General features: G+C 47.7%; 1 protein-coding gene across 2 annotated transcripts; it reads left to right on the plus strand.

Annotated features, from left to right (window-relative positions):
* The first annotated feature begins 13,762 nt into the window (after positions 1–13,762).
* On the plus strand, positions 13,763–40,184 carry RCN1 (reticulocalbin 1). 2 transcript variants are annotated; one of them, XM_066583241.1, is made up of 7 exons: positions 13,763–13,851; positions 16,608–16,859; positions 21,049–21,242; positions 21,820–21,998; positions 29,112–29,172; positions 38,288–38,487; positions 39,609–40,184. In XM_066583241.1, exons 2-7 carry the CDS (start codon positions 16,639–16,641, stop codon positions 39,714–39,716), a joined length of 963 nt encoding a protein of 320 aa, XP_066439338.1. In that variant the 5' UTR covers positions 13,763–13,851; positions 16,608–16,638; the 3' UTR covers positions 39,717–40,184. The 2 variants fall into 2 exon arrangements, with proteins under 2 accessions (XP_066439338.1, XP_066439337.1); XM_066583240.1 differs by having other exon boundaries at positions 13,848–13,896.
* Positions 40,185–72,089: the final 31,905 nt, after the last annotated feature.

A 72,089-nucleotide genomic window follows, 5' to 3' on the forward strand; every position in this document is an offset into this window, starting at 1 on the left:
ACGTAACAAAAACAACTTGTGGGCCATTTCAAGTTTGCCCGAGACCACCTGGATGTTCCACAATGCTTCTGGGGAAATGTTCTATGGACAGATAAGATAAAAGCGGAACTTGAATGCACAACACTATGCTTGGAGGGAAAAAAAAATACTGCATACCCATACCAACATCTCGTCCAACTGTGGTGGAGGTTGCACCATGGTTTGGGGCTGCTTTGCTTCCTCAAGGCCTGGATGCCTTCTGATGATTAAAGTCATTCACACGTGTATTGCAACCCCATTACTACTTTGGAAGGTCTGAGATCTTTGGTAAAATAGAACTCCAATTGAAATCACAGACCCCCAGTAATAACATAATTTCTATCCCCCTCAATGACTTATCACAAGATGTCAAAAACGGAGACTGTACCTGGGACTATAGACACGTTGGGTCATCCAGTGCTTTTAAAACTTCAGAAACCCACATGGAACCATGATCATATGCCTGAAGACAAGCGTTCCTTTCCTAATTACTAGGCTGCTACATCGAATTAACCTAATGCAGTAATGTTCACTTCCTAGAGTTCTCTCTCGTTAAATTTGCTTACATAATGTATTTTTTGTCATCATTTCAAGTGAGAACCTTTCCGTGCCCTACAACATTTAGCACATAGGCTGAGTTCTCTCTCCTACAGATGATGTCTTCTCCCAGGGAGATTTGTGGTCTCCTCATTATCCACATTTTTACACTTTGCTTAATTTTCTGTCCCCACCAGTTATGCCAGAAAAGGGCTGTGACTGGGGCCGAAGAAGTGATGAAATGGCAAATTGCTAAGTGAGAACATTTATGTGCTAATTCTTACACAAAATGACTGCTCTAAGTGAAGTGCCAAACTGAATGAGAGTCTTGTCAATGTTTTGTAACTCGGAGCTTTTTCTATTTTCTGATATATTAGCCTTTACCCTTTCCATAGTTCCACAGCAGAGAAAATGTAAGGGGGGGGGGTTCACATACTTAAGATATGCCACAGTTGGACATTCTAGTATTTTACCGAAGCAGTGAGATGTGCAATGTTTACATGGGTGACCTTTACTTAGGGCTCTTTTACATGGAATGACCTGTCAGGCGCAGACACAGGAACTATCATCGCTGGTGAACGGAGGTGGGCAGGTCGGAACGATCTCCGGTCCGCTCCACCTCCATTCACAGTAAATGGGCAGTCATTTATAGATGAACGACTACTTTTTTGTACGGGCGGATCTACTGTTCACTTTTCATGCATACAAAAACTGAACAACGAACCAATTTATCGTTCGCCGTTAGGTCATGCATGCATTTAGATTGAACGATACTCGTTCAGATTCTGCTGAATGCGGGAATCTGAACAATTTCTCAAACCATGTAAAAGGGCGCTTAGACAAGTGTGTGATTGGTGGAGGTCTGAGTCCACAGGAAACCTCACCAATCGGCAGAACTTGCTAAAGCGTGGTAGCGTTGTACACAGCAGCGTTGTACTTGTGGCTGCGCCTAATACTGCAGTTCATCCTGAGATCGGTGAAACTACAAAGCAAAGGCACAGTAAGCTCAGCTGTGTTAGATATTACTGCGTAGGGGTCACAGGGCACAGACTCAAATTCTATTGCCAAATAGAATGGCTTTATACAGGGCGGGCCATGGAAAAGTAGCCCGCCTCCGATTCCGGGACCACACTCTTTTTTTTTTTTTCTTTTACACCTGGAGCAGTTGATCTTTCTTGTCCTATGGTCAGCGGGACTGGCTGCATAGCTTTCGTTGACGCCAGTGCAGCTTGTCTTTTGAGTCTACCCCATTCTGCTGCATGACCTCCTTTCATTTCGGCCCCCGGCATTGTGAATCTGTCAAGTGCACAGTTGCCTCCTCACACTGTCAATGAGTAATCAGTGGGTGAAGGACCTGGGGCTGCTTGTAACAGGAAACAGTATGGACTGTTTCCTGAAACGAGGCCGGGGTCAACAGCAATAATAAAGAGGAGGAGGAGAATCCTTTTGTATAGGGCCAACTTATTTCGTAGCGCTTAAAGGGGTTGTCCCGCGCCGAAACTGTTTTTTTTTTTATTCAATAGGCCCCCCCATTCGGCGCGAGACAAACCCATTGCATGTGTTAAAAAAAAAACGTTTAGTACTTACCCGAATCCCCGCGCTGCGGCGACTTCTTCCTTACCTTACTAAGATGGCCGCCGGGATCTTCACCCACGATGCACCGCGGGTCTTCTCCCATGGTGCACCATGGGCTCTGTGCGGTCCATTGCCGATTCCAGCCTCCTGATTGGCTGGAATCGGCACACGTGACGGGGCGGAGCTACGAGGACCAGCTCTCCGGCACGAGCGGCCCCATTCACCAAGGAGAAGACCGGACTGCGCAAGCGCGTCTAATCGGGCGATTAGACGCTGAAATTAGACGGCTCCATGGAGACGAGGACGCCAGCAACGGAACAGGTAAGTGAATAACTTCTGTATGGCTCATAATTAATGCACGATGTATATTACAAAGTGCATTAATATGGCCATACAGAAGTGCTGAACCCCACTTGCTTTCGCGGGACAACCCCTTTAAGAATAGTTTTACCTAGAATAGCATGACAGTTACAAAGAGTCCCAAGTCAAAAGAGGTCCTTCAGATGAACAACTGACAGATGTTGATCACTTTACCAGAGAGAACAAAGCCAGGAATGGCGGCATTATTTGATCTACTACATTTGGGTATTCTGTCACATAAGACACCCGTATTACAAATGGCACATACTGTGTTTCCCCGAAAATAAGACAGTGTCTTATATTAATTTTTGTTCAAAAAGGTTCAACTTTTTTACATGTATAGCTGCCTGGACACTATTTAAATTGACTTTTTTAATTAACTGTTAGCAGGGCTTAATTTTAGAGTAGGGCTTATATTTCAAGCATCCTCAAAAAGCCTGAAAAATCATTTTGCATCCTCAAAAATTCTGGAAAATCATGCTATGTCTTATTTTCAGAGTATGTCTTATTTTCAGGGAGACAGGGTAGTAGATGGGGGTCCTGTTATAGATTTAGCACTAAGGTCTATGAGCTTCAAGTTACGTCTCTGCACTTTCTGGTGGTATTTTTTGGCACTATTATTGTATTATTTTACCGCTACATGATGTGTGCCGTACATGTACAGTGCGTGGTAGGTGCCTATTTACGGAGCCGGTTCAGAAACTATGCCCACTACATACACGGCAGAAGTCAGCCGTCCTTGACTGCTGACACCTGCTTGGAACAGCCGCTATGGGAGATGACTACCATTGCGGCTGCTAACCCTTTAAATGAATTTGTCAATTCTGACAGTGGCATTTAAATGCCCCAGTCGGTGTTCCAGGGTCCTGAACTTTACCCCGCCCCCACATCATGAGATCACGAGGTGCTGTCTGAGCTTCATGGCAGCCTGGGGCCTTCTGAAGGCAGGGGACTATTACAAGTACACTCCTGGATTCAGCTGCCCCTCTCTCCAATAAGCCCATAATGTTACTTTTGGGGTGACAGGTTCCCTTTAACCCCTTAAGGACCAGGTTGTTTTGTACCTTAAGGACCAGACACTTTTTAGGGATTTTACCCATGTGGCGGTTTTACTGCTCCATTTTTTTTTCCTTTAGCTACCAAAATTATTTTTGCTGCGTTTTTTTTTCCGTGACATATAGGACTATTTTTTTAATATCTTTTTCACTGACTTTTTTTTCCCGTTTTTAGTTTTATTGGGGGTAAAATGCTAAAAAAATGATTTTTTTAACATTTATAGTTTTTTTTTTAATTATTTTTATATTTACACTAAAATAAAGTATGGGAACGGGGTTCTCTATTTATTTTGGACGTTTTGATATATAGTATGTATGGTTTTGGTTTACAGGGCGCATACGGCGACGGTTTTTGTTGGCGTCTGCTTTGTGTTAATCTCTTTCTTATGTATGTATTGTTGTTTTATTCTGTTTTGTTTTACTTATTTATGTAATTGTGTTTTTTACTATCTGTGTCCCCCATGACGTCATATAAGACCTCTGGGGGACATTCACTTTTTTTTTTTTTTACTTTATTTGACACTTTCCCACTATAGCTAGGGCATCCATAGGAGCCCCAGTTCCAGGGGAAAGCAACCTAGTCTGACCCTCCAGCTCTGCAGTAGCAGGGAATCCCAGGAGGTCACATGACCCCCCGAGGCTCCCGTAGTGAAAGTACATCTTACTTTCACTTTCCCCATATCGGGGAAGCAGAAGGCAGGAAGGGTTAAAAACCCCTCCTGCCTTCTGCTCCGGGTTATCAGCTGTCACTAGCAGGAGACTTAGAGCACCGCCGTAATTTTACTATCGGCGGTGCTCTAAACCCAGGACCAGCCGCCGTAAATTTACTGTGGCGGGTCCTAAATGGGTTAAGTAAATCTCATCCAGACACTGGAAAAAATCTGCACAAAATCCGCATGGAAACTGGCATGCGTTGAGCCTCAGCCACTCACTAGCCGGCCCGGCGACATGGCTGCCCGAGCGAACAAGTGGTTATGGAGCACCACTGGTTGACGGCAGCATTTCCGTAGGATCTGAAGACCTGAGGATGCGGAGTGCTGCGAGTGTTGACTGACGATCACAAGGCTACGGCATGGCGATGTGTCAGGGATCTTGACACCTAATGACGGTATGAACAGTGCCTTCATTCCATCAACTGCCTCAATGTACGAGATGCGGATGCCCTTTTTCAGAAGGACGCTCTCTTTTCCTAGTCATACCGCTCTAGCTTCAGCTATTTTCCAAAAGGCAAAACAGACCTAAAAAAGCGTTCGCAGCGGCCGCACAATCATGGCGTCGACATTGCGAGGACCATGTAAGTCAAGAGGGAGATTATGTTGAGAAGGGACAATACTTCCAGCTTTCTGGATTAGTAGTTTTTTTAGAAAATCTAGGAGACCTTAAGGTGGTTTCACATCTGCATTCGGGGAGCAGGAGAGGGAGAATCCAACATGGCGGAACAGCTCCATCTCACGACGGAACCAAACTGCGCCGGATGGATCCCATTGACTATAATGGGGTCCATTCACTTCCTGCCCGGCTGCCAGGTATTTAGAGCCGGATCTGTGATGGGGGTTCCAACGCAGATGTGAAACCGGCCTTAGAAGTGATGCACCTAATATGCTGCAGATTGTAACCGTGGATTTAACCATTTGCAATCCAAAGCATAAAATCACCAGCAAATCCACTGTATTTCCCCAATAGAATCCACCCTAAAAAAAACAACACTCTGTGATGCGGTTTTTGCCACTGCAGGTTTTCAGATGATTCAGGGCTCCTTTCATGAGCGTGGGCGGAGATACGCACGCTATAACGTCACTTTTTGCGCTGGGAAGGCCGCACTATTGCACACGTATGCGTGCTTTTAAATGTACTCTTTGCACTGCCGGGGACCGTTACACTAACGCCGTGATTGAAAAAGGCTGTGCAGCCTAATTAGTCCCTGGCGATGTTGAATTTCCTGCAAAATTGCGCAGTTCATTGCTATGGCGTCTTAGGTGCTCAAATGCGCACAAAAATAGAGCAGGTCGAGTTTTTTTTTTGCCTGCGCCATAGTTTGGATGAACCCATTGAAAACAATGCGTTCTATTCTATTTTGCACGTGCAAATAAGCCCTCGGTGTGGATTTTCCGCTGATCTGCGCAGTGGGCATATACCAGTGGGTGGATTCAGATGGCTGTATGCAAGTTGCACCCAAGGACGCAACTCGTATTGGACAACGCAGTATGCGCCATTCTTGTCTGTGAAAACGAGCGAGTACAGGACATGCGGCAATTTTTCTCTACCTAGAGCGTCAGTTCTCTCACTGTAAGAATAGCCTAATTAGCTATAGCGAGTCTGTGCGTTGCCCTGGGGATACATAGAACGCACATGGACGGAAAGTACTAACTACTTAACAATTCTTTGCAGCCCTCGGTTCTGCTGGGCCGAAAGATCTGAGCAATTTTGTGAACTAAATAACACAATTCCAATGGAATGTCAGGCTGCAACCAGACGGGAGGCTGACATGTGGCTTCTCCTTCCCGTAGTGCCAGCAGTGTGGGGCTGAGGGCAGCTGGACAGTGCCAGGAATCAATATCTGCCCTGCTGAGGAGGGGATGGCAGTGTAGAGAGTGCATCAGTGAGCAGCGACACCTGGGACACCCCTTACTAGTGCCGCTGATTACACTGTACAACACAATATTTGTAACAGATCAGCGACTTATAGTAACTTTAGTGCGCTGAATTCAAATATGATATCCGTTTTTTTCTGCCACGTAAGGTCTTCCAATTATGGGGAATAATGTCATCCAATCGCCGTTGTATTGTTGGTTTTTTTTGGAAATCTGCCTATACAGTTAATCCAGTCGGCTCGCCATTCACCTTGCTTAATAAAAAGTGATTGCGCAACAAAAATACATGTTTGGTATCGCTGCGTCTGTAAAAGTCCGATCTATCAAAGTAGCACATTATTTAACCCGCACGGTGAACGTCGTCTGGAAAAAAAAATAAAGAACACCCGAAATGCGCTTTTTTGGTCACTCTCTCTCCAAGAAAAATGCAATAAAAAGCGATCAAAAAGTTATTGTGCGCAGAAGATGGCAGCGGAAAATAGTAAAAAAGCTGAATTTGAATACAAGTAGTGCAGCAAAAAAAAAGACATTAGGGCCTATTCAGACATCTGTATTTTGGGTGGGTTTTCACGCCCGGACGATATACGCTGTCCCTCTCTGCACGGGGAGGAGGTGGGCCGGGCCGGGAGGGGTGAAATTTAGCTCCACCCCCTGCCCCTCCCATTACAAATAGTGGCGAGGGGCAAAGAGGGGGCGGGAGCTCAGAGCACTGCTCCTGACCCATCCTGCCTTCTTCCCCTGCAGAGAGGGACAGCGTATATCGGCTAGGTGTGAAAACCCGGCTGATATACGGACATCTGAATAAGCCCTAAGTTTGGTATTGTAGCAATCGTACTGACTGATAGAACAAAGTTATCAGGTCATTTTTTTTGCAGTTTGTGCGCCGTAGAAACAAGACGCACCGAAAGATGGTGGAATTTTTTTTTTTTTCATTTTACTCCACTTAAAACTTTTAAAACGTTTTTCAGTACATTATACGGTACATTAAATAGCACCATTTAAAAATACAACTCGTCCCGCAAAAAACAAGCCCTCATACAGCGACGGCGATGGATACATAAAGGAGTTATGATTTTTTAAAACGAAAAAAAAAGGTCAGTAAGGGGTTAAATAACTTAAAAATGAGACTTCCTGCTACCGTGTTTCCCCGAAAATAAGACACTGCCTTATATATTTTTTGCCCCAAAAAGGGCACTGTGTCTTATTTCCGGGGGGGGGGGGGGGGCGGCGCGGCGTCCTATTCGTCTCACCTTCTGCTGGCGACGCGGCTTTCAATACCCCGCTTCCAGCAAAGCGAGTGCTGTGATTGGCTGATCGAGCGCTGGCAGCCAATCACAGCCGGCGCTCGATGAGCCAATCACAGCCATTCAGTAATGTCATTCACTGAATAGCTGTGATTGGCTCATCAAGCGCCGGCTGTGATTGGCTGCCAGCGCTCGATTAGCCAATCACAGCGCTTGCTTTGCTGGAGGCGGGGTATTCAAAGCCCTGTCGCCAGCAGACGGCAGCTGTGAGACGGAGGAGGACAGCGCCGCCGGAGATCATTGCTGCCGCCGCCGGAGATCATCGCTGGCACCGCCCCCGGTGACCATTGCTGCCGCCGCCGGGGGACCATGTGAGTATTATTATTTGAGGGGGGGGGGGGGGCACCCGAGATAGGTCCTATTTTCGGGCCTTATATTTCAAGCCTCCCCCGAAAACCCAAAAGGTCTTACTTTCGGGGTAGGACCTATTTCCGGGGAAACATGGTATTATTCCGTTTTACCAGTGAAATCAGCATGTTTTAATTTTACAGAAACATATCAATTACTTTCTGTTACGAATATTTTTTTAAAATGTCTTGCACAGTGTTATCATTGGGCTTAGATCATATATTACTGCCCCTCCCCCCCCAGTAAACTACAGTACAATGTGATGAAAGAGGAAGTTATGTCAGAAAGTAACTGATAATTCACTTTTTATCAACGTCTCAAAGTACTGAAAACACAATGGAAACTCACTGGAAAAGTTTGTGTCGTGTTCAAATACAGCAGTGGTGGCCTGAGACGTGCCACGACGACAAACCTTTTTTAACCCCTTAAAGAAGCGGCCTTTTTTTCTCATTTTTCGATCCTCCCTCCCCATTTTCAAAAAATCATGACTTTTTTATTTTCCCCGTGGACTTATTTTTTTGCAGGCTGAATCGTATTTTTCAATGGTAATTTTATATATTACATAGTATCTTCTGTCGCCATCACTTTTTGATTTTTCTGTCGCTATAGGGGGTTATTTACACGAGTGTATATTGGCCGGCATTTTCAGGGACAGCAAATAGATGCTTCCCTCTAAGCAGTTCCCCCCTTCCCTCTCACTCACCGACTCTGTCTCTCTCCTCCCCTCCGAGTGGTAGTGGGTGGGATGGGGGCGGAGCTAAGTTCATGCCCCTGCCCCTTGTCCATAGCCAGCAATGGGAGTGGGTGGGACCGAGCGGAGCTTGGCCCTGCCCCCTCCCATTGCAAACACTGGAGTGGAGGACAGAGGCAGGGAGCCAGTGAGGGGGAGGCATATATTGTATTTCAGTCGCACTTCAGTAGCGGTAAGCGATTCCAGCGACCTCATTGGTTGTTGGGTACACACCCCCATTTGGAGATGTGCATGAGTGCTACTTCACGAGACCAGCGGGGGGTTAGGGTTAGGGTTTAGGGTTAAGGTTTAGGGTTAAGGTGTAGGGTTGGGGTTAGGGTTTAGGGTTAGGGTTTAGGTTTAGGGTTAGGTTTAGGGTTAGGGTTAGGTTTAGGGTTAGGGTTTAGGGTTAGGGTTTGGGTTTGGGTTTGGGTTAGGGTTTGGGTTTAGGCTTGGGGTTAGTTGCCGACCCTCCTACAGACCTGCTGCTGCTTATTTAACGGGCCGGCCACTCGTGTACATCTCCAAAGGGGGGTGTGTACCCAACAACCAGTCAGGTCGCTGGAATTGCTCACCGCTACTGAAGTGCGGCTGAAATACCAGAGATGCGAGAGGGAGGGAAGGGGGGAACTGCTGAGATGGAAGTGTATATTGACCGGCTGTGATATGCACTCATGTAAATAAGCCCTAATTGTATGAAGGTTTGTTTTTTGTGGGATGTCTTGCAGTTTTTATTGGTAACAATTCGGAGTTCACATGACTTTTTGATTGCTTTTTATTAAACTTTTTCTTGGAGATGGGGAGACCAAAAAAGTGAAATTCTCGTGCTGTGTATTTTTGTTTCTGATGATGATAATGTGTTATTTTGATAAATCGGACTTTCATGTAAGCAGCAGTACCAAAAATTTTTGTTTTTGATTTTTTTTAATTATAAATATAGGAAAAGGGTATTTTGTATTTTCTTTTTTTAGTTTTTGTAATAATTAGTAAACATTTTTTATTACTCATTTTTATCTTTTTTTTTTTAATCTCCTTAGGGGACTTGAACTTGCAATCGTTTTAGCAATCATACACTATAATGCAATAACATAGTAATTAGAGATGAGCGAGCCTACTCGGCCACGCCCCTTTTTCGCCCGAGCGCCGCGATTTTCGAGTACTTCCGTACTTGGGCGAAAAAACTCGGGGGGCGCTGTGGGTGAGTGGGGGGTTGCAGCGGGGAGTGCCACCACGCCTCCCCCCGCCCCCCGGCGCTCCACGAATCTTTTCACCCGAGTACTGAAGTACTCGAAAATCGCGGTGCTCGATCGAGTAATTACTCGAAACGAGTACGTTCGCTCATCTCTAGTAGTAATGCATTACACTGCGTTCTCACAGGCAGTCTTATCATGATGTGCCAGGGGCATGTCTTGATGGGCAGTCAGTCATGGTAGCTCTGGGGCTTTCAGGAGGCTCCAGGCTGCCATATCACCCCCCCCCCCCCCCCCAGGATCTCATTGAATACTGATTACCGATCTAAACATTTAAATGCCACTCTCAAAATTGACAGCAACAGTTAAAGAAATAACAGTTGTAATCAGCGTGGCTGTTTGGAGTGGGGGTAAGCTGTCTAAAGACAGCTGGCACTCACCGAGTGTGGAGCGGGATCACTTGTGGGGGGCCCATCTGGAAGACTGGATAAGAGTTGGGACCAAAAAATTAAATCATTTTACTGGGCAGCTCTGGCTGCACAGGACCGGGTCGGATTCTGCATGCGGGAGCCCGCAGCTGAATCCGACCCAGTGCCCGCTTACCTCTCATTTGGCCGCCTCTTCTGTGCTGCAGATGGCGCTCACGGTTTGCCATTGGACATGCACAGTATAGATTTTGTCTTTTAAACCGCTGCTTTTCCCGCGTCATCGCCTAGCGATGACACAGAATCCGCGACCTTTCCACAATGTGAATTGCAGAAGAGCGTCGGGACTGTGCGGAAACCACTCAAAAATAGAGCATGGTGCGCTTTTTCCTCCGCAAGTGGAAAACCGCAGTTGTTTTCTGCTTGTGTGCAGGAAAAGGCGCTTTTCTATAGCATGCTATGGGAGGTATTTGCTGCAGGACCTGGAGGCGGACGCCCGCTCCAAAATTCCGCTATTCAAATACGGTCATGTACAGCCGGATATTTTCGGACGATATCGCGCTCAGGAACGTGCGATGTCCCCGCAGATGTGAGGCGTTTTAGTGTCAAAAACGCCTCCTATCACTTCAGGGAAGTAGTGATCCTCGGGCCGTCCAGTCGCGACGGAGGATCGGCAAGTGCTTCCTATTGTTTTCAATGGTAAACCTTGCATCGCACTCACAGGCATCTTTCACGCCGTGCGATGCTGCGCCGGCCCCATTGAAAACAATGGGCGATGCAATGCGTTCCAGGGGAACGCTCGAAAATATCTGAGAAATCTCGTCCACATGGGACGGCAAATTCATCGCGGCAAGGGTGACAGAAGCCGACGCTGCTGTGCGGATTCGCCGGCCGCAGCATGAACTTTTTAAAAAAAATTCCGCTGCAGCCACACTCTCCTCTATGGGAGCGCCGGCCGCAATGAAAAAGCGAGCAGCCAGGCCGCTTTAAAACTCGTGACTAAGTGCGACGGGTTTTTAGCACCGCTTTCCCAGCGGAAATCTCGCGGTTTGGCCACATATGAGAACCCAGCCTCAGGGCTCCTTCACACGCGTATGCATATTCATGCATGCCTCCGCACAACGTATTTGCACTATGGACGAGGCTTTTATGTGCGTGTATTGGCCTATTTTACTGTACGCTTTTCACCGCCAAGTCATGTTTTTTTCCCGTTTCCCGATTTAAATGGCTGTTTAGCCTAATAAGCCTCAAATATGCTCTTTTTCCTGCGCGTGCAAAAATTTGTGACCAAACCCATTGAAATCAATGGATTCTATGTTCTGCGTATTAATCTGCCCGTATGGAGGAGCCCTTATGGTGGCAGTGGGGGGATGCAGTTTATATATATATATGAAGAAAACAATACCCCGCCGCACGCTCGGGTCCTCCGCTCTTCTATTTAGTTCGGCTGCGGTGGTCACGTGGCTTGTTCGCCCATGTGACCACTGCAACCAATAGACTACCAGATAGGGGCGCAATTAGTGACGCCCTGTAAAGCAGCCAAGGGATCCTACATTGGAAGACCCCATGACAGGTTTACGGGAAGTCACCAGGCCAAAAGACCCGATGACGTCACCTGTCACATAGTGTGGCGCCAGAGTGCCGAAAGGGCGGCCCGGCGCGACCTTGAGTATATTATTTTTAGATAGTTTTGAGCACGGGAGACTATATAAAAAAAGACCCCAAACATTGGTGGCAGTGGGGGGGCACAGTAAAAAAACCAACAACCCTCACCCCCCGCTGCTCCAGTATACTATGTACATCAGCTGCAGCAGTGATGTGGATTGTTGACCCATGTGACCGCTGCAGCCAATGGGAGGCCAGCAGGGATGTCATCAGGGACGTCCCGTGAGGATACATTCACACAACCGTGAATCTCACAGTGCGCTACGAGACGCGCGAATATGAACTCCATTCTTTTGAATGCGGTCATACACATGAGCGATGTTTTTCCCGCATCGCCCATTGTTGTCAGTGGTGCCAGCAGCAGCGTCGCACTGTGCGGTACGGCAGGGGCATCTGAGTGCCATGCGATGTTTCTAAATGATACAAAAACGCCTCCCATCTGTGGCGAAATCGCATGTTGGCGAGCGCGATATTCGGCCGAGTGTGATATTAGCCTAAAAATACAGACGGCGTACGGACATAAAATACGCCTGTGTGAAATGGCGCTAAGGCTTTTTCCACACAATTTGTGCACGCAATACGCAGAAAACAGAAGCTCTTGATTCCAACAGGTTCGCTCACACGGGTGGTTTTACTGCGCATTTCAGCTGCGCAAAAAAAGAACGTAGAATGCTGTAGTTTCCTGCGTATTTGCACATTCAAAGTCCCCATAGAAGTCAATGGGGAAGTGCGAATGTGCGCAATACGCTGGAAAATGCGTACAATACTGCATAATTGCGCAGCAAGAGGACCCCAGGAAAGCAGGGTGACCCCAGGGAAAACAGAGAGACCCAAGGAAAGCAGGGTGACCCCAGGATAGCAGGGTCACCCAAGGAGAGCAGGGTGACCCCAGGAAAGCAGGGTAACCCCAGGGAAAACAGAGAGACCCAAGGAAAGCAGAGACGCCCAAGGAAAGCAGGGTGACCCCACGATAGCAGGGTCACCCAAGGAGAGCAGGGTGACCCCAGGAAAGCAGGGTAACCCCAGGGAAAGCAGAGACGCCCAAGGAAAGCAGGGTGACCCCACGAAAACAGAGACCCAAGGAAAGCAGGGTGACCCCAGAAAGCAAGCTGACCCCAGGAAAGCAGGGTAATCCCAGACCGCAGGGAGACCCCAGGAAAACAGGGAGACTGCAGGAAAGCAGTGTGACCCGGGGAAAGCAGGGAGACCCCAGAAAAGCAGGGTGATCCCAGAAAGCAAGCGGACCTCAGGAAAGCAGGGTGACCCCAGGAAAGCAGAGACACCCCAGGAAAGCAGGGTGACCCCAGGATAGCAGGGTGACCCCATGGAAAACAGAGAAACCCAAGGAAAGCAGAGTGACCCCAGAAAGCAAGCTGACCCCAGAAAGCAAGCTGACCCCAGGAAAGCAGGGTGACCCCAGGAAAGCAGGGTGACCCCAGGAAAGCAGGGAGACCGCAGGAAAGCAGGGAGACCGCAGGAAAGCAGGGAGACTGCAGGAAAGCAGGGTGACCCCGGGAAAGCAGGGAGACCCCAGAAAAGTAGGGTGACCCCAGAAAGCAAGCGGACCTCAGGAAAGCAGGGAGACCCCCATGAAAGCAGGGTGACCCCAGGTAAGTAGGTTGACCCCTGGAAAGCAGGGAGACCCTAGGAAAGCAGAGTGACTCTAGAAAAGCAGGGTGACCAGAGGAAAGCAGGGAGATTCCAGGAAAGCAGGATGACCCAAGGAAAGCAGGATGACCCCAGGAAAGCTGAGTGGTGGCTTTCTATGGGTATTGGCTATATGACGTGTACAGTGTGCTGGAGTATGCCATATACTACAGGGCTGTGTAGGAGTACACTGACATGAGGTAAGATACGTGGTATCCCCCCTCCTGCAATAACCCCTGCACTGCCGGCACACACAGATCTCCAGCATCCATTGCAACGTGGCGCGCTGGCCCCTCCCTGTCATTGAGTGAGCTGACCAATCAGGAGAGGCGGCACGCGTGCGGCGGCAGGATGAGTCCCAGCTCGCTATTGGCTGACAGCGGGTTCCCAGCTCTGCCCGGATCAAGTAAGTGTAGAGCTGAGAGGCTCAGGCAGTGCCGGCTGTCCGCGGGTGAGACGGGGGTGCGGGAGAGGGCTGAGGGCGGCTGCTGCTGAGCGTCCTACACGTGCCCATGGTCTGCATTACAGTGTGCCTGGTGGGCTGTGCCCAGGGTCTTCTGCAGTACAGTGTGCCAAGCTGTGCCCATGGTTTGCAGTACATTGTGCCTGGTGGGCTGTGCTATGCCCATGGTGGTGTGTGTGACAAGCTGTGCCCATGGTGGACTGCAGTACAGTGTTCCTGGTGGTCTGTGCCCAGGGTCTTCTACACTACAGTGTGCCTGGTGGGCTGTGCCAAGCTGTATCCCAGGTCTTCTGCACTACAGTGTCTGGTGGTCTGCAGTTCAGTGTGCCAAGCAGTGCCCATGGTGATCTGTATGTTAGTGTACCCAATGATCTGGTCTATGCCAACTTGTGCCCGTGATGGTCTGTACCTCAAGGTCTGCTGGTATGAGCTGTGTTCTGTTCATGGTGGTGTGCAGTTTAGTTTGCTTAGTAATCTATGCCAAGCTGTGCCCGTGGTGGTCTACAACTGAATATGTCTGGTGGTTTGTGCCAAACTGTGCCCATGGTCTGCACCTGAGTGTACCTGGTGGTCTGCACCTGCGTAGTAGTATATGCCAACTTGTGCCCATAGTGGTCTGCACCAAGCAGTGTTTGATGGTGAGGGGCTGAGTGCTCCTGGTGGCCTGTAAGTAGTAGTGGTGGCACTTCACTATGCCACATGCCTCCTTCATAAGTCATTACCAAGGCCTGGTGGTCTGCGGCTGACTGTCCCTGGTGTGCTGATTTGTTGTTCTTCTGGATCTCTTACCTGGGTGTGCCCACTATTCTGCCCAGGGCTATGGCATTGTTCAGCACCCGATGCTTTGTTACTATACACTATGCCCACACGTGTGCCTTTAGTGCTGTCCACCTGGCAGCCCACACCTAAGTGTGCCAGTGGTCTCTACATGGCATAGAGGTGGCATCTCGGTCCTGATCAGAGGCTGCGCCCATCATTTAGGGTTTGGGCGTTCTATGAATGAAGAATGTGTATGGCAGGAGATCCAGGATGAGGCAATACTTGGGGAACGGTGGGGATTATTTGCATCTTCCAAAGTAGTTGGTGCCATCTTAGTGCCACCAGGATTGTACAAGGAGCAGGTAGAGACAGAACAGCTGTGTAGCCACGCTGGTATATGGGGTGAGGCTGAATATGCCCACGTAGCAAGAAGGAAACTGTTGTCTGGGATGTTACATGAAGGTGTCAGATATGTGACGATGTAAGACCAGAAAATTTGCCGTCCCTTTAAGGCCTATGCAGATGACTACTTCCAGAGATTCCTCTGGATCCATCGGGGTTAACTAGGATTCTGTCCGCTCTGTAACTCTACACATATAATAAACAGGCTGTAGGCAAAAAGACCGATCCAGCGATATATATCACTACTGGTGTCCTATATTGAAATAGCAATGGCGTACTTGAATAGGAAGGCATGGATGCTGGTACGGCGCACGGACCCCTAGGGGCCCCGGAACATGGATATCAATTTTATGTTGTGGCCCCTATAAGAGAGTAAAACCCCATTGTAAAGTTGAAGAGTAACATCTGGCATCGCCCACTGTTTTCAATGGGGCCGGCGGCAGCATCGCACCACAGTCTATGTACACACGGTGCAACGTGCGCTCTCCCCGTTGATCGCTACTTTCCCGAAGTGATCAGAGGTGGTTTTGATATAAAAATGCCTCGCATCCGCAGCCGTAATTCACAGCCCGATTTCCCACTTGCCTGTGTGAAGTTACTCTAAAGCTGCCTTCACACCTGCGTTAGGGTCAGTTCGGGCTTTACGTCGCTCGTCCATTTTTGCAGGAGACAAACTGAAAAAAACGGATGCGCTTTTTTTACCCCAATGATTTCAATGGGGTTTCAGAAAACGGAAAGGCTTCCATTCCGTTTTTTCTTTGCATGGGGAAAATGGCGCCGTCTACGGTGTTGTTTTTCCGTGCCAAAAAATGCAACCCTGATGTTTGCTTTCCGTTTTTTGGAACTTCAATGGGGCAAAAATGGATCCGTTTTATTTCAGTTTCTTTCCTCCAAAAATGGAGCAGAGAGACAAAACCCCCGAACTGACCCTAACGCAGGTGTGATGGCAGACTTAGCCCGTGGGACCGCTGCTATGACTGAAGTAAGGAAAGCCTCCTTGCCATGGTATATGCATGAAGCTGTTCGACAGTGCGGTCCAGGGTGGCGCTATCATTGCGGGACCGTTTTGGTGAACGGCAAAGCGCCAATTCAGTGCAGATGCAAATTACGAGTGGAATTTGGAGCAACCATCTCGTTGGACCTGTGTTCATTCCAGGGACTCTCAATCGGTACCCGAATCTCTTGTGGACGACTTTTTAGATGATCTGCCCCTATTGTAGCAGCAGGTGGCCACTTCCAGTACTTCAGTCATAGCCGCGGTCCCACGGGACTCAAAGACGTGAAAAGTGGATTTCTGCCACTTACATGCTACTCTTCAACTTCACAGTTGGGTTTTATGGTCTTACAGGGGCCACAATACAAAATTTGAAATCCATGTTCCGGGGGTCCATGCGCCATACCATTGTGTGGCACATCCATGCCTTCCTACTCAAGTACACCATGGTTATTCCAGTCTAGGACACCCATACTGAGGTATGGCGCTGGATCGGTCTTTTGACGGCACCCCGTATAACACAGACCTGTCTATGCTCTTCTAGTTCCTGCGCTGCTGTGAGGAGGAGGAGGGAGATGGAGCCTCAAAGCCTTCTTTACCTTTTACTATTCTGTGCTGGAGAGATCCTCACCAAACCCACGTTCCGCAAGGAGAGGATCCGCCTGGACCCCGACCTCAACGCTCAGGTCCATGAGGAGAACCAGAGCTTCCAAATGGATCACGAGGCGTTCCTGGGGAAGGATGAGGCGAAGACCTTTGACCAACTCACTCCAGAAGAAAGTAAAGACAAACTGGGGTGAGACAACAAGCCTCCTTATACTCAAAAAATAATGGTGGCTATTAGAGGTCGGGGATTGTCGCCTGACTTCTCCTTCGTCTTGTCTTGTTCTGCTTTAACCCCTTAGGCCTCCTTCATAGGCAAGAAAATCGTAGCTAAATCCCAGCTGTGTTTCCGCGATTTCTGTGCATTTTCTCGCAGCGCTTTAGTCCTGCTCTTTTCCCTGGATTTTCAGGGGAACTTGAAATATAAACCCTAACCTGGAAATAAGCCCTAGCTACATCTCCAGCGAGGTTTTGGACTAGCAATGTTACAAAACATCGCAAATATGAAGGAACCCGTAGGAAAGAATGGGCTTCATATACATGCGGTTTGTAGCATTGTCGCAACGCGAGAAAATCCCCCAACTTTGACGCCCTTGTGAAGGAGGCCTTAAAAGAGTTGACTTTTTCAGTTTATTGCATAACTATCAGTTCCGTATGGTACTGTTCACATAATGTCTGCAGGGCCCGGGCTGCCGCGGGGGGCTGGTGTGCCTGCAGGGCCCGGGCTGCCGCGGGGGGCTGGTGTTCCTGCAGGGCCCGGGCTGCCGCGGGGGGCTGGTGTGCCGGCGGGGCCCGGGCTGCCGCGGGAGGCTGGTGTGCCGGCGGGGCCCGGGCTGCCGCGGGAGGCTGGTGTGCCGCCGGGGCCCGGGCTGCCGCGGGGGGGCTGGTGTGCCGCCGGGGCCCGGGCTGCCGCGGGGGGGCTGGTGTGCCGCCGGGGCCCGGGCTGCCGCGGGGGGGCTGGTGTGCCGGCGGGGCCCGGGCTGCCGCGGGGGGGCTGGTGTGCCGGCGGGGCCCGGGCTGCCGCGGGGGGGCTGGTGTGCCGGCGGGGCCCGGGCTGCCGCGGGGGGGCTGGTGTGCCGGCGGGGCCCGGGCTGCCGCGGGGGGGCTGGTGTGCCGGCGGGGCCCGGGCTGCCGCGGGGGGGCTGGTGTGCCGGCGGGGTCCGGGATGCCGCGGGGGGCTGCCGTGCCGGCGGTTTCCTAGTTCTTCAGATAGACTATGTGCTTCTAGGATTTGCATGTCTGCATAATTGTAATCTGTCCAGTACAATAAGCCACAAAGGAAGAGCACTTGGCGTTGGGATGAGAACCTCCTTCCACCCCGTGAAGTCCCTCTTCTGCGAGGTGTCAGATGACAGAGGAGTGACTCTTGCCATGCTGATAACGTGGCACATACACTTGTGAAACTGTGAGTGTTGGCCGGGCATCAGTGAACTCCTCTCAATGGGAGGACTGAAGAGGGGACTTGGTGAGATGGTATCTGCGGGGCACCTCATCGCTGCCAACCATTCATTGTCCTCCAAACAGCCGCGGCTCCACTTCATCATTTGATATCTGCAGAAGGAGAAAAATCTTCTATTTTCTGTTCTTTTTGTGTTTTTAAGCTTTTATCTGCCAGCGTTCCAAAATTGCAACAGTGGAATCACAAAGTCGCTGCCTTGTTTCAGGTTCGGCAGATAAAAGGTTAATTAGTTGATACAAAGTATCGGTGGTTGCAAAAAAAAAAAAAAGTATAGTAAATTTATAGAAAGTTGTATAAGAGGACTGAGAAAATATTAAAGGGACCAAAACCATCAAATGTGAAGACCCGGCATGTTGGGGATACGGTATATCCTCTCTGCTGTTTGCACTCACTGTTTCCTTTTGTTGTGTGAGGTGTAGAATAAGGGCTCATGTCCACGGGGAAAATAGGATTTAGGATCCGCAGCGGATTTCCTGCATGCGGATCCGCACCCCATAGGGATGCATTGACCACCCGCGGGTACATAAATACCCGCGGATCGTCAATAAAAGTGATTTAAAAAAAAATGGAGCATGAAAAAATCTGGACCATGCTCCATTTTCATGCGGGTCTCCTGCAGGGACGGCTCCCGCGGGCTTCTATTGAAGCCTATGGAAGCCGTCCGGATCCGCGGGAGACCTAAAATAGGAATTTAAAGCATTTACTCACCCGCAGCGGACCGCGAAGCTCTGCTCTTCCTCACGGCTGCATCTCCCTTGCTTCGGCTCGGCGGATGTGCCCGGCGCATGCGCGCGGCACGTCGACGACGTGCCGCCGGCGTCAGGAATTCATCCGCCGGCCGAAAATGAAGATCCGGCCGTGAGGAAGAGCAGAGCTTCGTCGCCTGCGCCGGATAGGTAAATTCTTTTAAATTGCTATTTTCGGCGCTCATGTCCGCGGGGCAGGAGGGACCCGCTGCAGATTCTACATGGAGAATCTGCAGCGGATCTGATTTTCCCCGTGGACATGAGGCCTAAGTCTTTGTATCTGGAAACTGTCAGCAAGCTGCCGATGACTGAATTTATAATATATTTAAAAAATTTTTAATTCTAGCCTTTAACCCTTTCCTGACTGCATTACGTAAATACAGGGTGTACGAAGCCACCTCGGGAGCTGAGTTCACTCCGTACCTAGCAGCTATTGGCTGTTTTTAACAGCTGACAGCCACCGGTAGATGCTGCGGTCAAAGCTGACCACAGGTCTTAACAGTCAGCAGGGCAGGGGGGCCCCTTCCCGTTCTCCATCAGCAACTTCCCTGCAACTTGATCAGGGGGTGCAGATTGGCTAGTGTGGCAGCCCAATGCCTACTGGTAGTCATCTGTGCATGGCATGACTGGGAGCTATCAAACCCAACCCGTGGCAGGGCTTCATAGGTGACAATAGAAAACGTCATATACTGCAATGCTGAAGTATTGCGGTAGATTGTAGGAGCAATCAAATGATCGCAAATTCAACTCTACTGTGAGACTATATAAAAGTGTAAAATAAATAACTTTAAAGGTCTTTTTTTTTTTTTTTTTATATATTTATTTTTTTAAATTTAAAAATATTCAAAGTTCAACCCTCTTTCCCATTAAAAAAAATCTAAACAATTAAAAATCCCAACATATTTGATATCTCTGTTTACATAAAAGTTCAAACTATCAGAATTTCACAATCTTTATTCCTTGCAGGGAAGGCCGGAGAAAAAATGGAATACCAGAATTGTAAAGACTTCTTCTTTAAGCCAGTATATGTATTTTTTTTTTTAAGTCCCAGAAAAACCCTTTAATGCTTTAAAGGGGTTGTTCAGTCTTAGAAAAACTTTGTCTCCTTTCTTCCAAACACAGTTGCCACCCTTATCACTTTAATAGAATAGAGCTGCAGTACCACACACGACCCTATGGACAAGGGTGGCGCTGTGCTTAGAAGAAAGCAGCCATGTTTTTCTAACCCTGGACAACCCCTTTAAAGTGACAGTCCAGTCCACTTACTGCAAATCATTCTGGACTTCCCTGGGCCTTAAAGGGAAGCTGTCACCAGGCCCGGGCCAGGAGCAGCATGAGTCTGGGACAGATATGTACATTACGGGCATGTATGTTCTGTTTTGAAACGCTTCAGGGTTTCAGAAAAAACCTACTTTGAAGATCCGCTCTGGGTCATGGGGACGGCACTGCCCTCTTCCTGCCTGTGAGCCCGGCACTCGCTGTCGTTCACGCGTAGTACAGATTTGTTTCTTCTAAATATTTGTAATTCCCGCGCCGACGCTAAGCGATTACGGGGGTACCTGCAGCCCATCTGCAATCTCAATCGCGGATGGGCCGCGGGTTGGACAGCCTCCATTGACTACGATGGAGGCCGTCCGTGCAGAGTCCACAGCAAAATAGAGCATGTTGCCATTTTTTTCCTCTGCTTGCGGAATACGCAATTAGCTTTTGCGAGTGTAATTATTTTTGGATTCCACCATAGAAATCCGCTCCTGTGAAGCTGGCCTTAGGGTCAGTTCAGGGTTTACGTCTGTCTGTTTTTTGGAGAAGAGAAACAAACAGAAATAAACTTGATCTGTGGCTTCCCCACCCCCCCCCCCTATTGATTTCAACGGGGTTTTCAAAAGGAAAGGCTTCAGTTTGCTTCCGTTCCGTAAGGTTTGCGTTTTTTGGATGCGAAAATAGCGTAGTCTACAGCGCTTTTTTTCTATCAAAAAGATGGAAATCTGACCAAAAGAAAGTTTTTCTGTTTTTTTTTTTCCCCCAGTCAGCTTGCCTTTAGTGCCATGGGGCAACTGCCCACTTGGCCCCTTTGGTATCATCCAGCCCTGACAAAGATGTTGGCGCCAAAACACGTAGAGGATTCTGGGAGCAGAAAATCTTCATGTTCAACTTATAAATTGTATTTTCGTTCCCAGCAAAATAGTTGACCGGATAGACAGCGACAACAACGGGTTAATCAGCACGGAGGAGCTGACGGCGTGGATCAAGCGGGTCCAGAAGAGATACGTTTATGAAAACGTCGCCCGAGTTTGGAAGGACTACGACGTCAATAAAGATAACCATATATCATGGGAAGAGTACAAACAGGCCACCTACGGATATTACCTGGGTGAGTCGGGAGCCTCCTGTTGTATAACGATCTGCTAGTAGATTGGGAAGCTTCAGGGCACGACCATTTTTTGTTTATTTAAACATAATAAATGTTATATTTTAGGGATTACAATGTAAAGTGCTAAAATCCTGGGTTATTTAGTATTGGTACAAGTATAACTTGGTACAAGCCCTTTAAGCCCTGCCACAGGCACGGCTTAATAGGCAGAAATATATGGCAGCCCTGGAGGCCGCCCATGATCTTATCACAGGTAAGCCGTTAGAGTGCCACATTGACAGGAGCATCTAAGTGGTTAACAGCTGCGATCAGCCTTATCTCTAGTCATGTCAGACAACCTACACCTGTCATGTATGGGGTGGGCTCAGTATAGCGTGGAGTCCATATCAAATCCAGTGTGAATGCTGCTTCACAAGAAAAGACGGTGAACATGGCAAGAAATGGAGGTCTGTGTATATATAACTGTTGACTAATATCTCATTCTGCAGTTAGGTAAGACTTTGCACCCCCTTTGTATAGAACGGCTGTGAATAGTTTTGATCGTTGAACTAAACTTGTCATCGCTATATCTGTGCAGCAAACCCTGAGGAGTTCCAAGACGCCGCCGAGCAGTTCAGCTTCAAGAAGATGCTTCCCCGCGACGAAAGGAGGTTTAAACAAGCCGATCTGAATGGAGATCTTGAGGCGAACCGGGAAGAGTTCACGGCGTTCCTTCACCCAGAAGAGTTTGAGCACATGAAGGACATCGTTATATTGGTAAGAGAACCTTCCTGGGCTAGAATGCCGTTTTCGGCATTGACATTTGGTCATAGGTCTCTTTAGGTCCATGTCCACATCGGGACTATAGTTAACCCCTTTCCCCTGTGACATAAAGGTTTGGGGTGGGTATGACATGGGCTCGGAAGCGAAGCGCGCTGCATATCGGTGGGTGCCAGATGGCTGACAACCGCCGCATGCAGCCACAGTCGGCTAGCTCTGATTGATAGCTTACATGCATGGTCTGTCCTGACTGTGGCATGGAAACTGTCAGCTGGAGGGGGGTGCTGACTCGCCATCCACTTCCCTGTGATGCAATCATGGGGTACTGCGATTACCATGGTAGCCCTGGGCCTAGTGAATGCTCCCAGTGCTGCCATGTATTTAAGAAGATAAAGTCCTGCCCTTGTGAACGTTTAAAAAAATAGATAAATAAAATTTATATAGATATATATATATATATAATAAACTTTATTTGTATAGCGCCAACATATTCCGCAGCGCTTACATAGACGGGGGATACAGAAAGACAAAATACAAACATGACAGAACCACGGTTACATAGTAATCAGTTGAGGGAAGCAATAGGGGTGCGGGTCCTGCTCCAACGAGCTTACATACTACAAGTAATGAGGTGATACAGAAGGTAAAGGGGCTGGAGATGTGCACTGTATGGCGAGGTGGAGAGTGAGGGATGCTATACACATACAATGGTCAGACATTTAGCCATGTGACGGCAGAAACGGTGTGACTGCAGGAGCGGTTTATGATGGCTAGCAGGGATTGCAGTCAGTAGGTCAGGGAGCATGTTATCAGGCGGAGTACAGAGGGGTTTGTTTAGGGGATATGGTATGCCTCCCTGAAGAGGTGTGTTTTTAGAGCACGCCTGAAGTTCTGCGAGTCCGGGATTGCTCGGGTAGCCTTTGGTAGTGCGTTCCAGAGGACCGGTGCTGCTCTGGAGAAGTCTTGGAGGCGGGAATGAGAAGTTCGAATGAAAGGGGCACTCAGTCTGGTTTCATTAGCAGAGCGGAGAGCCCGGGCTGGGTGATGGATTGAGATGAGGGAGGCAATATAGGGGGGCGCTGCACTGTGGAGGGCTTTGTGGATGAAGGTGGCGAGTTTGAATTGAATTCTGTATTAAACGGGCAGCCAGTGCAGTGACCGGCACAGGGCAGAGGCGTCCGAGTAGCGGCTGGACAGGAAGATGAGCCTGGCTGCCGCATTCAGGATGGACTGGAGAGGGTAGAGTCTGGTGCAGGGGAGGCCGATCAGGAACGAGTTGCAGTAATCGAGCCGGGAGTGGATGAGGGCGACAATAAGCGTTTTTAACGTCTCCACAGTGAGAAAAGAGCGGATTCTTGCGATGTTCTTGAGGTGCAGCTGACATGTTCGGGCCAGAGATTGGATGTAGGGGGCAAAGGAGAGATCAGAGTCAAATATGACCCCAAGGCAGCGGGTGTGTTGTCTAGGAGTTATGGTGCCACACACTGAGATGGAGATGTCAGGAGGAGGTCGGTTAGTGGAGGGTGGAAATACCAGCAAGTCAGTTTTAGAGAGGTTTAGTTTTAGGTAGAGAGAGGACATAGTGTTAGAGACAGCGGACAGACAGTCGGTGATGTTTTGGAGGAAGGGTGCAGAGATGTCACGGGAAGAGGTGTATAGCTGGGTGTCATCAGCATACAGGTGGTATTGGAGGCCAAAACTCCTGATGGTTTGTCCAATAGGGGCTGTGTAGATAGAGAAGAGAAGGGGGCCAAGGACCGAGCCCTGGGGGACCCCAACAGCGAGGGGAAGAGGAGGGGAGGTAGAGCTAGCAAAGGAGACACTGAAAGAGCGGTCAGATAGGTAAGAGGAGAACCAGGAGAGGGCAGTGTCCTTTAGGCCAATGGAGCGTAGCATACTGAGGAGGAGTTTGTGGTCAACAGTGTCAAACGCTGCAGAAAGGTCGAGGAGGATCAGTAGGGAGTAATTGCCCCTCGATTTGGCTGTCAGTAGGTCATTGGATACCCTTGTAAGGGCAGTTTTTGTCGAGTGTTGAGGTCGGAAGCCAGACTGTAGGGGGTCTAGGAGAGAGTTGTCTGATAAATAGCTTACAAGGTGGGAGTAAACCAGGCGTTCTAGTAGTTTGGAGATGAAGGGGAGGTTTGAGATGGGTCGGTAGTTGGCAGCATCGGTCGCGTCCAGAGTCGGTTTCTTTAGCAGTGGGGATATGATGGCGTGTTTGAAAGAAGAGGGAAAGATGCCAGAGGTCAGAGAGAGGTTGAATATAGTGGTGAGATGGGAGATGACCACTGGGGAGAAGGAACGGAGGAGGTGTGAGGGGAGGTGGTCGCTAGCGCAGGTGGTGGGGCGAGCAGAGAAGAGCAATTTGGAGCCTTCTTCCTCTGTTGCTGGTCTGAGTACAGACAGTGAGCAGGAGCTAGATGCAGTGCTGACAAGACTAGGGTCAGGGCTAGTCTGGGACTTGGAAGTTATTTCCTGACGGATGTCGTCTCTTTTCTTTTTGAAGTAAGCAGCCAACTCTTCAGCACTGAGATCCATTACCAGGGGCTGCGGTTTAGGGCTGAGAAGGGAGTGAAAAGTATCAAAGAGCCGTTTAGGGTTGTGTGATAGTGAGGAGACAAGAGAGGTGAAGTAGACTTGTTTGGCATGGTGGAGGGCGAGGTTGTAGGTTCTGAGCATGAATTTGTAGTGGAGGAAGTCTGCGGATGTTTGCGATTTCCTCCACAGCCGTTCAGCACTTCTAGAGCACCGCCGGATGAAGCGTGTTTGAGGTGTGAGCCAGGGTTGCCGTGTTCTACATCGAAAGGCTCGGGTTCTGGGGGGCACCGCTTCATCCAGGGCATGTTTGAGAGCGGTGTTGTAGTGAGCGGCAGCCAGGTTGGGGCAGGAGAGGAGAGAGATAGGAGACAGAGAGGACTGTAGGGACTCGGCAAAGTCCTGGGTGTGAATTGCCTTAAGGTTCCTGTAGGTATGGTAGGTAGGTGGGTCTGGAGAGATGTTAGGGAGCGTGACAGAGAAAGAGAGGAGGTTATGATCTGAGAGTGGGAGAGGGGAGTTAGTGAAGTTGGAAGCAGAGCAGACGGAGGAAGACCAGATCCAGAGTGTTGCCATCCCTGTGAGTGGGAGAGGCTGTGAGTTGAGAGAGACCAAGGGAGGAGGTGAGCGATAGAAGCTTAGAGGCAGATGGGGAGATAGGATCATTAGTGGGGATGTTAAAATCACCTAAGATGAGGGTTGGAATTTCACAGGATAGGAAGTGGGGGAGCCAGGCAGCAAAGTGGTCCAAAAACAGGCGAGGAGCACCTGGGGGGCGGTAGATAACTGCTACTTGCATGGACAGCGGATGGAAAAGCTGTAGCGTATGTACCTCAAATGATGGAAAAGTGAGTGAGGGTACAGGGGGGATGACCTGGTAGGTGCATTTCGGGGAAAGAAGAGCACCTACTCCTCCGCCATGCCTGTCATCTGGTCTCGGGGTATGGGAGAACTGCAGGCCATTGTAGGACAGTGCAGCAGGGGAGGCCGTGTCAGACTGCTGTATCCACATTTCTGTGAGAGCTAGCAGGTTTAAAGATTTAGCAGTAAAAAAGTCGTGGATGGTGGGGAGTTTGTTACATGCTGACTGGCAGTTCCAGAGGGCACATTTAAAGGAGTCAGGGGAGGCTATGCATGGGCTAGCAGTTGGGCTTGGGGATTTTCTTAGTGAGTCAGGTAGGGGGTGATAGCTAGGAGCAGTGGAGGGTGGGCCAGGATTGGGAGAGATATCCCCAGCAGCTAGTAGCAGCAGGATAGAGAGGGTTAGCAAATGGCTAGGAGATTTATGAGGATGACTGTTATTTTTGTTAGTGACATGAGGGGGTTTGAGGCTAAGCAAGAAGGTAAAGAGTGCATGAGAGCTGTGCATAGGCAAGGACAGGAGAGAGGGGCTAATGTGAATAGAGTGCCCCAGAGGTGGGCACTTGAAAGAAGTTCTGAAACTGAGAGCAAGAATGAGAACAGAGGTGAAAGCATTAGCGATAGCTTTGAAGTGCAAAGTATTTAGGCAGAGTTTGTGGCCTACCTGTCTCCTACCATATAATTATATATATATTTTATTTTATTTTTTTAAGTGTCCCCCCCCCCCCCCCCTTGGACTCTCTTGTAAGTGAAATAAAATGTTAAAGTGAAAAATATTAAGCTCAAAAAACACCTTTTTTCACTTTTTTTTTTTAAATCCCACAAAGCGATAAAAATATAAATATAATTGTTGTTGCCGTGTGAGCCTGATCTGTCAAAGTATCACTTTATTTATCTGAATGCTGTAAAAAAAAAAAAAAATGCATAATGCCAGAATTGCTTTTTTATTTTTATTTATTTTTTGGCACCCCTTTTCACATTAAAAATTTTAATAGAAAGTGATCAAAAAGTTGTGTGCATGCAAAAATAGCAATAAAACTATAGCTCGTGCCACAAAAAACATTCCCTCACACCCCCTTTAACAATAAGATCAAGTTCTAGGGCTCTGGCTACGATGAACCAGAGGGTGTATCTTTGTAATAAAGGGATTTAAATTTTGTTTTTCAGGATAAAAAAAATAAAACATCTATAAACCTAGTATTGCCACAATGGTACTCTTGAATGTGGGGGATGGGAAAACAATAACCTGAAATATAGCTGGTAATTAAAGGGTTAAGGTGCCTTTTACACAGGATAACTATCGTCTGAAAAATTGCTCAGTTGAGCAAATGATGGTCGTTCGGTGTAAACTCCGCCTCCAGCAATCGAAAATGGTACCGATGGAAACTACAGGCCGTCCTGCAGAAACCGAGCCCTCCTACAACTATCACGGCTACCAGAAGATGGAGGCAGAACATAATTGAACTTTTTTTCCAAAGATTTTTTATTCTTTAGAAGTGGTACAGAAAAAAAACCTATAAATCTGGTGTCTTAGTAATCATACTGACCGGTATATTAAAGCTATCATGCAGCGTGTACGTTGTAGAAACAAGACCCCTCCCCATATCCTCGTGCGGAATTGCATTGGGTTTTTCTTTTCTTCCCCATTTCACTCAACTTAGACTTTTTCCCCAGTACATTATATGGTATACTAAATAAGACTATTGAAAAATAAGGGGTTAAAGGGATTTTCTGGGTCTAAAACACGGATAGGATTTTCTTAGAGTATGCCCAGAGGTCAGACCCCCCTCCCCCCTTTAATCAAGCATTAATGGCCTGTAATTAAAATGGGTCATCAGTGTTATAGCTCCGGAGAACCCCTTAACCCCTTGAGTGGCACGCCCGGAAAAGTTCCGTGACGAGCTCCACTGCTCATAGCAACATAGCCCGGAAGATTTCCGGGCTATGTATCACTATGGGAGCTGCAGAGCACAATGCCACAAGCTGTGACAGTGTGCTCTGCCTGCACAGACCCACAGAGAACAAAGCAAGGGCTTTGAAAAACCAGCAGAAGATATTGCCGGCATATCGGCAATGTCCTGCTTTGTTTACAGGTTGCCATAGAGACCATCGGCTTGTCAGAAGCAAGCCGATGGTCTCTGTGGCAGGGAGAGCTGGTTGTTGGCTGTCAGAGGACAGCTAGGTACCTGCTCTTAGAGCAGAGATCAGAGAAAACCTCCGATCTCTGCTGTGTTAACCCTTTACATGCTGCAGTCTATGTGACTGCAGCATGTAAAGGGCTGTCACTGCAGCATGTAAAGGGCTGTCACCATTGGACCCCTGGAATGTGATCAGGGATCCTGATGGGTCCCTGTGGAAGTCCCCTAAAGGGACAAAAAAAAATAAAACATTTTTAAAAAATTAAAAAAAAAAAAAGTAAAAAAATTATTAAAAAAATAAAAAAAACACTTGTCTCCCTTTACTTTGTAAAAAATCAAAAATACAATCACACATGTGGTATCCATGTGCGTCGTAATGACCCAGAGAAGGAAGTTAATACATTATTTAACCCCTTAATGACATGGCCCCTTTTTTCTTTTTTCCCCATTTCTTTTTTTCCTCCCCCCTGTTTAAAAAATCACAACTTGCCCCGCAAAAAACAAGCCCTCCTATGGCCATGTCAATGGAAAAATGAAAAAGTTATGGCTCTTGAGACGCAACTGCAAAACTAGTTGAAATTCAATGATTAGACCATTTTTAAAAACCTGCCCTAGTGGGCACGACAGGGTGGTAGGAAACCTGCCACTCAAGGGGTTAAAGGGATATACTGATGGCTGTACCTGAGGATGTGGTGTTGGGGCTCCCAAATGATGCCCTGAATAAGGGTGGAGACTTTTCTGGCCAGGCCTTTTTAGTGTAACTGGACCCCTCTAATATGATCTGATACTTGCTGAGAGATGTCTGAGGGATCCATTTTAATGGGGTATAACCTTTATTACCTTTCCACTGGATAGGTGATAAATCGCTGGCGGTTCAAATACTGGGACCCCGTCATTTGCTAGAATGGGGGGCCATCTATGTTCTGCTGTTTCCTTTAGCGGTATAGACTTTGAACGAGCGAGCGTGCTCAACGGGGAACTAATTCAGTTCAAGAAAACAAAATCCTGAAAAGTATTGTCACCAGGTTCATGCTGCCCAGGTTCATGCTGCCCTAACCACAGGAAGTAGGAACCCGGGACACAGATGATCATCAGACCAAACCCAACTTGAAGTTTGACGAAGCTGAGCTCTTGAGTCGTGGAGGCGGGCCTTGCAGGCCCCTCCCCGCCCTCATCCTGTAGACTGACGGCTCTCTTCTGTTTTGTGTATCGGGAGAGGGGTTGCTCGGCCCACCTCTGTGACTCCTGGTTCCTCAGTCCAACTTCAATGTGTGTTTATTCTAAAAACCTAACCTGGGGCAATGAGTATACTCGTTAAAGGTTCGTGCTGCCTGTGGTCCGGGCAGCATGCACCGGTGACCGAATCCCTTTAGCAGTCAGCTTACTGGCATTGACTCCTCCTACTTTGGGTTACTACCGTCTCTTCTTTCTTTGCACCATTATTTTGCACTTGACTATATGCAAAAAAAAAAAAACTTTCTGACAACTTTGAAAGTTCGCCATTTGTCACCACCCAGACTTACAATCTCCACCATTCATGTAACGGAGTGTATAACAAGTATGTAACGTTTTGCAGGAGACCATGGAAGACATCGACAAGAATGGAGATGGCTTTGTTGATGAAGATGAATATATTGGTAAGCTCTCTATTGAGTGACTTCAGGTTGGAGCTATTTTTTTGCACCCGTTCTAAGTTGGTGCTGTTCTAGCTGCTGATTTTCACACTGCACAGACCTTAAAGGGTTAATCGGGCTAGGAAATGTTGCACCTTGAGAACCTCATTTAGGGTACATTCGCGTGTAGCAGAAATATTATGGCAAATCTGCTTTAAAATCCGCTCCTCTTGCTCTGTAATTCCTCCTGTATATTAATGACTGGACCAACAGCTGTTTCCTACTAGAACGGGTGTGTCACCACTGATTGGACAATGTGGACTGTGCATGGGCATACCCTCAATTGGTAGCGCCCAATTGACAGTTATATTCGTAAATCTCCGTAAAGGTTTTGCATATCCAAGTAATTCAGACATAATTCTGTTTTTTTTTTCGCCACGTGTTGTACTTATATAGATTTATAAAAGGCGCCAAAATTGGGAAAGCTTTGAAAAAAATCTGTTTTTTGTTTTTTTTACATTTTTAACTGCAAAATGTCAAATATGTGCAAACAGTCTGTACAAATTTTTGATGAGATATATATTTCCATCTGTTTACTTAATTCTGGAAGCACATTGGAAAAACTTTAGTTTTTTTTCTTAACTATTTAGGAGACGTACAGATTTAACATTGATAACCTTTTGAGGAACACTTTGTTTTCCTACACCAAGCCAAGATTGCAAAGGCTCATAGGTGTCAGAATGATGGATATCCCCACAAATGACCCCATTTTGACCCCACTGTTTCTTTTCAGGAGTTAATGCAATTGAGAGGAGGAAAAATAAAACTTCATATTTTTGAAAATATGCCATTTTTAAATTATTATTTTTTTTTAAGTGCACATAAAAATAAGGATTTGCACCCCAAAATGGATACCCATGTTTGTCCTGTGTTCATAAACATACCCATTGTGGCCCTAATATTATGTCCGTATGCACAACGGGGACCAAACCGAAAGCAGTAGCCGGTGGCTTTCAGAACACACATTTTGCTTGAAGGTGATTTAGGCCCCATTGCGCACTTGTAGAGCCCTTGAGCTGCCAAAACTATATAGAACCCCCACAAATGACCCCATTTTTAAAAACTAGATCCTTTTAGGCTGGGTTCACACGGGGCGTATTCCCGCCTGAAATCCCGCGGTTTGGCCGCAGCAAAAAACGCGAGATTTCCGCCAGAGAACTGCCGCTGAAAAAGCCGCGGCGGCTTTGAAGCGGCCTGGCCGCTCGCTTTTCCGTTGCGGCCGGCCCTCCCATAGAGGAGAGCGCGGCCGCGGCTGAAATAAATAATAAATAGACATGCTGCATCTTTTTAAACCGCGGCTGCGGCGGCCGCAGCCGCGGTTTCAGCCGGGCTTACCGCAGCGGATTGGCCGTCCCGTGTGGACGAGATTTCTGAGAATCTTTCTGAGAATTTCATGGCTGACTAATCCCGAGATTAGCGGCCGCGGGCGGATTTGCCGCGGCAAATCCGCCCTGTGTGAACCCAGCCTTAATAAATTCATCTAGGGGTGTACTGCGTATTTTGACCCCACAGTTTTTGAATGAATGTAAGCAAAGCAGAAGGAAAAAATTATGGCATTTATATTTTGGCAATTGTGGTGTTTTTAAAAACCTTTTTTGTACAGCACACATATAAATGAAGATTTTCACCCCAAATTGATCCCCATTTGTCTTGAGTTCAGAAACATACTTGTTGTGGCCCTAATCCTATGTCCGTACGCACAACTGTACCCAAACCGAAAGGAGCATTAAACCTGAACTCTTTTAACTTTTACGTGATCGCCATTATCCATTGGATAATGGCGATCATGTGCCTGCTGATCACTCACTGCAGCCCTCAGTCACTGCTTCAAGCTCTTGGCTACCTTTTGGTAGCCAGGAGAAAGATGACTTTAAATTTCCTGGGCCCTCCGAGCTCTGTGAAGCTCAGCCAATCAGAGGCAGCGCTCGATGAACCAATCACAGCCATTCATTGGCTGTGATTGATTGGCCAATTACAGCAAGCGCTCAATCAGAGGCACGCTTCCTGGAGGCAGAGATTTTCCAATCCCCTGGCTAGAAGAGATGCTGAAGACCACTCCCAGGAACCGGGGGGGAATTTTTATGTATTCTTCTTAATGCTGCGAGGGGAGAAAAAAAATTAGCACACTCCATCTTTGCCCGTTTCCTTGTAACGCCTCGGCCATTGTTTTCAATGGGACCTGCAAAGACCTCACATGGCGCACTCATACCGTGCAATGTACGTTCACGTGTAATGCGATGTTTCCCATTGAAGTCAATGGGAAATGCTTGTCCTCTTTTCACGCCCATGAAACGCGTATGAGGATCACAATTTCACATGATGAAAAACGCTTCAGATCGCAGTGAAAGTCGCGCGTTGGCAAGCAGGCTGAGTCTCGGTTCAATATCGCGCTCGCCCGTGTAAATGAGAGACTTTCCGAGCATGTATGACATTTTTATTCCTGGTTGAGTCCGTAAGGTGCGATCTACGGTCTGGTGATGGAGGGATTCATATTTGTCGTCGGACAAGTCTAGGAATATAGCGAAGTTCATTGTGAAGTTGCCAAAAAAGAAAAAATTGCGAGGAAAGTACGAAAAGTTTGGAACGGCTCCCCACATTTGACTGCTCCCACCGAGAAGTCAAACCTGGCGATTCTTATATATATTTAAATCTATATACATCTGATTTGAAATAATGCAGGTGCGCTTAAATTAGACCTATAATTGTGTCCCTTTTGTATATGATGAAATGAAGCAGAAATCCATCTGACTATAAGAGCCGGCGAACGGTCTCCCAAGATGTTTAATGGGCTTTTGGCAATTAAAATGTTTCTTTGGTCAAAGTTCTCTCTCGGCTGGTGCTTACCTCCCGCCCCGCTGTTATCCCAGCGAGCGTAAAGTAGTACAAATTGTGTATATTGTTTTGTGTACAATGTCACAGTGCTAGAGAAGTCAGCACCCCACTTGGTAATGACAGGATGTGTTCCCAGAGTGGTTTCAGTAATGGAGAGAGGTAAAGTAATTTAATTTAGGTGTTGATCAAGAATGTTGTTTTCACAGCGGTAGAGAGACAAAAAAATGACATTCTGTTATTCGAGGTTTACACACTTTTTTTTTTTTTGCCTGCGGCCAAATCAAAATTGACATAATGAGACCTTTGGCTCCCATGTGACTTTTCATTCTCGGTCTTGCATACTTCATAACACCAATGAAGCCGATTCTAATGCTGCACTGTTAGGTTTCATTTGCAATTTAGGTTATTTTAGTTTTTTTTGTGTGAGGTTTGCTCTTATTTGTGGTTATTATGCCTTTAGATATTGGCGTGATGTATATTCAATTCTGACAACTCCTTCCAGGTGATTGATTTTTTTTTTTGTTGTGTGTGTTTAAAGGGGTTGTCCCGCGCCGAAAGGTTTTTTTTGTTTTTTTTTCAATAGCCCCCCCGTTCGGCGCGAGACAAACCCGATGCAGGGGTTTAAAAAAAAAAACCGCATAGTACTTACCCAAATCCCCGCGCTCCGGTGACTTCTTACTTACCTTGCGAAGATGGCCGCTGGGATCTTCACCCACGGTGGACCGCAGGTCTTCTCCCATGGTGCACCGTGGGCTCTGTGCGTTCCATTGCCGATTCCAGCCTCCTGATTGGCTGGAATCGGCACACGTGACGGGGCGGAGCTACGAGGAGCAGCTCTCCAGCACGAGCGGCCCCATTCAGAAGGAAGAAGACCGGACTGCGCAAGCGCGTCTAATCGGGAGATTAGACGCTGAAATTAGACGGCACCATGGAGACGGGGACGCTAGCAATGGAACAGGTAAGTGAATAACTTCTGTATGGCTCATAATTAATGCACGATGTACATTACAAAGTGCATTAATATGGCCATACAGAAGTGTATACCCCCACTTGCTTTCGCGGGACAACCCCTTTAATATGTATAATATTACACATGTACACTCATTGTCAAAACGATTGCTCCCCTAGAAAGAGTTGTCGGAATCGTAGGTAAGTTTTATATGTGTGATTGTAACATTGATATAAGTAAGTGATTATAATATCAGAGCAAAAGGATGATTTATTGCAGAATATTGACCTCTTGAAGGGAGGCTCTAGTACCCTGTTGGGCCACCTGTAGCTCAGATACATGCAGTGATAAGGGTGGGCATGGAGGCTCTAGTACCCTGTGGTACCGCCTCTAGCTTGGGTACAAGATGTGATACTGGCCAGCATGGAGGCTCTAGTACCCTGTTGTACTAGCTCTAGCTTGGATACAGGATATGATATGGGCAGGCATGGAGGCTCTAGTACCCTGTTGGGTCGCTTCTAGCTTGGATACAAGATGTGATACGGACCGGCATGGAGGCTGTAGTACCCTTTTGTATCGCCTCTAGCTTGGATAAAAGATGTGATACGGGTGCATAGAGGCTCTAGTACCCTGTTAGGTCGCCTCTAGCTTGAATACAAGATGTGATACAAGCAGGCATGCAGGCTCTAGTACCCTGTTGAACCACCTCTAGCTTGGATGTGAGATGTGATACAGGTGGGCATGGAGGCTCTAGTACCCTATTGGGCCACATCTAGTTTCAATGTAAGGTGTGATACTTCAGGCATGAAGGCTGTAGTACTCTGTTGGGCTGCCTCTAGCTTCGATGTAAGATTTGATACGGGCGGGCATGCAGGTTCTAGTACCCTATTGGGCTTCATCTTACTTGGATGCTAGGTGTGATACAGTGGGCATGGAGGGTAGTACGCTGTTGGGCCGCCTTTAGCTTGGATACAAGATGTGATACGGGCAGGCATGAAGGCTCTCGTACCCTGTTGTACTGCCTCTAGCTAGGATACAAGATGTGATACGTCAGGCATTGAGGCTATAGTACTCTGTTGGGCCACATCTAGCTTCGATATAAGATTTGATACGGGCGGGCATGGAGGCTGTAGTACCCTGTTGGGCGGCATCTTGCTTGGATGCTAGGTGTGATACAGTGGGCATGGAGGGTAGTACGCTGTTGGGCCGCCTCTAGCTTGGATACCAGATGTGATACGGGCAGGCATGGAGTCTCAAGTGCCCTTCTGGGCCACGTATAGCTTGGATGCTAGATGTGATACTTGTGGGCATACAGGTTCTGTATGGTGTCCTGCAGCATATCAGTCCATGTTTCTTGTAATTGTGCCTCTAGATCGTGCAAACTTGTAGGCTGTCGAAGTTGGCGTTCCAGAGGATCCAATACATGTTCTACTGGCAATACTTCTGCTAGGCCAGACCACAGAAGTGTGGTGATGTGTCACAGGAATGTCTCCACAACCCTCTTGTGTGCGGCCGAGCATTATCCTGCTGGAAGCCGCCATGAGAGGAACACATGTGGCTGCAGGACGTCCTGAACATATCGCTGAGCTATCATTGTCCCTCCTACCACTACTAGGGGTGACCGACTGTCGTATGCGATGGCTCCCTGGACCATCACACCAGCAGAGGGCAGGATGGAGGAGGTCACACCGAGGTCTCCAGACACAAACACTGCTGTCATTAGTGCCCAAGCTAAACTTGGATTAGATGCTGAAGACAACCTTGTTCCACTCCGTAATGGTCCAGTTTTGTCGTATATGACACCACTGCAAATTGAGGCAACAGTGGGTGTTAAAGACAGTACATGTAATAGGTGTCGTGAGACCAAGTGTCCTTCAGTCAAGCACCTGGAAATGGTTTTGACAAACACAGGGGCCTATAATGATGGCGCCACCTGTCTCTGGATGGCGGACAACAAAATATTCAAAGCTTCTTGTGCTTGTTGAACGATCAGACGCTCCTCTCTACTGGTGGTCTGTAGGTGGCATCCTGAGCCCCATCACCTTGTGTGCCCTCACACATCCACTGGTCCCAACACCTCCAAAAAGTCTGGTCAGACGCTCCTCTCTATTGGTGGTCTGTAGAAGGGTCCTGAGCCTGGTCACCTTGTGTGCCCCCATTCACTGGTCCCAACACCTTCTAACAGTCTGGTCAGACGCTCCTCTCTATTGGTGGTCTGTAGAAGGGTCCTGAGCTGGTCACCTTGTGTGCCCTCACAGATCCACTGGTCCCAACACCTCCTAACAGTCTGTTCAGAACGACCCGGTGGGGACAATTCATCGATACAACCATCCAGCTTCTCACATCCCAATAATGCACCCCTCTCAGACTCTGGTAACGGGGTGAAATGTCTTCTCTGCGTCGTAGAGGCGTCTAGTGGTCAACAAGCTCTACACAAGCGGAAGAAGAGGTCACTACGCACAAGGAGCCTCCGAGAGCCTTATAGGCCAAAGGGGGAACCACTTTTAGGGTCTCCGGTGACAAGACCGTTCAACTAATCACACCACATTTACGAGTTTTGTAGTAAAATGACAACTCCTCCTTGGAGCTTAATTAATTTGTTTTTGTGACGATATATTCAAATTGGACTCTGCTTATGAATAACTAGAAGCTCCGGAGCTTGTAGGCACTGATTGTCCGGTATCACGCTCTGCATATTCTGTGCGGCAAATCCACGGCAATTTGAAGTACAGTTTATGTGGATGAAATTTTAAATCCCCATCTGCACAGAATTGAAGGCACGCCGCAGATTTTTAATCTGCAGCATCTAAAAGGGGTATTCTGGCACTGTAAACTATTGATGACCCATCCTCCTGGATCCTTTGGGATCCCTGCCGATCAGTTGATTGAAATGACAGTGGTCGTGCTTGAGTGCGATAATCAGAACCTGACTGCAAGTGTATAACTTCTGTACAGCACCACCACAGGGCAAATGAAGCATTACACTTTTGCCATTAAAGTCCATAGGCTAGCTGTGTAATGCACAGATGTGCCAGGTTCCCCAGAGAAAGACTTTCTGTCGGCACTCCTCTGTGGCTAATGGAGTAGCGGCCGGGACCCCTGCCTTCTATTCATATAGTATATTTGACAAACCAGTATACTAAACTTGGCAGCTGCTGTAAATACATCAGCAACAAAAAAAACCTTGTATGGTGAAATTCTAGGATAAATTGGATTCAGTTGTTGGCAAGTTAGAAATGTGAACTGCAGGCTCTAATTTTAGAGGCCGCCCCTTGAAGAGAGCGATTCATTTCATCCTTTCATCCCACACGCTGTGAAGATGGCCATGACTAATTTTCAGATCTTCTCTCAGATCACTGTAAAGCGACATAAATATAACTATCATTACACATAACACAAGGCGTACTAATAGGAAATCTGCGCTGGGCTATGAGAACACATTGGTTTACTGTACAGAAGCAGAGCTGCCCTGTCCGTTTGTTGTACTTGGATGGTTGGGTGTTAAAGGGTTGTAAGAGATACATTTTAATGTTTAAAAAAATATGGTTCCCCATAGCTGAAAATAATAAGCTTCCCGCATGTCCCTCCAGCTGCACCTCCAGGGATTCCTATGGGACATGCTGCTTGCAGGCTGCAGCAGCCTTGTAGGGGACATCACAGGCTGCAGCAGCTAATCGGAGCCCAGAGTTATACACCTTTTACACTGAAGTAGAATGGTGCAGTTCTCATTCACTTATCGTTCAGTATTTCCCATTCATTTCATCAAAATACACATACATCACCTTTAGAAGCGCTCTACGACATTGCTGCAGCTGCTCCCCAGGTCCCAGCACTGTTTCTCTTCATCTTCTGGCCAGGGATTGAAAAATCCCTGCCTTCTGGAAGCCCTGGCTGTGATTGGCTAAGCGTCAGCCAATCACAGCCAGCACTTCCAGGAGGCAGGGATTTTTCAATCAGTGCCTGGAACCCAGGGAGAAGATGCAGCCGGGTCGACAGCGCATCCAAGGTGATGTTTGTGAAATTTTTTTTTTTAATTCTTCAGCTACGGCTTATTTTTTGGAAAGGGCTTATATTTCAAGTCTCCCCCGAAAAGCCTTGCATGTGGGGTTACAAAGTCGCGTGACTTTGTAGCACCGAGAAACCGCAGCGATATCACACGGACCTGCTATGCGATATTGCTGCGATTTTCCCCCCCCCCCCCCCCCCCTCTCTTGCGGCGATGCTGTGTCGCCCGTGTGTACGAGGCCTTAAACTGAACGATTATCGTTCAGTTTTGCTCGTTTGAACTATTTAATGAACGATAATCATTCGGTCTTAATGCAACTCTAGCTGTGCCCTGTGATTGGCTGCAGCAGTCTGTGATGTCCCATGCACAACTGCTGCAGCCTGTATACGGTGCATCATATTGGAAACCCGGAGCTGCTGATGAGGGACGTGCGGGAAGCTGGAGGAGGGGAGTATAGGCCTGCTTGTTTTCTGCCATGGAAAAAACTTTTTAACTCTAAAAATTGACCTCCGACAGCCCCTTTTTAAGCATGCGGATTGTTCAATTGCAATTAATATAAAAGGGGTGAAATCTGCGACGTGACTGCACCCTGAAGGAGGGGGGTAGTATGTTTTGAGCTTCCTTGGATGTGTTCCCATCTGAGACTTCTATGGCATATATGAGATCCACCCTTGGAGCACATCCCTGTCTCTATAACTGCCATTCCCTTCTCTGGGTGTTAGGACAACAGTGTTGTGCAGCTTGCATGGCTGTTTTTGTAATTCCCACCCACTTCGTACAGAGCAGTATCCCCAGCTTGGCCAGAATTGTCTGAGAAGGTAATACCCCTTTTAAAGCCCAACCTTATTCACTTACATAAAAAAAAGTTGCAGTACCAGATACAACCCATGGAGAAGTCATGCTATTTCCTGGGGGAATGACTTCCCTGCTGAAGTCGGTGTAGTGCAGGAAAATCTGACTTTCTTCAGAGTCCCTTGCAGAAGCCACTGCTCCGACCCCAATGTAGTGGCCGGCGCTTGTCATTGCAGGCGCAGCTCTAGCTGAAATCGATGGCAGTTGCGCTTGCAATTACAAGCTCTGACCACTAGACAGAGGTTGAAGTAGCGTCTTCCGCTCCGTCCCCTGTGTGTAGCTGTGCTGGAAAGAATGCGCTCACTTAGCTGATCGACCCGGTTCCCAACCAGCAGACTCCAGCCGATCAACTCTTGATGACCTATTCTTTTGATCTGTGCATGGGATAACCTAGGAAGCTAATATTGGTGCAGATACCTGACTGCCATTTTTGTCTGTAGCGGACATGTTCTCGCATGAAGAAGGGACTCCAGAACCTGACTGGGTAGCCACCGAAAGGGAACAGTTTTCAGATTTCCGCGACCTCAACAAGGATGGAAAAATGGACAACGATGAAATCCGACACTGGATTCTTCCTCAAGATTATGACCACGCACAGGCCGAAGCCAGGCACCTAATCTACGAGTCCGACGTGAACAAGGTACACCACTGCTCCATCCCTTGTAACCTAATAACGGTTAATTTGACAGTTTTCTGGAGCAAATTGCACCAAAACGGTTTTACATGTTTTGCACGACATTTTTTTTTTCTTTTTTTACTCTTTCAGACACATTTTTTGGTATATCTGATGAAGGGGGCGTGCCCTAAATGTGACATTGTTCACTAAGTTTTGGGGCAATTCTTCTGTAGTTTGAGTGACAGTTTTGAGCGATCTTCTTTACATGACTCTTAAGTAGCTAATTGGCTACTTAGAGTTAAATGCAGACAGAGCGGGACACTGCTGATAACTCAGAACAAAGCAGCTGTTGGCATATATAAAACAGCTGCCTTGTTCTCGCAGTTATCAGCGGTGACCTCCTTGAGCTGATGGCTCAGAGAAACAGCAACAGTGCTGACAGCTCCTTTGCTGTCTGAGCTTTCAGCTGGTGTCTGTGCCGCCCACTGAGAAAATCAGCCTGCGGTGCTGATAAGTCATCAGTGATTTCTAGGTTGCTAGAAATCAAGGATGAACGAACCGTGCACGATGGCATTTAAATACGAATATTGCTCAAAAGATGGCTTTTGAGCGAATTTTGACCGATAATCGTCTAAATGGGCCTTTAGAGGGGGGAAAGGAAGATATAGATAGATATATAGATTTCATTCCAGTCCTTATCCTCTTAAGGACCAAGCGCGGTAAATGTATGGTGCCTGGACCTGGGTTAAATCCCTGCAATCGCGCAAGAACAGTTCAGGTCTTTGGCTGCCAGACACTGCCGAGGACCCTAAGGAGAAGGAAAAAGAAGGCCAGGATCCATTGCTGTCACTGAAATCAATTGGAGACTTGTCTGCAGTTACAAGTGCCGGCCACTACGCAGGGGTCAGAGCAGAAACTTCTGCTGCTTCTGCTCCAACCCCTGTGTGTGCGCCTGCTGACAGCACCAGGATAATGAGCTGGTCCCAAGCAGCAGACCCCAGCCAATCCACTATTGATAACCTATCCTGAGGACCTTGACCATCATTAAGACTGGGATTTGTCTTTTTCAGTTGTCAATATACATTATAGTTTTTGGTTTTTTTTACAAATTTTTTTCTTTTAATTGGTCACTTTTCTTATTGCAGGATAAAATGTTGACCAAAGATGAGATCCTAGAGAACTGGAATATGTTTGTGGGTAGCCAGGCCACGAACTACGGAGAAGACCTCACCAGAAACCATGATGAGTTGTGATGCCATGAAAAAGAACTGTGATGTTTTTTTTTTTCTTTCTCTCGTTCACTTGACTCACCATACCATAGTATTTCGCACCACCACAAACTATATTCATTACCTCAGAATGGGTAGAATTACCCAACACTTTTTAGTCTTTGAAAAAGATCTATGAACAGATTTTTAATGTGATTTCAGAAACGCTATAGTGTTTTTTATTTTTTTTCCACTTTTTGTCCCCCTTACCCCCCCAGTACTAAAGCAATAGTGGCAGTAAACTGTTTTAAACTTATTTTGTGAATATTGAGGTTATTTTTTTATGCCTTCAGCCATGTACATATAAATCTCTTTCTAAAAGTATTGCCTGTCAGATTTACAGATTAGTGTCTTTTTTTTTTTTTTTTGTTTTTTTCGGTTACTGAATATTCCGGCCGCAGAGTTGTATGTACCACATTAACACCAGTATTTTATTAAAGTTTTTCTAAGAAAGATTATTTGCTTGATTTTCTTCTACAAAGTCATGAAAATAAAGGGGAAAGCCGTCTGAAAAGTGAAATAAACGAACAAAAAAAAAAGTTTTTTGTTTTTTTTGCAGTGAGTATAAATGCGGGGAAAATGCTGTTTTATTCATAACAGTAGCTTTTCTAACTATTAAACAGTTAGGCATTTCATATATAGTAATATGGGAGGCCTCAAAAGTTGCAGTCATGTTGGATAAATTCAAAAATTTACAAAACGTAGAAGGCCACCGTTGCACGTACCGAGCTGCCTGCTTCCAGCACTATAGCATTACATCATGCTGAGATCGGTCATGGCTTGATGGGCATTTTGCTATGACAACCCTGGGGCCTTCCAGAAGGCCCCCAGTTACTATGGTACCCACACTGCTCTCTGCAATCTCATCGTGGGGGAGCTGTACGGGACCCCCGGAACATCGGTCGCGGCATTTAAAGGGTTAATGGCTCCGATGAGCCGAGCTGTTGCCTCTGGGTTCAGGCTGTAAGAAACAGCTGGCGTCCACGTTGTATGAAGGGAGATCGCCGTGCGATCTGCCTTCATAATACCCCGACTCTGCAGGATATAACTGTACCTCCTGGACAGTTAAGGGGGTAAAGGCATTTTCTACACAAATACTAGATAGGTCATCAATAGTTGATCGGCTTTACACAGAGGTCTGAGCGGAAGCCGAAAACTCTGACCCCTGTGTAGTGGACGGTGCTGGTAATTACAGGTGCAGCTCTCATTAAAATCAATGGTGGTTGTGCCTGCAATTACAAGCTCTTGCTCGGACCCCCTGAATGCTAGGGTGCCCACTATCGCTGCCCCATTAGCTGATTGGCTGCGGAACCTAGTAATGGACCCCAGACGATCAGCTAATGATGACCTAACCTGAGGATAGGTCATCGATAGTCTTTGCGTGGAAAACCTCTTTCATGAAACGGTAACATTTCCATCTTATTACAGTAGCGCGCTATTTACTTTGGATCTGAGAAGTATATTTCAGATCTTGTTCCAAAGACCATCTCTAATTTTTATCAGCTCACTTTATGAAGCTATGACTTGGTTTTGGAACAGAGCTGCTCGCTCATAAATGGCTACATTTGCAATTGATATTTTTGTAAATTTCAAATTTTTTTTTTTTTTTAATTTATTTTTTTTATTGCCTCAAATTTTAAAGGGATTGTCTATTGCCATCATTGTCTGGAGGGGCCGACTAATCAAGCAATAAATACAAATGACTTTTTCATTGCTTTTTATTAATATTTTTTTCTTGGAGTCGTTGCGACCAAAAATGTGCAATTCTGTTTTTTTTTTTTTAATTTTCTAACGAGGTTCACCATGCGAGATAAATATGTTTCGTTAATTGATCGGACTTCTATGAACGCTGCAATACCATATATATTTTTTATTATTATTATGACTACTATGGGAAAAGTGTGGTGTGTTTTTTTTTTTTTTTTTTTTTTTTTTTTTTTTTTTTTTTCCAATTGAACTTTTTTTTTTTTTTGGTCCCCATTGGGCACTTGAACTTGTGATCGTCTTGATTGTTCATACAGTCTAATGTAATACTGTGGTAATACATTATACTGCAATTTGACAGGCAGTCTATTAAGGCTCCCAGCTGTCATGGCAACTAAATACCACACTGCAATCACATCGTAGGGGTTTCCGAACTGTGATCGGGGCATTCAAATACTGCTGACAGAATTAGCATTGATCATGGCTGTTGCAGGTGGCTGTCGTCTATCACTTTGTACGGATCCAGCTCCATATAAACCCCACACACCCAGGACGTAACTGTACATCCTGTGGTCTAAGGGGTTAAAGTGGTTGTCCCAAGATACTTTCATTGCCTATCCACAGGATCGGTGATAATACTCTGTTTAGTGAGGGTCTCACCGCTGAGATCTCCAATGATCCCGAGAAATGGGTCCCATTTCCCGCTCCCTCCCTACTGTGGGCTCGCTGGACCACCCACTGTAAGGAGCTTGGAGCACACTGTGGGTGGGAGAAGTGACCCTACTGGGATAAGAAAAGGGGGACATGGGATCGTGGGGTCTCAGCGGTGAAACCCCAACGATCAGACTTTATCACCTCTTTTGGTACAACCCCTTTAAGACTCTACAATACAAAATATAGGGTAAAACAACAAAAAAAACTACAACACCGCGAATCTACCGCAAGCCGGCTCTACTGACTGTAGACTGGACTGTTATTTAGTGATGGAGATATTGAAGGTCTCTTTCAGTGTAATATTTTTTTTTTTATTTTCCCCCCCCCCCCCCCCCCCAAAAGTCTAATCTATTTGGTGTTAATATTCTTCATCTGTTGCTCGCAGGTAAATATCGGGTCACCCAGCCAGAGGCGATTTAATTACGCTGTAGTTGTCGCACAATTTATGGCCCTCTATATCATTTGTAAATTGCATACATAAAAATTAAGTCCGGCTGAGAAGCAAGATAAAGTAAGAATAATTGGGGGAAGCATTAATGTTCTGATAAACGGTCTAATTTTAATTAACTACATTCAGGGAACGACTCCCTTTACCCGTGGAGCAGATGTGCTACTAGTGCCGGATTCTTGATCGATGACCAGCATTGTTTACAGTACTAGAACGCCAGGGTCCATCCAAGTGACGGAGCGCCTAACCCACCGTCACAACGCCATGTTCCTAGTATAAGCAGGATTGCTTACCTTGTATCTAAAATTATCTTTCCGTTTTGCTATGTTCAGCATGGTATGGGTGAGATCCAGCTGAATGACCAATCTTTGTTGGTGACTGCTGCACATAGAGAAGTAGGGACTGTAAGTTTCATGTTCTACAATAGACGGACGCTATAAATATGGTGGTCACGCCGGTCATCATTTTGCCTTCAGTGCAATTGACTTAAAAATCTCAAGATCTCTCCAGAGCAAGGACAAGGAGTAGGTATTGCCTATAGTGCAAATGGGGTGGGAGCACAATCTATGAATTAAATGGGTTGTACCAGAATAGACATCATTTATCCATAGGATAGGTGATAAAAGCAGGATTAGTGGATGTCTCCCCGCAGAGACCTCCACCAATTCTTGGAATGGGGTTCCCGTCTCCCCCTCTTCTCATCACTGTGGGCTTGTTATAGCCACCTACATTGATGTCAGATTGAATCGAAGGTGGTTGGACACGCGTTTCGCAACTCCAAGTATTTCACGGTGGCTGATGGAAAAAACCTATCTCTAGCAGTCCCGTTGAAAATGAAGTGGCACAGCACATTCAATCTCCTCCCTCTGGGGGGTTCAGGGAGCCCACAGTGAGGAAATAAGGGAGGCATGGGAATTCCTGGGAATCGGAGGGGATGTCAGAAGTAAGACCCCCAACAATCAGACTTATATCACCTATCCTATGGATAAATAATAAGTCTGTTCTAGTACAATCCTATTGAGGGGAACCTGTCACGTCCGAACAGCACTATAAACTAAGTTATGATGCTGTTTCCCTGTTGGAGAGTTGGGGGATGTGTTTTTTTTTATTTTTTATGTTCACCCGCTCCCCCACTACTGTCGTGTCCACCGGTGAGGTCCACGCATGGTCTGAAAATCGGACTCTCTTCAGACTATAGTTAGTTTATGGGGCTGTTGGGTGGTGACTGGTTTCCTTTAACCCCTTAATGACACGGCCTATTTTGGCGTTGAGGACCAAGCGATTTTTTTTGTTTGGTTGGTTTTTTTGGGGTTTTTTTTTGGTATTTTTCCATCTCCATTTTTTCAAAAGCCATAACTTTTTTTATTTTTCTGTGGACGTGGCCGTATAAGGGCTTGTTTTTTGCGTAGCGAGCTGTAGTTTTTATCGGTGCCACTTTTGGGTACATAGACTATATCGTAAAACTTTTTTTTTTCTTTTTAATAACAGGGAGAGAAAACGCATCAATTCTGCCATAGATTTTTTTTCTTCTTTTTTTACAGCGTTAATTATGCAGCATAAATGACACACTAAATTTTTTCTGCGGGTCGGTACAGTTACGATACCAAAATTCTTATTTTTTTTTAGGTTTTTACACTTTTTTGCAATAAAAACCCCTTTTTTTTTTGGAAATCTTTTTTTTTTTTTTTTTTTTTTTTTTTTTTTCTCCATAGCTGCATTCAAAGTCCTGTAACTTTTTTATTTTTTTATGTACGGAGCTCTATGAGGGCTTATTTTTTGCTAGATGAGCTGTAGTTTTTATTGGTACCATTTTTTGATCACTTTTATTGCATTTTTTGAAGGCAAAATGCTAAAAATTAGCATTTTGCCTCTGTTTTTTAGCGGTTTTTTTTACGCTTTTTGTCGTACAAAATAAAAAGTATATTCACCTTTTTGTACACTACGTTACAGATGTGTCAATACTCAATATGTGGGGTTTTAATTTTTTTTTACGGTAATATTAGAAAAAGCATAAAGGTTTTGTTTTTTTTACATTTTTCTATTTTTTTACATTTTTCTTTTCTTTTTTTTTTTTTTACACTATTTGAGTCCCTCTGAGGGACTTGCAGCACTATGCCTATGATCGCTGTGATAAGGCATGGCAGGGCTACTGCTCTGCCATGCCTTATCGCTTATACAGCGATCATAGGCAGTGTCTGGCGTCCTGTTGCCATGGTGACAGGCCGGGCTCTCACGATGACATCGCGAGAGCCGGCCGAAGACACAGAGGGAGTGCGCTCCCTCTGTGAACTCTTTCCCTGCCGCGATCTACCTATCCTGCCGGCTCCCGCTGCGGGATCTTATGTGATCTCGCGCTATCCCCAGGACGTACCGGTACGTCCTGTTGCGGGAAGTACCAGTCTCCCAGGACGTACCGGTACGTCCTGGGGAGGAAAGGGGTTAAATTGTGAGCTATTAGGGCCTGGGAGTATACTGTATATTAGATTGTGAGCTCTCAGGATCAGGACACGTACTGTACATTAGATTGTAAGCTCTCAGGATCGGGACATGTACTGTACATTAGATTGTGAGCTCTCAGGATCAGGACATGTACAGTATATTAGATTGTAAGCTCTCAGGATCAGGACATGTACTGTATATTAGATTGTAAGCTCTCAGGATCAGGACATGTACTGTATATTAGATTGTAAGCTCTCAGGATCAGGACACGTACTGTATATTAGATTGTAAGCTCTCAGGATCAGGACATGTACTGTATATTAGATTGTGAGCTCTCAGGATCAGGACATGTACTGTATATTAGATTGTAAGCTCTCAGGATCAGGACATGTACTGTATATTAGATTGTAAGCTCTCAGGATCAGGGCATGTACTGTATATTAGATTGTAAGCTCTCAGGATCAGGGCATGTACTGTATATTAGATTGTAAGCTCTCAGGATCAGGACATGTACTGTATATTAGATTGTAAGCTCTCAGGATCAGGACATGTACTGTATATTAGATTGTGAGCTCTCAGGATCAGGACATGTACAGTATATTAGACTGTAAGCTCTCAGGATCGGGACATGTACTGTACATTAGATTGTGAGCTCTCAGGATCAGGACATGTACTGTATATTAGATTGTAAGCTCTCAGGATCAGGACACGTACTGTATATTAGATTGTAAGCTCTCAGGATCAGGACATGTACTGTATATTAGATTGTGAGCTCTCAGGATCAGGACATGTACTGTATATTAGATTGTAAGCTCTCAGGATCAGGACATGTACTGTATATTAGATTGTAAGCTCTCAGGATCAGGGCATGTACTGTATATTAGATTGTAAGCTCTCAGGATCAGGGCATGTACTGTATATTAGATTGTAAGCTATTAGGATCAGGACATGTACTGTATATTAGATTGTGAGCTCTCAGGATCAGGACATGTACTGTATATTAGATTGTAAGCTCTCAGGATCAGGACATGTACTGTATATTAGATTGTAAGCTATTAGGATCAGGACATGTACTGTATATTAGATTGTAAACTCTCAGGATCGGGACATGTACTGTATATTAGATTGTGAGCTCTCAGGATCAGGACATGGACTGTATATTAGATTGTGAGCTATCAGGACATGTACTGTATATTAGATTGTAAGCTCTTAGGATCGGGAAATGTACTGTATATTAGATTGTAAGCTCTTAGGATCGGGAAATGTACTGTATATTAGATTGTGAGCTCTCAGTATCAGGACATGTACTGTATATTAGATTGTGAGCTCTCAGTATCAGGACATGTACTGTATATTAGATTGTGAGCTATCAGGACATGTACTGTATATTAGATTGTAAGCTCTCTGGATCAGGACATGTACTGTATATTAGATTGTAAGCTCTCTGGATCGGGACATGTACTGTATATTAGATTGTGAGCTCTCAGGATCGGGACGTACTGTATATTAGATTGTGAGCTCTCAGGATCAGGACACGTACTGTATATTAGATTGTGAGCTCTCAGGATCAGGTCATGTACTGTATATTAGATTGTGAGCTCTCAGGATCAGGACATGTACTGTATATTAGATTGTGAGCTCTCAGGATCAAGACATGTTCTGTATATTAGATTGTGAGCTCTCAGGATCAGGACATGTACTGTATATTAGATTGTAAGCTCTCAGGATCGGGACATGTACTGTATATTAGATTGTAAGCTCTCAGGATCAGGACATGTACTGTATATTAGATTGTGAGCTCTCAGGATCGGGACATGTACTGTATATTAGATTGTAAGCTATTAGGATCGGGACATGTACTGTATATTAGATTATAAGCTCTCAGGTTCAGGACATGTACTGTATATTAGATTGTAAGCTCTCAGGATCGGGACATGTACTGTATATTAGATTGTAAGCTCTCAGGATCGGGACATGTACTGTATATTAGATTGTGAGCTATCAGGACATGTACTGTATATTAGATTGTGAGCTCTCAGGATCAGGACATGGACTGTATATTAGATTGTGAGCTATCAGGACATGTACTGTATATTAGATTGTAAGCTCTTAGGATCGGGAAATGTACTGTATATTAGATTGTGAGCTCTCAGTATCAGGACATGTACTGTATATTAGATTGTGAGCTATCAGGACATGTACTGTATATTAGATTGTAAGCTCTCTGGATCAGGACATGTACTGTATATTAGATTGTAAGCTCTCTGGATCGGGACATGTACTGTATATTAGATTGTGAGCTCTCAGGATCGGGACATGTACTGTATATTAGATTGTAAGCTATTAGGATCAGGGCATGTACTGTATATTAGATTGTGAGCTCTCAGGATCAGGACATGTACTGTATATTAGATTGTAAGCTCTCAGGATCGGGACATGTACTGTATATTAGATTGTAAGCTATTAGGATCGGGACATGTACTGTATATTAGATTGTAAGCTATTAGGATCGGGACATGTACTGTATATTAGATTGTAAGCTCTCAGGATCAGGACATGTACTGTATATTAGATTGTGAGCTCTCTGGATCAGGACATGTACTGTATATTAGATTGTGAGCTCTCTGGATCAGGACATGTACTGTATATTAGATTATAAGCTCTCAGGTTCAGGACATGTACTGTATATGAGATTGTAAGCTCTCAGGATCAGGACACGTACTGTATATTAGATTGTAAGCTCTCAGGATCAGGACACGTACTGTATATTAGATTGTAAGCTCTCTGGATCAGGACATGTACTGTATATTAGATTGTAAGCTCTCAGGATCGGGACATGTACTGTATATTAGATTGTAAGCTCTCAGGATCGGGACATGTACTGTATATTAGATTGTAAGCTCTCAGGATCAGGACACGTACTGTATATTAGATTGTAAGCTCTCAGGATCAGGACACGTACTGTATATTAGATTGTAAGCTATCAGGACATGTACTGTATATTAGATTGTAAGCTATTAGGATCGGGACACGTACTGTATATTGGGTTAAACGCTTAAGAAAAAAAAACAGCAGTAGAATGTATGATGACATCACGAGTCACATGATCTTACAGGGCTTAAGACATCTTAGACAGGACATGACATCATAATGGGCCAGACTGTGAAAGTTCTAAAGCAGAAGCATCTTGTGTCAGTTCAGCAGGACAGCCTGGCGAGGACGGGTGCAGGTAAGTAGCTCCTCACTCAGCGCTGAGGCCGTATTCACACATCGTGTAGCCGGGGACAAGTGGTGAAGTTCAGTACTGCACCATTTTCTCCCCCCACATCTCAGCACAGACACCTGTAGGACGTGTTACTTGCTGCGATTATCAGGACAAAATAACTTTAAAAAGAAAGAAATGATCTTTGACCTGATTATATGGAGAATATTTGCCTCTCCAAAAAACAAAATGCGCCATGTGTGAACCCGGACTCACAGGGGTTTCCTATAAAGCTATAGTAGACAGACTGGGTACGGAAGACAGGGAGGTAGCCTGTAGCCGGGGCCTGAAGGTGGTGGGGGGGGTAGCCTGAGGCTAGGGCCTGAAGGTGGTAGGGCAGGTTGCCTGTAGCCGGGCCTAAGAGTGGTGGTGGTGGTGGTGGTGGTGTGGGGGGGGGGGGGGGGTAGCCTGAAGCTGGGGCCTGAGGGTGGTAGGGCAGGTAGCCTGAATCCAGGGCCTGAGGGTGGTAAGGCAGGTAGCCCGAAGCCGGGGCCTCAGAGTGGTAAGGCAGGTAGCCCGAAGCCGGGGCCTCAGAGTGGTAAGGCAGGTAGCCCGAAGCCGGGGCCTCAGAGTGGTAAGGCAGGTAGCCCGAAGCCGGGGCCTCAGAGTGGTAAGGCAGGTAGCCCGAAGCCGGGGCCTCAGAGTGGTAAGGCAGGTAGCCCGAAGCCGGGGCCTCAGAGTGGTAAGGCAGGTAGCCCGAAGCCGGGGCCTCAGGGTGGTAAGGCAGGTAGCCCGAAGCCGGGGCCTCAGGGTGGTAAGGCAGGTAGCCCGAAGCCGGGGCCTCAGGGTGGTAAGGCAGGTAGCCCGAAGCCCGGGCCTCAGGGTGGTAAGGCAGGTAGCCCGAAGCCCGGGCCTCAGGGTGGTAAGGCAGGTAGCCCGAAGCCCGGGCCTCAGGGTGGTAAGGCAGGTAGCCCGAAGCCGGGGCCTCAGGGTGGTAAGGCAGGTAGCCCGAAGCCGGGGCCTCAGGGTGGTAAGGCAGGTAGCCCGAAGCCGGGGCCTCAGGGTGGTAAGGCAGGTAGCCCGAAGCCGGGGCCTCAGGGTGGTAAGGCAGGTAGCCCGAAGCCGGGGCCTCAGGGTGGTAAGGCAGGTAGCCCGAAGCCGGGGCCTCAGGGTGGTAAGGCAGGTAGCCCGAAGCCGGGGCCTCAGGGTGGTAAGGCAGGTAGCCCGAAGCCGGGGCCTCAGGGTGGTAAGGCAGGTAGCCCGAAGCCGGGGCCTCAGGGTGGTAAGGCAGGTAGCCCGAAGCCGGGGCCTCAGGGTGGTAAGGCAGGTAGCCCGAAGCCGGGGCCTCAGGGTGGTAAGGCAGGTAGCCCGAAGCCGGGGCCTCAGGGTGGTAAGGCAGGTAGCCCGAAGCCCGGGCCTCAGGGTGGTAAGGCAGGTAGCCCGAAGCCCGGGCCTCAGGGTGGTAAGGCAGGTAGCCCGAAGCCCGGGCCTCAGGGTGGTAAGGCAGGTAGCCCGAAGCCGGGGCCTCAGGGTGGTAAGGCAGGTAGCCCGAAGCCGGGGCCTCAGGGTGGTAAGGCAGGTAGCCCGAAGCCGGGGCCTCAGGGTGGTAAGGCAGGTAGCCCGAAGCCGGGGCCTCAGGGTGGTAAGGCAGGTAGCCCGAAGCCGGGGCCTCAGGGTGGTAAGGCAGGTAGCCCGAAGCCGGGGCCTCAGGGTGGTAAGGCAGGTAGCCCGAAGCCGGGGCCTCAGGGTGGTAGGGCAGGTAGCCCGAAGCCGGGGCCTCAGGGTGGTAGGGCAGGTAGCCCGAAGCCGGGGCCTCAGGGTGGTAGGGCAGGTAGCCCGAAGCCGGGGCCTCAGGGTGGTAGGGCAGGTAGCCCGAAGCCGGGGCCTCAGGGTGGTAGGGCAGGTAGCCCGAAGCCGGGGCCTCAGGGTGGTAGGGCAGGTAGCCCGAAGCCGGGGCCTCAGGGTGGTAGGGCAGGTAGCCCGAAGCCGGGGCCTCAGGGTGGTAGGGCAGGTAGCCCGAAGCCGGGGCCTCAGGGTGGTAGGGCAGGTAGCCCGAAGCCGGGGCCTCAGGGTGGTAGGGCAGGTAGCCCGAAGCCGGGGCCTCAGGGTGGTAGGGCAGGTAGCCCGAAGCCGGGGCCTCAGGGTGGTAGGGCAGGTAGCCCGAAGCCGGGGCCTCAGGGTGGTAGGGCAGGTAGCCCGAAGCCGGGGCCTCAGGGTGGTAGGGCAGGTAGCCCGAAGCCGGGGCCTCAGGGTGGTAGGGCAGGTAGCCCGAAGCCGGGGCCTGAGGGTGGTAGGGCAGGTAGCCCGAAGCCGGGGCCTCAGGGTGGTAGGGCAGGTAGCCCGAAGCCGGGGCCTGAGGGAGGTAGGGCAGGTAGCCCGAAGCCGGGGCCTGAGGGAGGTAGGGCAGGTAGCCCGAAGCCGGGGCCTGAGGGAGGTAGGGCAGGTAGCCCGAAGCCGGGGCCTGAGGGTGCTAAGGCAGGTAGCCCGAAGCCTGAGGGTGGTAAGGCAGGTATAGGCAGGCTATACTTTCTACTGTATATTAGACTACAGAAGCAGGTTGTGTTTTTCTATTTCTGCACAGCATTAGCTCTCCGGAGTCTATAAGTCCATCTATTCAGCAATATGCAGCAGGACAGATTGGATCCAGGGTGACAGCCGATCGCCACATCTGGGGTCAGGAAGGAATTTTTTGCCCCCCTGAGGTAGAACTCTCCGGGGAGTTTTTTCGCCTTCCTCTGGATCTTTGGGTCCGGTGGCTCTCATCTCAGGACATCGGTGGACTGGTCAGAAGGACCACAGCAAGTTCAGTGGTCTCCACCGGGCCGACATGAGGGTCACTGTGATCATTGCATCATTTATTAAAGGGCCGGTAATATTTAATTACAATGTTGCTTATTGCTTTTCCAATAAAATAGAATTCTATAATCTACATGGCGGTGTTTGTCTTTTGTCTGATTTCCCCTTACACTGCGACCATGATGGAAGTGATCGCTGCAGCCAATATTCCAGAAGTAGTCTTATCCTACATATAGTATAGTCTATCATCTCCCACAGACATGGCGGCAGCTGCTGCAGGGCAGGAACTATAGGGGCTCCATATAGAGATTTGAGAACCTATAACTCCACCTACAGCGATGTCATCATGTCAGCTCCTATCTCCAGTTACACGTGTTATGGGGTTCACTCTCTGATGGGGGCGCTAACATCGTCTGTGTCCTCGCGTCTACACAACAGACTACATGGAAGAGACTGAAGACAAGAAGAGCAACTGAGTACAGAAGACACGGGGGGTCTTGTATGAGAAATAGGAGACAGACTAAGGCCTCATGTCCACAGGCAAAATTGAATTTCGGAATCCGCACAGATAATCCGCAGTTCAATATGCCCATAGACATTCGTTGGGCATAAGCAGGTAATTACATACCTATGGATGTCATATTATCCCGGCGTGCGGATCGCAAACGTGGGATAAAAATCACATCATGCTCAATTTCCTGCGGTTTCCCGCATGAATGGCTTCCATTGAAGTCAATGGAAGCCGCCCGATCCGCAGGCACTGCAGCGGATGACACTGTTGCCGTGATTGTTGGAAGTAATAGTGACACTTATAATAGTTTTTATACCCACTTTGCAGGTTGCAGCCTTCGGGCTCCGTTGTGCCTTTCCCCACCCATCATGCCAAGACTTTTAGCTGCAGGTTTCTGCATGTTAAGAGGTGTTAGACAGGATAGAACAAGGATCTGGCTTTAGGATAAGCCAGGGTTAGTGAAATGAATATGACTCCATGCTCTCTCCTATCCATAGCCATCGTCTGTCGCTCTTTTCACTGTATTCATTTGTCCTCTTTCTCCAGGCTTTATGGATATTAAATGGTTATTTCATAAGCCTAGAGCGAATCAATGAGGCTTTTACTCCAGAAGATAGTTATACGGCATTAATGGCTTATTCAGACGACCATATATCGACCATATATCGGTTGGGTTTTCACGCCCAGCCAATATACGGTGTCCCTCTGTGCAGGGGGAGGAGTCTGGAAGAGCGGGGAGCAGTGCACTGAGCTCCTGCCCCCTCTCCGCCCCTCTGCACTATTTGCAACGTAGCTCCGCCCCCTCTCATTGCTAATTTTTAGCATTTTGCCTCCCAAAAAACGCAATAAAAGTGATAAAAAAAAACGTACAGTATGTACCTAGAGATGAGCGAACGTGCTCGGCCCCGCCCCTTTTTCGCCCGAGTACCGCGATTTTCGAGTACTTCTGTACTCGGGCGAAAAAATTCGGGGGGCGCCGTGGCGGCGCGGGGGGTTGCAGCGGGGAGTGGGGGTGGGAGAGGGAGAGAGAGAGAGGGCTCCCCCCTGTTCCCCGCTGCTACCCCCCGCACCGCCGCGCCTCTCCCCACCCCCTGGCGCCCCCCGAATCTTTACGTGCGAGTACTGAAGCACTCGAAAATGGCGGTACTCGGGTGCGTAAGTACTCATTACGAGTACGTTCGCTCATCTCTATATGTACCCCAAAATAGTACTAATAAAAGCTCGTCCCACAAAAAATGAGCCCTCACAGAGCTCCATCCATGGAAAAATAAAAAAGTTATGGCACTTTGAATGCAGTGAGGGTAGAAAAAAATAATAATTTCCAAAAAAAGGGTTTTTATTGTGGAAAAGTGGAAAAACCTAAAAAAAATAAAAAAAAAAGAATTTTGGTATTGTTGTAACCGTACCGGCCCGCAGAAAAAATGTGTTGTATCATTTATGCTGCATGATTAACGCTTTAAAAAAAAAAAAATCTATGGCAGAATTTATGCGTTTTCTCTCCCTACGATCATAAAAAAAATAATAAAAGTTTTACAATGTAGTCTATGTACCCAAAAATGGTACCAATAAAAACTACAGTTCGCCACGCAAAAAACAAGCCCTTATACGGCCGCGTCGACGGAAAAATAAAAAAGTTATGGCTTTTGAAAAATGGAGATGAAAAAATACCAAAAACCGCTTGGTCCTCAACGGCAAAATAGGCCGTGTCATTAAGGGGTTAATGAACCAACAAAACGTTTTGGCCATTAAGCCACCATGTGCGCAAAACTTCTGAAATGTGTCTGATCAGTTAGAGCTTGTTCACGTCAGCGCCAACCCCGCTAGGGAATTACGTCTCTCCGTTCCATCCTTGTAGCAGAAAAAGGACAAAAACGGAAATGAAATGGAAAGGAAAGCAAACTGAAACTTTTTTTTAGCTACACATGCCGGACTGTGAGACGCTGGGCAGTCATTCACCACGCAGTTGCTCTTCACTTTCTTTACCGGCCTTACACTGGACATGATTGTCCTTTCTCACAGCTGCTGCGGACACTCACGTCAAGTTCATTTTCAGAGGCTTTCCGGACTGAGCAGGTCATATTTAAATACACCGTCCACTCTAGATCTCTGGATGTGTTAGACCTAAGTCACATCTACATGACAGCACTAACTGACCGAATGAATCCATATGACAGAACCCAACAGCACCGAATGGGCCCTACTGACTGTTTCCGTCTGGCATTTTACAAGACCAAATAGTGCTGCATGCATATTCTAGTAGAACCTCCAACACCGATGTGAACACACCTTACCTGTAGCAACATGCACAACCCTGACGTGTTGGCCATATGGATGACATGCCACCAGACTGCGGTGGTAATTTCCTCCATAGTGATGCCACCGCTACAGAGAGAGCAAGTAGAAAGGATAGGCAATGCGTGGGCAGAGAAGAACGATGTTCGCCCATTGAATTCAATGGAGCCGGCAATACAGCCGGCTCCATTGAAAGCAATGGGCTGCTGGCAAACGCTGTATGAATTTTCGGGGAAGGGCTTAAAATATAAGCCCCTCCCTGAAAAGCATCCTGAAAATGTGTAAAAATAAGAAAAAGTGTATACTCACATTTTTGCTGCAGCCGGAGTTCAGCCGCGTCCGGCCGGCAGTTCTCCTGAACTGCTTTGTGCAGTATTCAGCTGGCGGAGATTTAAAATCCCCACCTGCTGAATGGGCTGCCTCTGATTGGTCACAGCCCTCAGCCAATCAGAGGCAGCTCTCACTCACCTATTCATGAATAGGTAAATGAGTGCTGCCTCAGATTGGCTGAGCGCAGGGACCAATCAGAGGCAGCTCTTAGCTCTCATTCAATAGCTGAGAGCTGCCTCTGATTGTCTGAGGGCTGTGACTAATCAGAGGCAGCCCATTCAGCAGACGGGGATTTTAAATCCCCGTCTGCTGAATACTACACAAAGCAGTTCAGGAGAACTGCCATCCGGACGCGGCTGAACTCTGGCTGCAGCAAAAAGGTGAGTATACATTTTTTTTTTACTTTTACACATTTTCAGGATGCTTTTCAGGGAAGGGCTTATATTTTAAGCCATTCCCCGAAAATTCATACAGCGCTTGCCGGCAGCCCATTGCTTTCAAAACGCTGCTAGGTGCAGATTTTTCGGCGAATCGTCGGCCTCGGTCACGCGATTTGTGGATGCGCATCCGTTATGCAATCCGCAAATCGCGCAAAAAAACGCCCATGTGACTGAGGCCTCAGGCTGTGCTGGCAAAATACACCAATTTTACACCTACTTCAAGAGTTTTGAAAGTTGTTCTAAGAAAAGAGCTGCCGTGAAGGTCACTGATTTATTATGGAATGTAAAATATTTCTGTAAATGTGCGCCAGTCATGAGTTAAAAAAACATAAGAAAGAGAAAGGTGTCCAAAGTGCTGGCATTGGGCCATAAACTGCTCATACCAAAGAAGCAATTTTGATGAATTCAGTGCAATTTGTGCCATTTTCAATGACTTGGGAAGCATGCATTCCATGACGCTAATGATGAATTTCCCGTGATATCTTTACATAGACTGTAGCGTTAAAGTTGCATTAAAAGGCGCTCATAGGCTTTACAGGAATTTTCAAAAAAAGAGTCTGCATTCTTTCAAGAAACGGTACTATGCTTCTCATGGAAGACTCTGGTGTGGCAACTGATCACCATACACTTGAATGGAGTTCCGGAAAAAAACAAAGCATATTTTTATTTTCTAATCTCAGAAAACCCCTTGAATGGTAAGAATAACCTGTGCTTATATGATAGCTAATGTGATAACTACCACTTTATTGACTTAAAATAAAGTTGTTGTGATGAAAAATCACTTTCTTCCAATTTACTGTACACTGCCTGTTGTTACTTGAAGTTGACCTCTAGTAATAGAGATAACCAGAAGGATAACAGAACGTTAAAAATAACCCAATGGAGTTGAACAGAAAGCTTCCCAGCATGTGACTCCCCTCCCCTCCATGAGCTTAAGTAGAGAATCTGTAAGAACTGTTCCAGTTCTGTGTCAACTAGTCAATTTATGCATTACTTGGATGACTATTCATTTGAATGGTCGCACTGTAAAGCTACATTTAACCTAAAGGGTCTTTTGTGATTTTTCTTCTTTTTGTAAGGCTTGAATGTGGTATCCCCAGACTTTTTATTCAGGGTTACCAATATCAGATTGGTGGGGGTCCAACATTCGGCACCTCTGCCGATCATGTTTGAATGAGCCGCTGTGCATCGCAACTATCACAGCTCCGTATATTGTGCATTGGTCTAGAATGGTAGTGCAAGCTCAGTCCCATTCACTTGAGATCTATGACCTAAGGTTCAAGGGGTTTTCTCACCATTTAAGATAGCTTCACAGCCACTTTGTTTTTTCCATTTGCTTCTGACCAGGACCTGTGACTGCTGAAGCCAATCACTGGCCACAGCAGTGACCTTCCATAGCCAGTGGTTGGCTGCAATAGTCACATGATCAAGTCAGAAGAAACCAGGAAGTACAGAGTGACTGTGAAGCAATTTTAAGTGATGGCAAAAACCCCTTTAAGATCAATTTTTTTAAAAGTACCAAAATACCCCTTTAACTCTAGGAATTTGGAAGTCTAACAGATAGATGATGCGATAAAGATATATTAAGGTAATCAGTGCAGAATTTTGGATCCTTTTAGATTAGAACAAAATGACAAGAACACTGATTAAAAAAAAGTTCAAAACAAAAAGGCAATAAAAAAATTACATTATAAACACAAAAAATCTTAAAATAATTCCTGAAACATTCATGCCTTCCAATTTTCCGTCACATTCGATTTGTTCCGTGTCAATTAAAGGGGTTGTCCCGCGGCAGCAAGTGGGTCTATACACTTCTGTATGGCCATATTAATGTACTTTGTAATGTACATTGTGCATTAATTATGAGCCATACAGAAGTTATCAAAAGTTTTTTACTTACCTGCTCCGTTGCTAGCGTCCTCGTCTCCATGGTGCCGACTAATTTTCGGCCTCCGATGGCCAAATTAGCCGCGCTTGCGCAGTCCGGGTCTTCTGCTGTATTCAATGGAGCCGCTCGTGCAGAATGCCGGCTCCGTGTAGCTCCGCCCCGTCACGTGCCGATTCCAGCCAATCAGGAGGCTGGAATCGGCAATGGACCGCACAGAAGAGCTGCGGTCCACGGAGGGAGCAGACCCCGGCGGCCATCTTCAGCAGGTGAGTATGAAGACGCCGGACCGCCGGAATTCAGGTAAGCACTCTCCGGTTTGTTTTTTTAACCACTGCATCGGGGTTGTCTCGCGCTGAACGGGGGGGGGGGGGGGGGGGTTAAAAAAAAAAAAAAAAACGTTTCGGCGCGGGACAACCCTTTTAACATTTCTGCACATTATTTTGGTTTCTAAAATAAGCCTTAGCAGCTCGACGTGGAGATACTTTGTAGGTCTCATATATCGAAAGAACAGCGACCGAAAGACCCCTCCAGTGTGTATACCAAGATTTACTTTATCTACACAGGTCCAACATATGTCATAAATCATCTGTTCCCATTCATAATGCAGGACAAGTTTTACACTCCTTGTCCCTTCAAATAAAAGGCACACCAAATTCTAGTTTTGCTATCTTACCACGGGAGATTTCCAAGGGTCGGGTAGGCTCTTTGGTGGTTGGCGATTGGCCATCAGACAGCTGTCAGGTGAAGGGCAGGGTTCTTGGCCTTCACATGAGAGCTGTCTGATGGGCAATCATTAATTTAGTTAACCCCTGCCCCATATCCAAAGCATTTTCATTAGAGATGAGCGAGCACCAAAATGCTCGGGTGCTCGTTACTCGAGACGAACTTTTCGCGATGCTCGAGGGTTCGTTTCGAGTAACGAACCCCATTGAAGTCAATGGGCGACCCGAGCATTTTTGTATATCGCCGATGCTCGCTAAGGTTTTCGTTTGTGAAAATCTGGGCAATTCAAGAAAGTGATGGGAACGACACAGAAACGGATAGGGCAGGCGAGGGGCTACATGTTGGGCTGCATCTCAAGTTCACAGGTCCCACTATTAAGCCACAATAGCGGTAAAGAGTGGCCCCCTCCCAACAACTTTTACTTCTGAAAAGCCCTCATTAGCAATGCATACCTTAGCTAAGCACCACACTACCTCCAACAAAGCACAATCACTGCCTGCATGACACTCCACTGCCACTTCTCCTGGGTTACATGCTGCCCAACCCCCCCACGACCCAGTGTCCACAGCGCACACCAAACTGTCCCTGCCCAGCCTTCAGCTGCCCTTATGCCACGCCACCCTCATGTCTATTTATAAGTGCATCTGCCAGAGGAACCGCAGGCACACACTGCAGAGGGTTGGCACGGCTAGGCAGCGACCCTCTTTAAAAGGGGCGGGCGATAGTCCACAATGCTGTACAGAAGCAATGAGAAATCCAATCCTGTGCCACCTCCATCTGGAGCTGCACACGTGGGCATAGCAATGGGGAACCTATGTGCCACACACTATTCATTCTGTCAAGGTGTCTGCATGCCCCAGTCAGACCGCGGTTTTTTATAAATAGTCACAGGCAGGTACAACTCCGCAATGGGAATTCCGTGTGCACCCACAGCATGGGTGGCTCCCTGGAACTCACCGGCTGTACATAAATGTATCCCATTGCAGTGCCCATCACAGCTGAGGTAACGTCCGATTAAATGCAGGTGGGCTTCGGCCCATACTGCATGCCCAGTCAGACTTGGGTTCTTTAGAAGTGGACACATGCAGTTACAACTCCGTGTGGACCCACAGCATGGGTGGGTGCCAGGAAGCCACTCGCGGTACATAAATACATCCCATTGCAGTGCCCATCACAGCTGAGGTAATAATGTCATGTTTAATGCAGGTGGGCTTCGGCCCACACTGCATGCCCGAGTAAGACTGGGGTTCTTCAGAAGTGGACACATGTTGTTACAACTCCCTGTGGACCCACAGCATGGGTGGCTCCCTGGAACCCACCGGCGGTACATAAATATATCCCATTGCATTGCCCATCACAGCTGAGGTAATAAAGTCATGTTTAATGCAGGTGGGCTTTGGCCCACACTGCATGCCCGAGTCAGACTGGGGTTCTTCAGAAGTGGACACAGATGCATTTACAACTCCCTGTGGACCCACAGCATGGGTGGCTCCCTGGAACTCACCAGCGGTACATAAATATATCCCATTGCAGTGCCCAACACAGCTGATGTAACGTCAGCTGTAATGCAGGTGGGCTAAAAATTCATTTGATTACACTGTAGGCGAGGGCCCCCAAAAATTGGTGTACCAACAGTACTAATGTACCTCAGAAAAATTGCCCATGCCCAACCAAGAGGGCAGGTGAAACCCATTAATCGCTTTGGTTAATGTGGCTTAATTGGTAACTACTAGGCCTGGAGGCAGCCCAGTTAAAATAAAAATTGGTTGAGGTGAAAGTTTCAACGCTTTAATGAGTATTGAAACGTATAAAAATTGTTTATAAAAATTATATGACCGAGCCTTGTGGGCCTAAGAAAAATTGCCCGTTCGGCGTCATTACGTCAGGTTTCAGGAGGAGGAGCAGGAGGAGGAGGAGGAATATTAGACACAGATTGATGAAGCAAAAAGGTCCACGTTTTTGATGGGGATAGAGAACGATGCTTCCATCCGCGGGTGCAGCCTACGGATTGCTTAGGTATCGCTGCTGTCCGCTGGTGAAGAAGAGAAGTCTGGGGAAATCCAGGCTTTGTTCATCTTGATGAGTGTTAGCCTGTCGGCACTGTCGGTTGACAAGCGGCTACGCTTATCTGTGATGATTCCCCCAGCCGCACTAAACACCCTCTCCGACAAGACGCTAGCTGCAGGACAAGCAAGCACCTCCAGGGCATACAGCGCAAGTTCAGGCCGCGTGTCCAGCTTCGACACCCAGTAGTTGTAGGGGGCAGAGGCGTCACGGAGGACGGTCGTGCGATCGGCTACGTACTCCCTCACCATCCTTTTACAGTGCTCCCGCCGACTCAGCCGTGACTGGGGAGCGGTGACACAGTCTTGCTGGGGAGCCATAAAGCTGTCAAGGGCCTTAGAGAGTGTTGCCCTGCCTGTGCTGTACATGCTGCCTGATCTCTGCGCCTCCCCTGCTACCTGGCCCTCGGAACTGCGCCTTCTGCCACTAGCGCTGTCGTATGGGAATTTTACCATCAGTTTGTCCGCCAGGGTCCTGTGGTATAGCAACACTCTCAAACCCCTTTCCTCTTCGGGTATGAGAGTGGAAAGGTTCTCCTTATACCGTGGGTCAAGCAGTGTGTACACCCAGTAATCCGTAGTGGCCAGAATGCGTGTAATGCGAGGGTCACGAGAAAGGCATCCTAAGATGAAGTCAGCCATGTGTGCCAGGGTACCTGTACGCAACACATGGCTGTCCTCATTAGGAAGATCACTTTCAGGATCCTCCTCCTCCTCCATACACGCTGAAAGGATGACAGGCAAGCAGCATGTGTACCGTCAGCAGTGGGCCAAGATGTCTCTTCCCCCTCCTCCTCATCTTCCTCCTCCTCCTCCTCACCGCGCTGAGATATAGACAGGAGGGTGCTCTGACTATCCAGCAACATACTGTCTTCCCCCGGCTCTGTTTCCGAGCGCAAAGCGTCTGCCTTTATGCTTTGCAGGGAACTTCTCAAGAGGCATAGCAGAGGAATGGTGACGCTAATGATTGCAGCATCGCCGCTCACCACCTGGGTAGACTCCTCAAACTTTCCAAGGACCTGGCAGATGTCTGCCAACCAGGCCCACTCTTCTGAAAAGAATTGAGGAGGCTGACTCCCACTGCGCCGCTCATGTTGGAGTTGGTATTCCACTATAGCTCTACGCTGCTCATAGAGCCTGGCCAACATGTGGAGCGTAGAGTTCCACCGTGTGGGCACGTCGCACAGCATTCGGGGCACTGGCAGATTAAACCGATGTTGTAGGGTGCGCAGGGTGGCAGCGTCCGTGTGGGACTTGCGGAAATGTGCGCAGAGCCGGCGCACCTTTCCGAGCAGGTCTGACAAGCGTGGGTAGCTTTTCAGAAAGCGCTGAACCACCAAATTAAAGACGTGGGCCAGGTATGGCACGTGCGTGAGGCTGCCGAGCTGCAGAGCCGCCACAAGGTTACGGCCGTTGTCACACACGACCATGCCCGGTTGGAGGCTCAGTGGCGCCAGCCAGCGGTCGGTCTGCTCTGTCTGATCCTGCAGCAGTTCGTGGGCCGTGTGCCTCTTATCTCCTAAGCTGAGTAGTTTCAGCACGGCCTGCTGACGCTTGCCCACCGCTGTGCTGCCACGCCGCGCGACACCGACTGCTGGCGACGTGCTGCTGCTGCTGACACATCTTGATTGCGAGACAGAGGTTGCGTTGGAGGAGGAGGAGGGTGCTTTAGTGGAGGAAGCATACACCGCCGCAGATACCACCACCGAGCTGGGGCTTGCAATTCTGGGGGTGGGTAGGACGTGAGCGGTCCCAGGCTCTGACTCTGTCCCAGCCTCCACTAAATTCACCCAATGTGCCGTCAGGAAGATATAGTGGCCCTGCCCGCCTGTGCTTGTCCACGTGTCCGTTGTTAAGTGGACCTTGGCAGTAACCGCGTTGGTGAGGGCGCGTACAATGTTGCGGGAGACGTGGTCGTGCAGGGCTGGGACGGCACATCGGGAAAAGTAGTGGCGACTGGGAACTGAGTAGCGCGGGGCCACCGCCGCCATCATACTTTTGAAAGACTCCGTTTCCACAACCCTATACGGCAGCATCTCCAGGCTGATAAATTTTGCTATGCGGACATTTAACGCTTGAGCGTGTGGGTGCGTGGCGGTATACTTGCGCTTGCGCTCAAACACTTGCGCTAGCAACGGCTGGACGCTGCGCTGACAGACATTGCTGGATGGGGCCGAGGACAGCGGAGGTGAGGGTGTGGGTGCAGGCCAGGAGACGGTAGTGCCTGTGTCCTCAGAGCGGGGTTGGATGTCAGTGGCAGGTTGGGGCACAGGGGGAGAGGCAGCGGTGCAAACCGGAGGCGGTGAACGGCCTTCGTCCCACCTTGTGGGGTGCTTGGCCATCATATGTCTGCGCATGCTGGTGGTGGTGAGGCTGGTGGTGGTGGCTCCCCGGCTGATCTTGGCGCGACAAAGGTTGCACACCACTGTTCGTCGGTCGTCTGCACTCTCAGTGAAAAACTGCCAGACCTTTGAGCACCTCGGCCTCTGCAGGGTGGCATGGCGCGAGGGGGCGCTTTGGGAAACAGTTGGTGGATTATTCGGTCTGGCCCTGCCTCTACCCCTGGACACCGCACTGCCTCTTGCAACCTGCCCTGCTGCTGCCCTTGCCTCCCCCTCTGAAGACCTGTCCTCAGTAGGCGTAGCAAACCAGGTGGGGTCAGTCACCTCATTGTCCTGCTGCTCTTCCTCCGAATCCTCTGTGCGCTCCTCCCTCGGACTTACTGCCCTTACTACTACCTCACTGATAGACAACTGTGTCTCATCGTCATCGGCCTCCTCACCCACTGAAAGGTCTTGAGACAGTTGCCGGAAGTCCCCAGCCTCATCCCCCGGACCCCGGGAACATTCCAATGGTTGGGCATCAGTCACGATAAACTCCTCTGGTGGGAGAGGAACCACTGCTGCCCAATCTGAGCAGGGGCCCAAGAACAGTTCCTGGGAGTCTGCCCGCTCCTCAGAATGTGTCATTTTCATGGAGTGAGGAGGCTGGGAGGAAGGAGGAGCAGCAGCCAGAGGATTCTGATTTGCAGCAGTGGACGGCGCAGAACTGTGGGTGGACGATAGATTGCTGGATGCACTTTCTGCCATCCACGACAGGACCTGCTCACACTGCTCATTTTCTAATAAAGGTCTACCGCGTGGACCCATTAAATGTGCTATGAATGTGGGGACGCCAGAAACGTGCCTCTCTCCTAATCCCGCAGCAGTCGGCTGCGATACACCTGGATCAGGAGCTCGGCCTGTGCCCACACCCGGACTTGGGCCTCCGCGTCCTCGGCCGTGCCCACGTCCTCTAGGCCTACCCCTACCCCTCAGCATGCTGTATTACCAGTAATGCAGAAACAGAACGCTGTAATTAAATGTGCCGCTTATTGGCCTGTGTTTGGAGGCTGACTTCGCTTACGGAACGCCAGGAAATTATTTGGCGCAAGCCTGCTGTAACACTTAGCTGGCTGCGTATGATTTTGTAGAACTACTACACCCAGCACACACAGACCCAGAACACTGAGTACAGTGACAGGCAGGCCAAATAATTTTTTTGCCCAATATTTTTTAGAAAAGGCCCACTGCCTATATTCAATCAATAATATATGTCTTCTGGCCCTGCCTACACACGTCTGTCCCTGGAGTATTACTGCAGGGCGCAATGCTCTGCACGGCCGATATACCAAAAAAAAAAAAATGTGCAACACTGCAAAAAGCAGCCTCCACAGTACTGCACACGGTTAGATGTGGCCCTAAGAAGGACCGTTGGGGTTCTTGAAGCCTAAAATACTCCTAACGCTCTCCCTGCCTAAGCACTTCTGTCCCTGGAGTATTACTGCAGGGCGCAATGCTCTGCACGGCCGATATACCAAAAAAAAAAAAAATGTGCAACACTGCAAAAAGCAGCCTCCACTACTGCACACGGTTAGATGTGGCCCTAAGAAGGACCGTTAGGGTTCTTGAAGCCTAAAATAACTCCTAACGCTCTCCCTATAGCAACTCCAGCAAGACAGCACTTTCCCTCAGCTATGTCAGAACGCATCTGAGGCGAGCCGTGGGAGGGGCCGATTTATATACTCGGGTGACACCTGATCTCCCCAGCCACTCACTGCAGGGGGGTGGTATAGGACGTGAACGTCGCAGGGGGAAGTTGTAATGCCTTCCCTGTCTTTCTATTGACCAGAAAAGCGCGCTAACGTCTCAGAGATGAAAGTGAAAGTAAGTCGAACACCGCGTGGTACTCGTTACGAGTAACGAGCATCTCGAACACGCTAATACTCGAACGAGTATCGAGCTCGGACGAGTACGTTCGCACATCTCTAATTTTCATTTCTAATTAGTCCCCAGTTTCCTCCACCCCTTCCACTCATGTAATTATGAACGAAGAGTCAGTTGACCACCTTAGGACACGTTCAGACGGATGTAACGAGGCTATATGACCCCTCCCTTCAAACGGTATAAATGAACCAGATCTGGCAACTGTATTACGGATGCTAAAATGTCATCAAATTACTGAATACAGCTTTACTACATTTCAAAAGCTGCTCTTTGCCTCCGTCCATCACTTTTTCTTTAAGTCTCCTCACTCACCGTTTGACCCATACTGTGCCACATAAAAGGTTGATACATAAAATAAGAATGCTTAGTCTAGGGGAGGATGTGTGTAAGGGGGTAAGTAACTGGTCAGTGATAGAAAGCAGAGGGGGGTTATAAATGGTACATACTCTGATTAGGTCACCATTACTAGTGAGGTACCACAGGGGGCAGTACTTGTCAAGCTTCTGGCTGTCATGGGAATCCATTGGTACCTTGTAGTCCCACTTCGGGGTGCCGATGAGTGACAGAAGGAGCCCCCTTTCCCTGTCATATTATTACATGCTAAGGTTGCTATTGATTATAGCATGTAAGAAGTTGAATTGGCAGGATCTGGCTGTTAGAGCAGGAGCCTGGTTGTCATTAGTCAGCCAAGTCACTGCCTCAAAAAGATCTATGTGCAGTTTAAAGCCCACTAGTGGGGTCAGTAAAAAGGTTTATTGGCCGTCACTAAGGGTTAATATGGCAGCTGTCCCATGCATTGCCTATCCTTTCTACTTGCTCTCTCTGTAGTGGTGACATCACTATGGAGGAAATTACCACCGCAGTCTGGTGGCATGTCATCCATATGGCCAACACGTCAGGGTTGTGCATGTTGATCCCGAGATCTAGAGTGGACGGTGTATTTAAATATGACCTGCTCAGTCCGGAAAGCCTCTGAAAATGAACTTGACGTGAGTGTCCGCAGCAGCTGCGAGAAAGGACAATCATGTCCAGTGTAAGGCCGGTAAAGAAAGTGAAGAGCAACTGTGTGGTGAATGACTGCCCAGCGTCTCATAGTCCGGCATGTGTAGCTGATGAATAGGTGCCCCCTCTCGTTACTGGAGTGATTAGTGAACCTGGGGGGTTTGCTTTGTCATTGTGAAGTGGTGAGACCAGAATTTCAACGTGTTTTCTGTGAGACCCCAGCAGAGTTTTATGTAAGTTCTTAGGGGCTTGTTCACATCAGCCTTGACCCCTTTCCTTTCCATTTCATTTGCGTTTTTGTTCTTTTTCTGCTACAAGGATGGAACGGAGAGACGTAATTCCCTAGCGGGGTTGGCGCTGACGTGAACAGGCTCTAACTGATCAGACACATTTCAGAAGTTTTGCGCACATGGTGGTTTAATGGCCAAAACGTTTTGTTGGTTCATTAACCCCTTAATGACACGGCCTATTTTGCCGTTGAGGACCAAGCGGTTTTTGGTATTTTTTCATCTCCATTTTTCAAAGCCATAACTTTTTTATTTTTCCGTCGACACGGCCGTATAAGGGCTTGTTTTTTGCGCGGCGAACTGTAGTTTTTATTGGTACCATTTTTGGGTGCATAGACTACATTGTAAAACTTTTATTATTTTTTTATGATCGTAGGGAGAGAAAACGCATCACTTCTGCCATAGATTTTTTTTTTAAAGCGTTAATCATGCAGCATAAATGATACAACACATTTTTTTCTGCGGGCCGGTACGGTTACAACGATACCAAAATTCTTCTTTTTTTTTTTTAGGTTTTTCCACTTTTCCACAATAAAAACCCTTTTTTTGGAAAGTATTATTTTTTTCTACCCTCACTGCATTCAAAGTGCTATAACTTTTTTATTTTTCCATGGATGGAGCTCTGTGAGGGCTCATTTTTTGTGGGACGAGCTTTTATTAGTACTATTTTGGGGTACATACGTTTTTTTAAATCACTTTTATTGCGTTTTTTGGTAGGCAAAATGCTAAAAATTAGCATTTTGTCTCAGTTTTTTAGCATTTTTTTTTACACTTTTTGCCATGCAGGATAAAAAGCATGTTCAGTGTATTGCACACGTCGTTATGGACGCGTCAATACCAAATATGTGGGATTTTTAATTTTTTAACATTTTTTTTATGCTAGTATGAGAAAAAGCATAAAAAAGGGTTTTTTAACATTTTTTTATGCTAGTATGAGAAAAAGCATAAAAAGGGTTTTTTAACATTTTTTTTCATTTTTATTTTTTGTACTTTATTTTTTTCTTTTTTTTACAACACTTGTGTCCCTCTGAGGGAATTTTACTGCAGGACTTTAGATCGCTGCGATAATGCATGACAGGACTTCTCTCCTGCCATGCTTTATCGCTTACTATAGCGATCTAAGCTATGGCAATACAGGACGCCAGTATCTGGCGTCCTGTTGCCATAGCAACCAGCCACTGTTATCGCGAGAGCCTGGCTGGAGTCACAGAGGGAGCGCGATCCCTCTGTGAACCCTTTCCCTGCCGCGATCTACTTAGATCGCAGCAGGGAAGGGGTTAACAGCTAGGGGCGCATCTCCGATGCCCCCCGCTGTTGCAGCGGGACGCCGGCTACTAGTGACAGCCGACTCCCGCTGCGTGATAGCGCGAGATCTGCTATGATCTTGCGCTATCCCTATGACGTAAGGGTACGTCATTTTGCAGGAAGTACCCGCCTCCCATGACGTACCCTTACGTCATGGGGCGGGAAGGGGTTATAAAATATGTTCGTACTTTTTTTTTTTTTTAAATAGTAATAAGTTTCTCTTTTTATTAGGGGTATAAGTGATGGTCACAGCTCACCTCCTCCCTGTATAGGTCACATGACACAGCTTGGACTGGGCAAGAACATGTGTATCTGGGTAAAGAACTGACTCAGAGATAGAAAGCAGAGGGTGGTAATAAATGGTTCGTACTCTGATTGGGCCACCATCACTAGTGGGGGGCCACAGGGTTCAGTATTGGGCCCCATTCTGTTCAGTATATTTATCAATGACCTGATAGAAGGGCTGCACTGTAAAATATCAATATTTGCAGACGAAATGAAAATCTACAAGATAAATAATACAGCGGAGGACAATGTGCAGCTGCAAACGGACCTAGATAAGCTGGGGGCTTGGACAGAAAAATGTCAAATGAAGTTCAATATTGATAAATGTAAGGGTATGCCCATGGGCAGGAGAAACGGATGTCACCAATATACACTAAATGGGGTACTACTAGGGAAAAGTGATATGGAAAAAGACCTGGGGGTACTAGTGGATTGTGGACTTAACTGGAGTAACCAATGCCAGTCAGCTGCTGCAAAGGCTAATAAGGTCTTGGGGTGCATTAAAAGAGGTATAGGGGCGAAGGATGAGAACATTATCCTCCCACTATATAAGGCACTTGTCAGGCCTCACATGGAATACTGTGTACAGTTCTGGTCACCGGTGCTCAGGAAAGATGTCACAGTGCTGGACGGGGTACAAAGAAGGGCAACTAGACTAATACATGGAATGACGGGACTGGAATACCCAGAGAGGCTATCCAAATCGGGATCATTCACCCTGGCAAAAAAAAATGGTTAAGGCCCAATGCACACGGACGGATTTTTGCTGCGGAATTCGAGGCCAGACACCGGCTGCCAATTCCGCAGCAATGTCCTTCCGTAGCATGCAACGTAAAATGATGCTTCCACGCACACGAGTGCCAATCCCTTTTCGATTTCCGCTTGCGGAGGAAGAATCTCAGCATGCTCTATTTTTGTGTGAGACGCACACCGATGGCCTCCATTGCAGCAATGGAAGCCGTCCATCCCATGGCGATTTCGAAATGTCAATTTCAAAGTCACCGAGGATCCATGTCATCGCCGGTGCGACAGCAGGTCATTCTCTGCACTGCGTATGTGCTGCAACGTGACAGACGGCAAATTCACGGTGCATCCGAGACAGATGCGCGGGGGTCACTGGCCGACATACTGCACCATCTATGCTGCCACTTATTTATATTTTCTGTGGCCGGAATTCGTCCCGGCCGTGTGCCTGCGCCCTGGGGGGCAACCAAATAACTATGTATAGATACATTAGGGGACAATACAAGGATCTCTCCCATGAACGGCAACAAGAGGGCATCCGCTACGTCTAGAGAAACGAAGGTTTCATCACCAACATAAAAGGGGGTTCTTTACTGTAAGAGCAGTGAGACTGGGGAACTCTCTGCCTTAGGATGTGGTGATGGCAAAATCCATAGAGGGGTTTAAGAGGGGATTAGACCTCTTTTTAGAGCGTTATGATATTACAGGATATAGGCATTAGGTGGAAAAAGGCTAAACTAGATGGACATTGTCTTTTTTCAGCCTAAAATACTATGTTACCATGTATGCTACAGCAACTGCAATTCTGCATGAATATATTTTGGGTGGAAAGGCCCCTCCGGATGTCTTTGCCAAACTTGTCTGACAAGAAGTGCTGTTGTTGGCAGTAGTGACCATCCAATCAAAGTGATACTCAACACATTTGATAGTCAAGACGTTTGTGCAACAGTCAAGATCTCCAAGGAAAAGCAGTAAGAATATCAGGGCCGTTGTAAAGTTTTATTTTTACACTCGCTTCGTTCACAAAAATATGCTATATTTTCCTGTGTATGGTATGAACACATATTATAACTCCACTAATTGCCCATTGCAATGAATGGGAGCGTGGTGGCATGTCTCTTTGCCCCTTCAAAAAGTACAGTAAAGCATGGCATAAATACGCTTACGCCCATGTGACTCCGGTCTTGAGCACAAGTGCCCACTGTCTATTTGGGAGCGTGTTACAGCTGCCAGTCATTACTGCAGCACATCTGATTGGACGGTGCGCACTGGAAGAAGTTGTTCCACTCGCAGAGGTGTGGTGGACGTGCGCTCGTGTCTAAAACGTCTTTGCTCTAATCCAGCTGCTGCCAGCTTTGGCAAATGTCTGCCCACTCCCAGCCGCTCCCTACCGCTGGGAATAACTTTGCATGGGCAAAACTGCCGCCAGAATCCCTGTTAGTGTTTGGCCACACAGCAAACTTCACACCATTTGGTGCAGAATTCCCCCCTCACGTGAAGGCCGGTCTCACACGGCCGGATTTGAATTGCAGATTCCGCGATCATTTGATCCTCGGTAATACGCTGTTTAATCGAATGCATTGGATTACAATGCTGCATGTTCTATTATACCACGGATATCCGTGACATAGAGCCCATTGTCCTCTTTGAGCTGCGGATACCCGCGTCATCACTAACCGGCAGCGCGGAAAATATAAACGAAAAAAAAAAGGTACTGTGCATGACCGCCTGCAGAAGTACCCGGTCATACGCAATACAATTATGTGGCTAAACGCAGGGCCCTGGCCGGGCTCACAGCCAGAATTCGCTGCGGGAGGCCGGCACTTAAAACCTGGTGCTATATTTCCCCCGCTGTGGATTTAGATTCCACAACCCATCGGTCTCCACAGCTGTTTTTTTCCCTCTTATCCCCCATAGCTTGTGGGTGAAAAATGTTAAAATCTTATCCCCTTTCCTGCTCCTCTAAATGGATTTTCTATGAAGTGTCCCTATAAAGTGTTCTATGCCCCGTGTGGATATACCCTTGAAGCAGGGGTGTAGCTAAAGATTATTGGCCCGGGTGCAAAAGTTATCCGTGGGGCCCTCAACTTTTCTTAACCGCTTAATGCAGAGGCATTACCTAAGCTCATGGGCCCTAGTGCAAAATCTGTAATGGGGCCCCCAACTGTAATGCTTTATTCACAGAACTAGGCTCCCTATATGAAGAGAGGTCTTATGGCCTCTTAAGGCTCCTGGGCCCAGGTGCAACCACATCCCCTGCATCCCATATCGTTACACCAGTCCAGCCGCGGCCGCTGTCAGTTCTCCTGAACTGTTTCTTGGCACTATTCAGCCGGCGGGGCTTTAAAATCCCCGCCTGCTGAATGATCTGCCTCTGATTGGTCACAGCCCTGGCCAATCAGAGGCAGGTTTCACTCACACACCCATTCATGAATTCATGAATGGGTGAGTGACTGCTGCCTCTCAGCGCTGAGCCAATCAGGGGCAGGTCTGACTCACATCCATTCATGAATTCATGAATGGGTGTGAGTGAGGCATGCCTCTGATTGGCTCAGCGCTGAGCCAATCAGGGGGCAGATCTGACTCACACCCCCTTCACACCCACTGCAGGACGGCAGCGTGGAGCTCCGGCTGCCGGGAGAAGGTGAGTATACAATTTTTTTTTATTTTAACACATTTTAGGATGAATTGCAGGTAAGGGCTTATATATTTAAGCCCTTACCGACAATTCATCCCGGGCTCGCCCGCAGCGCATTGCTTTCAATGGAGACGGCTGTATTGCCGTCTCCATTGAATGCAATGCGCTGGACAGCTCCGGCCCGTTTCTAATGAAACGCGGCTAGGAGCAGATTTTCGGGCGATTTGCGGGCGACTTGCGATCCGCAAATCGCGCGAAATAACGCCTGTCTGACTAAGGCCTTAGGGCGGCTTCAGACGATCGTATATCGACTGGGTTTTCCCGCCCAGCTGATATATGGTGTCCGTTTCTGCAGGGGGAGAAGGCTGAAAGAGCCGGGAGCAGTGCTCTGAGCTTTCCCCCTTCTCTACCCCCTGCCACTATTTGCAATGGGAGGGGCGGAGCTAAGTCCTGAAACGTAGCTCCGCCCCTCCCATTGCAAATAGTGCAGAGGGGCGGAGAGGGGTGGGAGCTCAGTGCACTGCTCCCCGCTCTTCCAGACTCCTACCCCTGCACAGAGGGACACCGTATATTGGCTGGGCGTGAAAACCCAGCCGATATATGGCCATCTGAATAAGCCATTAATGCCATATAACTATCTTCTGGAGTAAAAGCCTCATTGATTCGCTCTAGGCTTATGAAATAACCATTTAATATCCATAAAGCCTGGAGAAAGAGGACAAATGAATACAGTGAAAAGAGCGACAGAAGATGGCTACGGATAGGAGAGAGCATGGAGTCATATTCATTTCACTAACCATGGCTTATCCTAAAGCCAGATCCTTGTTCTATCCTGTCTAACACCTCTTAACATGCAGAAACCTGCAGCTAAAAGTCTTGGCATGATGGGTGGGGAAAGGCACAACGGAGCCCGAAGGCTGCAACCTGGAAAGTTGGTATAAAAACTATTATAAGTGTCACTATTACTTCCAACAATCTGCGGCACGGCAACAGTGTCATCCGCTGCCGTGCCTGCGGATCGGGCGGCTTCCATTGACTTCAATGGAAGCCATTCATGCGGGAAACCGCAGGAAATTGAGCATGGTGTGATTTTTATCCCACGTTTGCGATCCGCACGCCGGGATAATATGACATCCATAGGTATGTAATTACCTGCTTATGCCCAACGAATGTCTATGGGCATACTGAACTGCGGATTATCTGTGCGGATTCCGAAATTCAATTTTGCCTGCGGACATGAGGCCTTAGTCTGTCTCCTATTTCTCATACAAGACCCCCCGTGTCTTCTGTACTCAGTTGCTTTTCTTGTCTTCAGTCTCTTCCATGTAGTCTGTTGTGTAGACGCGAGGACACAGACGATGTTAGCGCTCCCATCTGAGACTGAACCCCATAACACGTGTAAGTGGAGATAGGAGCTGACATGATGACATTGCTGTAGGTGGAGTTATAGGTTCTCAGATCTCCATATGGAGCCCCTATAGTTCCTGCCCTGCAGCAGCTGCCGCCATGTCTGTGGGAGATGATACACTATATAATATGTGGGATAAGACTTCTTCTGGAATATTGGCTGCAGTGATCACTTCCATCATGGTCGCAGTGTAAGGGGAAATCAGACAAAAGACAAACACCGCCATGTAGATTATAGAATTCTGTTTTATTGGAAAAGCAATAAGCAACATTGTAATTAAATATTACCGGCCCTTTAATAAATTATGCAATGATCACAGTGACCCTCATGTCGGCCCGGTGGAGACCACTGAACTTGCTGCGGTCCTTCTGACCAGTCCACCGATATCCTGAGATGAGAGCCGCTGAACCCAAAGATCCAGAGGAAGGCGAAAAAACTCCCCGGAGAGTTCTACCTCAGGGGGGCAAAAAATTCCTTCCTGACCCCAGATGTGGCGATCGGCTGTCACCCTGGATCCAATCTGTCCTGCTGCATATTGCTGAATAGATGGACTTATAGACTCCGGAGAGCTAATGCTGTGCAGAAATAGAAAAACACAACCTGCTTCTGTAGTCTAATATACAGTAGAAAGTATAGCCTGCCTATACCTGCCTTACCACCCTCAGGCTTTGGGCTACCTGCCTTAGCACCCTCAGGCCCCGGCTTCAGGCTACCTGCCCTACCACCTCAGGCCCCGGCTTCAGGCTACCTGCCCTACCACCCTCAGGCCCCGGCTTCAGGCTACCTGCCCTACCACCCTTAGGCCCCGGCTTCAGGCTACCTGCCCTACCACCCTTAGGCCCCGGCTTCAGGCTACCTGCCCTACCACCCTCAG

The sequence above is a fragment of the Eleutherodactylus coqui genome, chromosome 11 (assembly GCF_035609145.1).
Source record: "Eleutherodactylus coqui strain aEleCoq1 chromosome 11, aEleCoq1.hap1, whole genome shotgun sequence".
Lineage (NCBI taxonomy): Eukaryota > Metazoa > Chordata > Amphibia > Anura > Eleutherodactylidae > Eleutherodactylus > Eleutherodactylus coqui.

Bases quoted from the DNA above. Each gene is read 5' to 3' on its own strand.
- RCN1 (XM_066583241.1), top strand. From the start codon at position 16,639: ATGGAGCCTCAAAGCCTTCTTTACCTTTTACTATTCTGTGCTGGAGAG. The intron at 21,243-21,819 runs GTGAGTCGGGAG...ATATCTGTGCAG, and splicing joins CACCTACGGATATTACCTGG to CAAACCCTGAGGAGTTCCAA. The intron at 21,999-29,111 runs GTAAGAGAACCT...AACGTTTTGCAG, and splicing joins TGAAGGACATCGTTATATTG to GAGACCATGGAAGACATCGA.